At 41.4% G+C, this 71,138-nt stretch overlaps 5 protein-coding genes across 8 annotated transcripts in view; 3 read left to right on the top strand and 2 right to left on the bottom strand.

Moving 5' to 3' along the window:
* Positions 1–10,083: 10,083 nt before the first annotated feature.
* On the bottom strand, positions 10,084–12,861 carry LOC137790326 (dehydrogenase/reductase SDR family member 13-like). Of its 3 annotated transcripts, none has more exons than XR_011077901.1 (6): positions 12,716–12,861; positions 12,085–12,203; positions 11,469–11,592; positions 11,018–11,344; positions 10,526–10,841; positions 10,084–10,265 (listed from the first exon to the last, which is right to left on the bottom strand). XR_011077901.1 is itself a non-coding variant. In XM_068584465.1 (5 exons), the coding sequence occupies exons 1-5, from the start codon at positions 12,840–12,842 to the stop codon at positions 10,582–10,584; spliced, it is 957 nt and encodes a 318-aa protein (XP_068440566.1). In that variant the 5' UTR covers positions 12,843–12,861; the 3' UTR covers positions 10,084–10,581. The 3 variants fall into 3 exon arrangements, 1 of the variants encoding a protein (XP_068440566.1); XR_011077902.1 differs by having other exon boundaries at positions 10,084–10,262; XM_068584465.1 differs by having other exon boundaries at positions 10,084–10,841.
* A 7,587-nt stretch (positions 12,862–20,448) lies between these two features.
* LOC137791024 (dehydrogenase/reductase SDR family member 13-like) lies at positions 20,449–29,528 on the top strand. Its single transcript, XM_068585718.1, has 5 exons — positions 20,449–20,583; positions 23,769–23,887; positions 24,178–24,301; positions 27,766–28,092; positions 29,098–29,528. The coding sequence occupies exons 1-5, from the start codon at positions 20,457–20,459 to the stop codon at positions 29,355–29,357; spliced, it is 957 nt and encodes a 318-aa protein (XP_068441819.1). The 5' UTR covers positions 20,449–20,456; the 3' UTR covers positions 29,358–29,528.
* A 2,329-nt stretch (positions 29,529–31,857) lies between these two features.
* On the bottom strand, positions 31,858–38,337 carry LOC137791023 (dehydrogenase/reductase SDR family member 13-like). Its single transcript, XM_068585717.1, has 5 exons — positions 38,203–38,337; positions 35,100–35,218; positions 34,733–34,856; positions 33,092–33,418; positions 31,858–32,766 (listed from the first exon to the last, which is right to left on the bottom strand). Exons 1-5 carry the CDS (start codon positions 38,327–38,329, stop codon positions 32,507–32,509), a joined length of 957 nt encoding a protein of 318 aa, XP_068441818.1. The 5' UTR covers positions 38,330–38,337; the 3' UTR covers positions 31,858–32,506.
* Positions 38,338–41,792: 3,455 nt separating this feature from the next.
* On the top strand, positions 41,793–62,024 carry akap1b (A kinase (PRKA) anchor protein 1b). Its single transcript, XM_068585716.1, has 11 exons — positions 41,793–41,962; positions 48,384–49,963; positions 51,600–51,724; positions 53,404–53,530; positions 53,656–53,783; positions 56,248–56,425; positions 56,795–56,945; positions 57,685–57,752; positions 57,892–57,965; positions 58,056–58,121; positions 58,687–62,024. The coding sequence occupies exons 2-11, from the start codon at positions 48,409–48,411 to the stop codon at positions 58,747–58,749; spliced, it is 2,535 nt and encodes an 844-aa protein (XP_068441817.1). The 5' UTR covers positions 41,793–41,962; positions 48,384–48,408; the 3' UTR covers positions 58,750–62,024.
* Positions 62,025–64,503: 2,479 nt separating this feature from the next.
* Positions 64,504–71,138, top strand: part of cuedc1b (CUE domain containing 1b) — a 23,601-nt gene continuing 16,966 nt past the window's right edge. For both annotated transcript variants that reach the window (XM_068585609.1, XM_068585610.1), the window contains exons 1-2: positions 64,504–64,646; positions 69,301–69,970. In XM_068585609.1, coding sequence (XP_068441710.1) covers positions 69,677–69,970 — 294 coding nt within the window. In that variant the 5' untranslated portion in view covers positions 64,504–64,646; positions 69,301–69,676. The remainder of the gene's footprint in view (positions 64,647–69,300; positions 69,971–71,138) is intronic.

Genomic DNA, 71,138 nt, shown 5'->3' with positions numbered 1-71,138 from the left:
GTGATGGCTCACACATCTGCACCCATTAGTTTTTGTCTGATGGAGCAATCTGGTTTACTTGAAAGGGATTTTAATTTTCTTTATTCTATTATTTGTAAAAGCACGGCTGGCGGAGTCACAAAAAGTTGAACTATTTTCTTACAATTTTGTTGGAGCGGTGAGCCCCGAACATTTTTCTTCCTCCAAAGTGGGGCGTGACAGAAAAAGTTTGAGACCCACTGTTCTAATCTATAATGCTGACCTCATTTCAGAGTGAAAGGAGACAGGCTGTGAGGTGTGTAAACATGCCTACCTGACAAAGGAAACCAGATTCCTGCACTACACTGGCAGGAAAACAGCCCAACGCCTACAAAAGGACACTTTGTCATGCAGCCTATTGTACACAACGTGGTGTTAATTGTGCAGATAGCTGACTTCGATCTATGACTGCCAGCTGTGGATGTTTGGCTATTCTCACTGCCACAATCAGTGTCTGATCAATAGTGTTGCTCATGAGGAATTTCTCAATCAATTTTCAATGAAAAGCCGAGAAAAGCAGCAACCTTGAGCCGCATCACATCACATCCTGGTCCTTAAAAAAACATACCAAACATCAAACCCACACAAGCTGCAAACCTTACAGAAATTCTTATATTGATTCTGTTTAAAGTGGTTATGTCTCGCAGTCACTGACACATAGTACTCAGGTGTAGACATAAGAATCACTTGTTTTCACAGACAGCTTAAAAGGAAAAACATACTTCACATTCTTACATCTTTAAGGAATATCCACATAAGAGGTATTGCTGTGTTTTGATAGGCTTGGATTCAAAAAGCATATTATCAATCATTTTAGTCTGTGAATCTATTTTTTTTCAATTTTGGAAGTGTCGGAAATGCCCGGCTGGATGAGAACCGCTCCAGGGAGAGTCCCAGCTGAGCAACATGCATACAGACAGGGAGCTATAGACGCCATCAGAAAGGTATGTGGCAAGAATTGTGGCTCAATGTTCCACTTTGTGTTTGGGTTGAGGACGATATCTCTTAGACCAAGCAATCATTTATTTTCTTGTGGCTTGGAGATTATTTGCAGGTGCTCAGGAACTCAGATAGTTATTAATTTGTTTAAAAGATGAAAAGTTTGGGTTCCCTGTCTCTAAACAGTGTTTATCCAGTGGAATCTTTACACTTTCTGGGCGGATTGCGCTACTACAAATCTGTGCTGCAACAACATGGAGTGCTCCCTTTACTTCTTCCAGATTTCAATGAGGCATTGTCTGCAGCGTTGGGTTCTGCTGCTACTCGCAGCCGCTGGCGGATGTGACAGAGTGGTCCTCAGTTGCCTGCCACGGTGATGTCATCCAAGGAAAAGACTGTGATAACTGCCTGAGGGAGGTCAAAATAAATCCTAAGTTACGACTATACCTATGAATCAATGAGACTAACCGATGACCGTCACCATCTTTTGAAGCTTTGATTAGCCTGGGGCCTTACAGGCAAAGAGGCGTGTTCACCTGGAGGCTTCTAGAGACCTTTAGTCATGCATTGCACTTGCCACAGCTATTGTGGCTAGATGGATGTGTGTCACCCAAATAGATTTTTCGGCAGCTAATTGGCAATTTGTTACCAAGCGACCAACAAAACAGTATAATTTATGTCTAATTAATAGCAGGTATTTTCCTGTTTTATAGTCTCTGCTCAGCGAGAAACATTTTCATGTTAGCTTATTGCAAATTGCAAAAGGCATGAGAGTGAGCTCATTTCCCTAAGTGCTATGACTGAATGTATGTTTAAGAGGCTTTTAAAAGGTTTGCCTTCTCTCCATGCCAGTTTAATGTTGTTTCCAGACACAGTGGGTAACAGGCAGGATAATTAAAATCTCTCCAAGACAAATGAAAAGCAGTCACATGATTAAAACCTCTATTAGCACCTGCACACTGAGCCTGATATGCTTGTGCAGTGATTTGTCACAACATCTGAAGCTGGTCTTTGTTCACAGGAAAGACCTTCAATTTGAGCTGGTGAATATGCACAATGTCAGGGTTTGTACATCAGCCACAGTACAATATCCTTGCAAATGTTTAAAACAGACTCACAGCAGCTGGAAGTTAACTTGGAATTGGTTGGCAGCCTGACGGCCTTCAACAAGAAGGGGAGGTTCTGCATCTATTTGGGCCCACCTGATCCATTTCATTGCCCTCAGTGATAACAGGGTTATAGGTTCTTGCTTACGTAAGGTCAAAAATGTTTCCTGTGGTTTCATCAATGTTAAAATAAGGTGGTAGCTGTCGTCATCAGGCGGCAGACTTAATATAACTGTGGGAGCTACCCTGTTAAAAATGAATACAACTATTTGTGTCATGGTCTTGGGTTTTGTGTCTGTTTCCTGTTTAAAATCTACTCTCCCCCATGTTTCATGTTTGGTTTTATTTCCTGTCTTTGTGTATTTTCCCACCAGCGTTTGGCTGTTTCATTAATTGCTTGGTCCCTTCCGTCAGTGTGCTTCATTCTTCCTGATAGTTCATCACCTTTCTTTCTAACCAGTGTATCTGCTTTGCTCCTCATCTTTCCGGTGAATAAACCTTTAGTTTGTTTAAAATGTATTTCTGGTACTCAATTTTTTTTCATAAATCTTTCTCTGCTGTCCCATCAAATAGATCTACATTTGGACAATTTTATAACGAAGGGATTTCCTCTCATGTCATTTAACTTCAGGACAAGCAGGTGTGGTCAAAATCAACCAGTGCATACTCTAAATACTTTCTTGTAAGGTGATCACACCATCGTCTGCTCAGGCCCCGCCTCCATGCTCATGTTTAGAGTGACAAGCCGTTTCCTGTCAGAGTTCATGTTTCTAATGTGTTTCATACAATCCCAAAGCCTTAATGTCTATTGAGCTGAAGCTCAGTTAAATAGCAGATCGATGTTTCTCAGAAGATGAGTCGGGCATTTTTGTGCTGCTTTACTCTAAAAGTCTGTTATGTAGCATAGTCAAATGATTAGCAAATGTATTTGTATTTTAATATTTGCTTATTAAAACTGTATTGGCATTAAGCCTTTTAATATGAGCTATTGTGAAGTTAAACAGGTTATATTGCTAAATAATCTTCTTCAAACAACTGTATTTATTAAAGTTTGATCTCCAAAACATACATGTTACACATGAACATGTTATAATTGACCTTTTACTGAATAGACCTTGAATGCATCTTAATGTAACTCAATGCATCCTCCGTTATTTAGCCAAGTAGGACTGATACCTCACAGCAAGAGGGGCCCAGGTTTGATCCCAAAAGAGACCAATAGTCCAGAAAAGACCCATGCACTGGACTATTTAAAAAGAACACTAAAATGTAATAGGTCTAGGGAAAACAGTGGTTGGATCTTCTGATGTCTGTGTTTGAAAACAAAAAACAACACATGTATCTACAAAAGAAACCTTAAGAAAAACATTTAATGAAATCATGCTTTTAGACATGTATAAATAAAGAAGAGCCTACTAAATCAGTGCCCCAATAAACAGCTGTGCTCAGGTCTGTCGGTAACCAGGACGAAAAGCCCAGGTGAGCTTTCCACACATTTTTAGTGGCTTCACCCCTTTGGCTGGGTCTTAATACAAATCCTAATATTTGGGACCTTACAAATGGAAATGTTGACCTGATGGTAGCAAGAGCTAAACCCAAATCACAAACAAAATATGTAGTTATACCAACGTGACGCAGTTACATTTGGAAATATGTTTTATTCTACCTTTATTCAAGGACCAGCACCAGTCCGATATGCTGTATACAACATGGCATTATAGTAACTTACCAATGTTCCCCCAGCGGGGCCAAAGCAACAGAGTTTCCTGAGTGGACCTGTAGTTACACTTATTGTTGACAGCCTGAGCTACATATGGGAGGGGCTGGGAAATGCACAGGAAGGTGTGTACTGTGACTCAAGCAGTTGAACACGCCGCAGCATATCGGTAAACACCGTTAATCACAGGTTAGCAGATGAGAATGTTAATTGCAACGGAGGAAATAACAAGACCCAGAGGATGCTTCTATTTATCGACACCCCCACTGTTACTGATAAGGGCCAGATGGGTGTGTGTGTGTGTGTGTGTGTGTGTGTGTGTGTGTGTGTGTGTGTGTGTGTGTGTGTGTGTGTCTGTGCGTTCACACTAAAAAGTAAGGAGTGTCTGGAAGAAAGATGTGATGAGGGGGGGGTTAATGTTGACTATGAGCTCACCAACACATTGCTTTGTTGTCTTCCACTCACATCTCTCTCTCTCTCTCTCTCTCTCTCTCCCTCTCTCTCTCTCTCTCTCTCTCTCTCTCTCTCTCTCTCTGTCCCTCTCTCTCTCTCAACAAGAGAGAGAGAGAGAGAGAGAGAGAGAGAGAGAGAGAGAGACACACACACACACACACACACACACACACACACACACACACACACACATTTGTTAAATAAGTGTGCAACTGATTTTATTTTGTCTGATGTATCAGTTTTATACATTTTTTAAAAAGCAAAAACCTATTGGCAGTATTGGTAGAGTCAATTTTGTTCTGTCAACTCTTGAGTTCTTTCTGCTGTTCCAACAATACGCAAAATTCCTTGTGAATACTGTGTTAACATGAGAGAGTCGGGGGTGTATTAAGAGGACTGGATACTGTGTTGCAGGATGGCGCCTTCATCATTCTAGAGAAAGGTGCATACACCCAAAGCCAGCACAGCGTCCGGGCCAACCTTCTCTACTGTCGGACTCCGGTCACTCAGTCTGTACATCGCCATCGTCTCTCAGGTTCTTATCAGTTACTGTGGTCTGGTCGTCTGCCACAATGTACTGGAAGTGTCGGGCAGGAGAGGACCGACCATCAGGCTGATCATTATGGTCTTCTTCATGTTAACTGTCAGGGCCCAGATCTGACAGTAATGATGGAGACCTTTCATCAGCAGGAGACATCTTTCCAAATTTTCAAATGGTACATATTTCCAAATGTTACAAATGCTTACTGGTCTTTTTATGTCATTTTCTAATAACTTTAGTACTCCTTACAATGATGTATGATGAATAAATACTCTTCATTGATGTCATACAACTTTATTTCATGATTACAAACTAGGTTCACTATGACCAAAAGGATTTTTTTCTCTGCGTATTTAAATGCTGACAAGTTGATCCCCACTTTCACCGAAGGCAAACTGCCAGCAAAAAAATGCTCCATCTACTATAAACATTGACAGAGTGAAGCAGAAAGAACATCAGTTTTTCTTTCACCCGGATATATTGACATTGTCCTCGTACAAACAACCTGAACACAGCGACCAAAGCATCTAAATCAATCAGCATGGCTCTATGCATCCAATAGCTGCCTAATTGATGCACTAATCCAGTCACTAAGTACTGCAGCGCTGTGGAGTCTGCCCAAAGCAAACACAACACACAAGCCATCAATGAGCTGCTTCTCAAACAAGAGAGTGGAGCAGGCCTGACAGAACATCTATGCACTATAGATCAAGCACACTCCTGAGCCGCAGACCTTTAGCCCCAAACAACTCGGCTTTCTTATCTAATTGGACTGCAGGAAATGAAGTAGCAGCATATTTGGACTTTTCTGTAATATTCATTATACATGTGTGACTGAGAGGTTTGCTGACATCACCCCACGTTGAGGTCATGACCTCTGGGTTCTGGGAAGCTGCGTGCAGTTTACTTTGTCCAGTTCAAAAGTAACGTGTTGGGTTTGGAGGGTTGGTTCCAGTCTTTTCAGGGATCAATTAGATTACCAGTTATTACTAGTAACATGCAGAAGACTTTTGAAACAATATTTTGAATCTCCATGTTAAGAAATAAAAGGGCAACTGTTTATTAAGAAGAGACACCCCAGAGGAACAGGGTGCCATGAAACTTCCCCAGTTGATGACATTAAGGCAATTCTATTTTTGTATTACATATTTTCTGAAATAGGGACGCTGTCAGCATGGTGGAAGAGGAACGTTTCTAATACCATGTGTTATGTAACGTATGCACGGACAGATTCAACATTATCTGAAAAGTTGCATTCCACTTCGCTGCAGTTCAATTAATGGGTTAATAAGGCCAACAATCTACCTGCTGCCAGCAGGACATGTCATGAATTTATTGACTGTGGACTGCATTAATGCTTTGCAGTGTCCATAACAGGACCAGGCTAATGATGGTACTGGGTCCTTATGGGCATCATGCCTGGTATCTGAGCAACTTAAATTAGCCGGTTTGCTCAGAGACAGACAAAGTTGCATCCTCGAATTCAGTGGACCTTGAAGACCTGGGTCGGACCTCGCCATCCTTTGCACCAACGACCACAACATTTCAGGAGAGACAGACAAACGTGTCGGCTTAGCAAGCCAAACGGTGGAAAAGGCAAAAGTGTCACTGAGATAAGCTTCTGATTCTGTCTGAAAAGATCTGAGTGCAGAGCAGCAGACTCATTTTGTTCATTCAATATTTTGAATTTATTCTAATTGATAACACTGACTGCTTTTAAATCTAAAATCAAAGAAATAGAGGCTGGTTCCCAAGCATATAAACGGTTCCTGAATTGACTAATTTCGTCTCTTAGTTTTTAGTTCTTTTAACTCATCTTGTTCTATGTTTTCTGTCTGTAACTATATGTTTGTCATGCTGCTGCCTGTCTTGGCCAGGTCTCCCTCGAAAAAAATATTTTTAATCTCAACGGGACTTACTGGTTAAATAAAAAAAAGTTCAAATAAAAAATACAATTGTAAGACACCACAGATTTGTGGGATGTATTGTGAAGGTATGATCGGAATGACATTAAAAGTGAAAACTTGATCAACAGGAGAACACATATTTGAAAGCATTACAGAGTGCCTTAGAACCTAGCAGCATACATTTCATCATTTTTAAAGTTTTCACCTGCCGCCTTGATTTTGTGTTTTCCACGACATAAAGACATTTCCATTACAATTGATGCAGAAATATCCATCAGAATGCAGCAACCGTGTTTAACTTAAAATTTGGTAAGCTGGTTAAGACCCAAAAAAACCCAGAGCATCAATGTGGTGAACGAGCTAACCAGAGGACTTGAGTTGGGGCTCAACGCGTTTGTCCCACAGGAGACAGAGTATAAGCTGTGCAACCCTGTCTCCTACAAATTACGTTCCCCCAGAACTAAACTGCATCTTCAATAATGTTGACTATAGAAACGTATTTTCACCCTGATTACGTCGGTGTTTGACGTATTACAAATGCGTCTGTGATCAACGTATTACAAATACGCATATATGTTGCTTATACACGCATTTTAGTTTTATTGCTTATTACAAATACGTTTATAATTGTGTGCTTGTGTTATTGTTTTCTTGCATTCCCGCTGGATTTAAGCATATTTGAATTTCTAAACTTTGCAGAGAAAAATAAAAGGGGGATGTGAAGGATGAGGTCATACATACCTGTTTTAATATGTTAAACACAAACGTACTGTCCAGTCAAGATGTTTGGATGTGGTCAGAAATGTTCCGAACACATCCATATCAGTCACTACTTTGAAAACCGGATGTTGTGTTCCAGGGCTCTTTCCGCTCGTTTGAATATGTTTCACGTCAGTGTCAGCTGCAGCTGACAACCCGACTTAGAGAAGACCGGACCCGGCGCGACGGGGGCTGTTACTGTCACGGACCCGGCGGGATGCGGGCCGTTACCGGCACCTTCGGGCAAGCGGTCCTCAGACCGGCCCCGTTACCGGCTTCACATATCCCTTTTCTTTTCCTCCGCCGGCCGTTACCGGCACATCATCAACCTCACACCTGCGGCCAACGGGTCTTCAGATCGGCCCCGTTACCCGCTTCACATCGCCTTTTTCTTTTTCTCTGCAAAGTTTAGAAATTCAAATATGCTTAAATCCAGCAGGACTGCAAGAAAACAATAACACAAGCACACAATTATAAACGTATTTGTAATAAACAAGAAAACTAAAATGTGTGTATAAGCAACGTATATACATATTTGTAATACGTCAAACACCGACGTAATCAGGGTGAAAATACGTTTCAATAGTCAACGTGATTGAAGATGCAGTTTAGTTCTGGGGAACTTAATTTGTAGGAGACAGGGTTGAGCTGTGGACATTAAGCCCAGCATCATGAGGGAAAAATAATACCATGTTCGATTATTTTAAATCTTTTACATTCCAGCAAAGGTTTGGTTCACCCAGTTGAGGAATAACAAACTCTTGCCCACCTTTAGTGCTCTCTAGCCATGCAGAAAGTTATTGTGTCATTTGCTGAGGTTGTGAGATGTTTTTGAGATTTCTACATCAATCCCAATACAGGTAGAGGTGAATATAGTTTGAAGTGCTAACAGCATTGAGAAATGGCATTTAAAAACATGACGGCAATCAATTGCCAGAAACAATATCTTCTGTCGGTCATTGTTGGTCGTTGTCAGCTTCCAGCGTAATCCACAGATATAAATTCATCATTGCAGCTGTTTGTGATGAACTTCAGGTTGATGCTGAGCTGAAGCAGAGACCCTCCAGATGAATTGACCATTTTAACAACTCAATTTTAAACTTAAAAACTTTCCTGAAATAGAATGTTTGAATGTGAAAGCTATAGGTAAAACATTATTTGTTGATAGTTAATTTTCTTTAAAGAGGGAATTCAGAAAATCATCAATTATAGCAACATTCAGTTTTTAAATGTCCACACTAAGGATTATCTAATGGCAACTTTGGGTGAATTTAGGAGATTCAAATAAACAAAATAGTAAAATACTGTACACGTATTCTTTCCACTGGTTTGAAACAAGACGTGTTACGGGAGCTAAATTGCCCCAAATCTCTAAATTGCCCAGTGCATGAAATAACAATATTTTAGCTTGAGGTGTTTCTCCTGAATGGTGTCCAGCCTGTAACTGTTTCCTGGAGCAGGTGAGGAGGAGAAGTGCTGAGCTGTTAGTGGGAAGAGACCAGATTACTATTAGAGCTGTTCCCCAGTGAGGACCCAAGTTTACCACAGGCCCTTTCAGCATGCAGCGGGGACAACAGGGCAGAGGAATATTTGAAGGCAGCAGGAGATAGGAATCGATCGTGGAAGTGTGTTCCTCCCCACCAACACCGAGGTTAAAGGAGAAGCCTGCACACAAGAATGTTCTACTGAGTAATTACAAGAGCACCTCTCTTAACACACACAAGTGACCCGACTTTCACGCCTACCCGTGTTAATAATCAGTGCTTAAAATGAACAGAATCCATAGGTCTGCTGGGTTAAGGTCCTCGACAACCTTGCTCCAAGCAACGACGGCCCAGGCCCTGCATGAAGAGACTCGGCTTCCTGCTGACAAAGCAGTGCTACACTACTGCCCCCATGTGGACACACCGGGCCAAGACAACCTACGGTGGACTTTGAATGCTTCAGGAGACTGAAAGCAGCAGTCTGTCTTTAGCAGACAGACTGACATTTTCCACATCCTTGTATGTACTATGCTATTTAATGTAATTTAGGTGAATACTCTGTCCATTAACAGAGATGCCCCAAATGAGGAAAGACACCCTATTTTCTGCTTCTTTTTTTCCTGGGTTTTCTTGGAAGTGTGGTCTGCATACCTTCATCAAACATAAAGCAGCTTACAATGTGTGGCTATGGACAAAAAGATTGGTGGGGAAATTCGCTTTGATTGAAGGGGCGCCAGTTAAAATCATGCCTCAGGCCCCAGAGTGGTCAGCTGTGGGTCCGTGTGAGTGCTCTTACTCAGCAATAATTTGGTTGATAAGAGTTCGACTAATGTCTCACAGACCGGTTCTCACGAGTCATTGAACCTAGCCTTTGACTCGTCCCAGCCCATGTAATGTTTGTGACAGTAATAGGAGCCATATTTGTGACATACCTTTATTGCCACTCCTGTGTGGTAGGGCATGCTCACGTAGTCCAGATAAAGTCTGCCACAAGGACATCTGTCCATCGCTTTGTGGAAAACTGACGCAACATGTTCTAATCGACAGAAATATGAAGCACCACAACTCTACAGCAGAATACGAGAAGCATCTCCAAACGCACACACTTTTATTAGTCACATACACGATCACACACAACAAATGTAGGAACATTGTTTTGGTGGGGTTTCTGAATCAGGACTTTTTCCATGTTGCAGGTGTAGAAAGACTTCAGCACCTTGAGGAGCAGCCTTAAGTCCCTAAAGAGCCAGACGGGGACAGGCTTTCTTCACCACGGTGTTGATGTGAGAGGACCAGGATAAATCCTGTCTGAAGCTGTCCACCTTCTCCACAGGAGCCCTGCTGGTCCAGAGGGGTTGGAGAGAAATTAGCTGTGCTACGTTCTGGTCTGATGGAGTATTCACTCAAAGCAGTGTTTCTTCACACTGGACTAACGTTTCACTCAGAGCATTTGGCCTAGCCCCGGTAACATGTCTTAATGAATATCTGCCATTTGATTAACAATGAGCCCATGTGTAAGGTTATGTATGTCATAGAAATAGTACAAGACAGTACAGAGACCTGCCCTGAAAGAAGTAGAGACCAATAACAAGACTGGAGACCTGTTGAGGACTCTGATGAGGACCAGGGCGATCCCACTGGATGACGATTCAGTCTGTTAGGACAATCTGGTTAACCTCTCGCTCACTTCCCACAGTTTCTTTGCCAGGGCATCATCTCGCCCCTCAACGCTCGCTCGCTGCAGTGCACAGTTGGAGAAGTAACGTCCGCTGAGAGGCTCGATGCCCTCCTGCAGGGCACAGTACAGGGTGGTCTGTGACCCCCCCTCAGGATCCAAGAAGAAGACCTTGGCAAAGGGCATCATGAGGAGCTGCAGCCACAGGCTAAGACTGCGACACAGCTCTGTTTGAATGACCCCTGGAAGAAGAAATTATCCAAACATGTGAGGATTGTGGGAGTGCTCCACGATTACTGTACAGCACCGGTTAGCCTACAGGTAGTCTGTTCTTTCAGTTTTAGATACTGCTCACAACACTGCACAGTGAGATACTCTCATTTGCCCGACATTACAATATAAAATGTGCAGACCTAACCTGGGTGGAGGCTGTAGCAGGTGACACTGGTGCCCTCTAGCCGGTTGGCTAGCTCCCTGGTGAAGAGCACATTAAACAGCTTGCTGTTGCAGTAAGCCCAGACGTTGTTCCACGTGGACTGACCGGGCACCGAGTCCTTCTTGGGAGCCAGCAGAGAGAAGTCAGCGCTGCCACAGCGGTGCAGAAGTGCAGCCACAGTGACCACGCGACTGGGACCGCACTGCTGCAGCTTCTTGAGGAGAAGGTTGGTGAGCAGGAAGTGACCCAGGTGGTTGACCCCAAACGCCAAGTCGAAACCATCCGCAGTGTGCCCTGACCCCATCACACCTGAAACAGTGGTTCAATCACTGTACTGGTGTACTTATATTTTACAGCACTGTCGTGGTAAAGTCAAATGGGAGTGGTTTCAGGACTTTTTACCCTCATGTCCCGCCATGTTTAACATCCCTACCTGCATTGTTGATGAGGATGTCCAGTCTGGGTTCAGTCTTTAGGAAGGTTTCAGCAAAGCAGCGGACAGACTGGAAACTTGCCAGATCCAAGTGCATGAACACCACCTGGTTGTTCCTGCTTTCCTGAAGGACAAAAAGGCTGGCTAAGAGTGGAAACACAAAGCTAGCAGAGCTGAAGCATTTGCATTTAAAACTACATTTGAAATATATTGGAAACAATGTTTTTTTTTCAGGCTGGTCCTTTTTAACAGCGTGGCCTATGTGCAGTCTCCTGGGGGCTCAGATCATTTCACCGACTTTCAACTTACTTCCACATTATTATAAATGTGCAGATGCTATGGGCAAGTCTAACTTTGCGTTAACAAAAGCTTGGTCTTGGGAGGCTTTCTACAGGATCGCTACAGTACAGCTACTGCAGTCGAACAGAACAATACCTACTTTACTTTTAAGAAGGTTCTAATCTTCAGTTATTGTTGAAAATATTTGATTTAACTCCACAATCGTTTAGGAAGCTGCAGCCTGTGGTGCTGTGTTAAGTCCTAATGAGAAGTGTTTCTAGCCTGTCCGGCTATGTCTGGGGCAGCCTGTAGAGACAATAATTGGCAGACTACTTACTCTACGAATGTCGAAAGCGGCCGCCTCAGCTCTGGCCTTATTGCGACAGGCGAGGATCACCCTGGCCCCTCTTTTTGCCAGATCCAGAGCCGTGGCCTTGCCGATGCCAGTGTTGCTTCCTGTGCAGGAAAAACATGGAGCTTAACAGCAGCCTGAACACCAGCAGCTGTAATGAGCCTGAATTTGCACAGTTCAGCCGCTAGAAGAGTAGAGTCAGTATGAACAAACCACAACTCCTTCATACATTTCCTGTTCATATTATACAGTCAGCACTTTGACAACAAACACAGCTCTTTAATAACACACATTGCACACTGCACTGTGGTACAAGATGAACAGAGGAAAGAGTTATTTTGTGGGCTTATTGGAACCAATGAGCTCATAACTGGACTCCTTTACGTCACATAGTGCAGCTTGTGTGCTTTGAGGCGCGTGTCTCTTTCAGGGGAGGGTAGTATATTAGTGGGTCTGAAAACAGAGGTCTGTGAATGTGTACAGTTTAGTCGGTGAACGAGTTAGTAACTTCACCCCGTGTCACCGAATGACACGGGGTTCAAACAGCGTGCAAGTGGGAACTAGTAAGAGTTTGAAGCTAACGCGTCACTGGGAGCCAGCCGCTCAGGCTCGTTACCTGTCACAATGGCCGTCTTCCCATTCAGCTTCACTGAGCTGGAGCACCGAGCGCCTCTGAACACGCTGTAATAAACTAGCACGTAAGAGAAAAGTGCTCCTGCTACGAGGCAGAGCATCGCCGACATCTCTGCACCGACCCGGAGCGGTTATCTTCTTCTTCTACGATTTATTTTTCGGTTGGCAAACAACTGTTTGCTGCATTACCGCCATCATCTGGTATGGACCGTGGATCAGGACGTTTAGTAGTACTTGAATTATTAATAAATAATAATAGATTAAAAACAATCTTCCCAAACAAAATACAATTCCGAACCAAAATAAATAGATAAACCCAGGGCTCATCTTTTCGCAATAATATTTGTTATTCTAAGATACTGTGACATTACTTGATAGCACTTGAGTTAATTTCTAGAATACCTATTATACTGTATCTAACTGTACTTTTTCCTGGCCAATGCTTCCAATTAGATTCTTTCATAATCATATGTCTGACAGTGTAGAATACCATGTTCTATAATAATATGTTTCCTTGCCCACAATAGTCGAATTTAAGTACTGTTTCCCTATTTTTGTAGCGTAGTGTTCAGTCCGGTGTGTCCAAGTCTTGATCTCAGATAATCAAGTATTTGTGGCCGAACAGAAACTCGTTTGTTCTCTCTGTTAATTGTGAAAGTACCGAGATTGTTTGAAGAAAAATAATGTTCCAAAACATGGCGCTTTTGACAAAAGTGACAAGATGATATAATTTAAGATAACATTTTAATTTTGCTAATATCATAAAGAATTTGCTTAAAAGGTCAGTCGAACGCCAAGAGCTTTGCATCAGGTTGTGTTTAACAGTTTAGCGCTACTCAACCCCCAGATGGCGCCACGCACCATTCAAAGTAGAAAGGACATTTTGAACAGTTCTGTATTTAAATAAACTCTAGTTTGTACTCAAACTCATATAACTAAGATGCAACTGTATTTAAATGGTGGGCTTTTGTTATGGGCTGACTATAAGAAGGCCGTCACAAGAATGTGATCTAATTGCATATAATTATCTTAACATTTTCTTTCAAACTTGACAAGAGGTGTGCTACAAGAGTAGCACACCTTAGACACAGTATAAACCACAGTATTAACTCTGGTTAATGTTTGTTATTACATGACCCATTCCTGTTTGGCGAGCCTACTGTAAAGCTGTCCTTCATGTTTATTAGACCTCACAAATGGGTGTGTACTGAGGCATAGTGTACACAAAGCCAAGGCATTTAACCATGATACCCAAGTAACTAGAACTATACACATGTATAGGAGATTGTGAAACTTTACTGGGATATTATATTACATGTAGCGTTATGGCCATAACTGTTCCAACAGAACACTTTCAATAAAGTGACTTAACAAACACAAATAAGTTGCTAAGTCATGGTGACAAAAGCAGCAAGTAAAACTGGTCTTTAATCTTTTTCAGGGAGGAGTGAAGAGGCAGTGGAAGGAGGAAGTGATTACTCTATAAGAACCCAGACCCATTTCTCCTTAAAAGAAAATTATATGGGACATAATGCAGACTAAATAGACCATATAGAACACATTTCTGACATTGTTTTCAAAATAGTGTCAAATGTTTTGAAATTATACATATATGTCACATTGAACGTTAATGGTAAACAAATGGCATTCATAATTACATAATTCTAACATGATTTTTTTTTACATTTGTTTAATCTGTTTTGGAGTGAACAATGAAATAGGCTAGCTAAATATCATTGAATCAGACAAATTAATTGATCAGATTATAATTATTTTTCGTATTGTGTGTATATGCAGAGATGGGCAGTATTTCTGAAATACGTACTTTAGTTACTTTGAGTATTTTGTAATTTGTATTTGATAGGGCCGATAACCTTATAAAGAGACGTCTGAACATCTAATCTTGCATTGTATTACAGGTTATGCTGTATCTTCTCAATGTGAATGTCATAATGTCATATCAACTACTGGCGGATAATATAGTTCAGTTAGCTAGGCTATGACAGGAGATGTCCATTTGTTAAAAATAAAATTGGTTTGTGTAAAATAATCAATCAAGCTGTTGTCTTTTAATAAGCTTTGCTTACTGACATTGTGTGACTGTTCTTCCTTTTTTGTGGGCTTCACCAGAGCCTGGAACTGAATGTTCTGGTATAAAAAGGTATTTCCTGTATTTTAAATACAAACATGTATTGTATTTTGTTACATTTTATGGCACCAGTATTTTGTATTTTATTTTGATACATTTATTGAGAGGTATTTTGTATTTTGTATCAAAATACATTTTGATGTATTTTTGCCCATCTCTGCATATGTGTCACACTGGATTCTTCGTGAGATTTTTAGGTTAAAGTCCTGATGTAACGAATGTGTCACAAAGATTTTTATCGGATTAATTTTATATCAGTTTCTTCAAGAATTGTACTCACAGCATGTTCAATACATTAAAGGACATGTGAGGTAACCATTAAGCCTAGTTTATGCTTCTGCGTCAGGTTGACGGCGTACCTACACTGTAGCTACGCCGTTGACTCACACCCCGACGCCGTAGCCTAACGTGCACCTCCCAAAAATCCTAACTAGGCGTCGCGTTGACGCAGACCGCAAGCGCTGTGATTGGAAAGGATGTTATGGAAACACAAAATCACACGACCCTGTCACATGACCCACCCAGATGTTCAGTAGGCGTCACTTTGGGACTTCATGAGTTCAAATCAAGGAGAAAGGTTTATCATATATCCTTCATTTACATCCTACAGTCCTTGCTGTCAACTTATTGAAGGTCCTTGCTGCGAGAAACTCGAATACACAATGCAGCACCTGGGTAAACACAGCCACCATGTTTCCTTTAGTCCTTTTATCCAGCTTTTCCCACCTAGTAAATAGTGATATGTTTCAGAGTTGACAGATTAAGGTTTAGACCACACCCTCTATTTACTGCCTCTCCGCTCCTCCCTGAAAGAGATTAATGAACCAGTTGTATGTTTTGCTTGTGTCACCATGACTTAGCAACTTTCAAAATGTCACGTTGTGTTAGTTATTTAGTTATTTTATTAAAAAGTGTTGTGTTGGCACAGTTATGACCAGGTAACTCTACATGTAATCTAATATCCCAGTACAGTTACACAATCTCCTACACACAATTATTATCTGCATTTTACCATCCTTAGTAATTAAGGAGCAGTGTGCTGCTGTGAAGCACTGGGGCTTCAGTGTCTTGCTCAAGGACATTTCAACATGCAAACTATGTAGAGACCAGGAATGAACCAGATACTTGGTGGTTTCAGAATGACCATTCTCCTCATGAGCACGATAACATCACATAGTACAAAAGTACAAAGTACATAGACATAAAATGTTCCACTTCAGCACTCATTGAAAGTTATTGTTATCTTGAAAATATATTCAGCGCAAAACAGGTTATTTGCAGCCACAATACGTCTTTTATTTGCCTAATACTAATGATCTTTTGCACATATAGACTATTATTTGCATTGTTCTCACAAACTGATTGCACATGTTATTAGTTTATGTCTGATGGAATTATCTGGTTTACTTGAAAGGGATTTAAATTTCCTTTAATTTATTATTTGATAAAATACGGATGGAGGAGTCACAAAAAGTTGGACCATTTTGTTACAATTTTGTGGTGGGGCCCAAACATTTTTCTTCCTCCAAAGTGGGGCGTGACAGAAAATGTTGCCACTGCTTTAATTACATAAGTAAGTTTTTGAAGGGCAAGACAACGCAGCAGTTCCTCAAGGCACTTTTGTTTGTTCGGCCTGTGGACAGATTTTCCAAGCCATTGCAATTTTATGTTTAGTTTTAAGAAGGGAAAATATGATCATCTTCTTTTTGCTATTGTTAAGTGTGCAGTTTGCTGGGACACACCCAAAGAGACATAGTTTTGGACAGAATGGAAGTTGTTCTTTGATACAGATAGAAACAATTGTAATAATCTCTTTCCAGAAATCTTGAAGGAGGATGCATTTCCAGAGGCAATGAGACAAACTACCTTTATGTATTCCACATTTAACACACGTGTCCAGTGTATCGGGATAAATGTGGTGTAGTAACTCTGGAGTAATTAATGTATGTTCTCATAACCTATTTACACTGGAGAAGCTTTAACCTTGAGTGTATTGTTTGAACCTGACCATGTAGACACGTGTTCTGCCACTCTTGTACAGTGATTTCTTCCTTTTGGTCTGAACACCATGCTAGCCTTTTGTGTCTTTGTTATGAAGCTTTCTATCTGGAGATACTTGAAAAAAATGTGATGTATCTATGCTAAATGTGAGCTTAATCTCATTAAAAACTTTTAAAATTATGACTATCGTAATCATACAAATCTGAAATCTTTGCAATGCCTCTGTCTGCCCATAACTTAAAACCAGGAAAAGTAACCTTAATACTTTAATTAGTATTTTAATGTGTGTTGGTGTAGGCTGCAGCGTCACATTTTAAATGACTTCAATAGGTATAAAATAAAAATATGTAAGTGTCTCCTATCTGGGGTATTAAGTGAGAAGACGTGTAAAAACAACATTTTATTTGGGGATTAATTTACTATTTCAAGTAGCCACTGAGTTAATATTTACTTTGTTTAATATCCTAAGTCAATTATTAAAAATTGAATTAAAATTAAAGTCAGGCTCAATCATAGCCTAGCAATATATGCCGTACCTTTTTGAAGTATGTTTTTATATTTCATTTTTAGCTGCTTCCAGGTCCGTTTTACCCCTGTTGGATTGCACCTACATGAAAATCATATTTCATTCCTACTTATATTCTTAACTATAGGATGCTACGATCTTACGGTTAAATGTTATGTCAGTGGAATAGTACATTCAAACTTCCGCGTTGACTCGGGCAGCAGTCTTTTCCCATGACGTCTCTCTCCTTCGCTGCTGTAACTGTATTGCATGTACGGTGAAATATGTGCTCATATTCACCGTGGGCCTGCAGAAGCACCTTCAATTCCTTCGCTGTGAAATATGTTGCTGTTTTATTTACTGTTGTCATGGTGACTCGTGTTATCGGGGCTCCATTGATTGATTAAGTAAGTCAACTCAGAGTTCAGGGATAGACTCAGAGTTTGTTGAACCGCCTTTCTAGAATACCCCCCATATCTTCTGCTACTGTTGTTATTGTTCGTAATAATGTACCTATTATTTCTCATATTACTGCTACTACTATTACTGCTCTCATTAGATTGATGTCATAATAAATATATACAGTATATATATATATATATATATATATATATATATATATATATACATTGTGATTTTATTATGTTGTTCATTCTGTACATAACATCTATCACACTTCTCCTCCTCTGTGGCTCGCTTTGGTTTCTTCCTCTTTCCTCGTCAAAAGTATTTATTTGGGGTCTTTTTCCTTTTCCAAAGCAATGGTCTAAAGACCGACGATGTCTAATGATGTACACATTAAAAAGCCCTCTGAACAATTTGTGATTTGTGATATTGGGTTATCCAAATACAGTTGAATTGAATTGAAGTCTATGTTGGTCTGTGATGAGTAACTTTGTTTGCGAGCCTTTGTTGTGTGTTAGCCCGTTTTCTATTTTGCTGTTTGGTATTTTAGTGTAACTGGATGACTTTTGGATAACAAGATGAAGAAACAGAGTGGATGAAAGTTGTTTCCACATCAAAACAGTGTTGTCGTTGTTGCTGTATCCAAACATGTAGTTACGGCTGATCATTTATAAGTTTGAATTTCCATTGCCAATTGAAGATTCTTCAGAGCTGGAAAATATGTGTACCAAACCACCAACTATTAGATGCAGTTTTTTCCCTTTCTCTTTAAAAAGACTCCTTTCAGAAGCAGAAGTCAATGTCACCATGTCATAATGTCAGGACAGTTACTTCTTTGTTATTTTCTTCTTTTTCTTAAAACTGCTGTCAATTTAACTCCAGGGTGATATGTGTTGAGCATCATCATGTGCTGCAATGGAAATATGTCATGGGTCAGGCACTCATCTCCACCCCAATGTTGTTGAAACAGTAACCTCCGCAGTGGCCCCAAATCATTTTCCCTATACAGTAGCCTGACCCCTGTCAGCTCCCACTGTCTACAGACTGTCTCCTATCAGGTCAATTCCCATCTTATACACCCCAAACTTAAAAAACAACCAGTACTCCTGTGCCACAAAAAGTGTTTGTTTTTTTATTCACATAGCTCTCTCGCTCTCTGATTGCCCTCAAAAGCTACACTCCCTGCAAACGAAGAGGTAAATAGCTCTGGAGTCACGAAGATTATGACCAGTACGTCTAAACACAAGGGAAAGTCCCATGTTGAGAATAATTCAATTTCACTGCAAAACCACCTTGTATAATGTTATTAGTCACGATTCCAAGCGTTCCAATCCATTATGTTCAAACCCATCCTCCACAGAAAATTCCACAAGGCAGATTTAAGTCCCTGTTGATGGACTAAAAGATGTATGGAACCACACTGAAGCTCTTTCTTTTTTTTTTTTTACTTACATTACATTCATCACCTTATCTATATAAGTTAGGACTAAACATTTGACTGGATTGGATCGTCCGGACCTTTGCCAATGTAACAACAACGTTTTTGTCAGAATGTTATTGATCGGTGGTTTACTATGAGGCTTCATAGGTGAGTTGCCTGGATTTTGTAATAGTTTATTTTATTTCTTTGTCTGACAGGGCCATTGATTGTACCTGCTGTTGTGATTATTTCTTGAATAGTTTGCATCAATCGAATCACAAAAATCGTAGCTTTCCAAAGATATGTCGCATCAGTAACAACCTATACCTATATATATATATATATATATATATATATATATATATATATATATATATATATATTGGTATATATATTGGTATATATATATATACCTATATACCTATATATATATATATATATATATATATATATATATATATATATATATATATATATATATATTGGTATATATATTGGTATATATATATATACCTATATACCTATATATATATATATATATATATATATATATATATATATATATATATATATATATATATATATATATGGTCCACAACACAGATTGCACTTAACAGTCCAGGTTAATTAAAACAACCAATCGGATCTTTAGTTCGACAAGTAGTAGTATTCTTTTACGTGCCAGGGCCAGCAAGGTGGCCTCGAAGTATGTCTGCATTAACATGCGGTGTGATTGATCAGGGGTCCAGCTTGACTTTTGTCAACAGAAAGCCACCTAGCTGCTAGCAGACCTCAATAGGAGTAAGAAGTGTTCAGGCTGAAACATAAGATCAGTTATGACATTTATAGTGTTTTACTTGGTGTAGTTTTTAACACTCAATGGCTGAAGGAGGAGGAGAAACGGACTTGGTGGCGGATTTTCTGACAACGCCTTTCTCACAGAGGGTTATGTGTTGTCAAAGCCATTCAGGAGCTGGTTTTGGGTGCCCGAGAATGAAACTGTAGAGCAAATAATAAAGTAACGCTATCTTGACTGTGCAATGTGGGCTCACGCTGCACCTTTATGTCGAGAAAAGTTCAAATACCTTATCCTAACCGGCTCAAACATGTGTACCGCCCGATTACCGAGCGCACATTGTCCCGTCCAGGCAGGAAATGGGTGTGATTGAGGAAGTTTGTCTCGACGCACATATCACTCGCACTTTCACCAGGCAGCCAGTTGGTCTGAGACACTGGGCTTAACGATGTCTACCCTTCTGCTGGTCGTGGGTGTTGTCGTAGCAGTTGCTTACGTGTTCCGTCATGTGGTGGTGAAAGGACGGCGCTGCACAAGTAAAACAAAGCTGCATGGGAAAACTGTGATTGTGACTGGTAAGTAAACACTATTTACAGGCTGCTGTTGGTCCTCAGGGTGGCAGCAGTCATTTACACTGGCTTGTTTTTTAGAGACAATTGATTGGCTGTGTTCACTAGCTACAACTAATTGAGTATTAAAGAAAAGGCACATTTTATAGATTGATATAGAGTGCAACTCTGTATGATGACAACACTTTATGAATATAAAATAAACAATTGATTGGTGCAGCTTTCACACATTTTGCAGCTCAAACAAGCTCTTGTGTTATGGATTCAGACTTCAGGGGTGGACCCAAATGCAAGACACCATGCAGGTATAATGAACAAATGGCGGGCTTTTATAACAAAAAGCTGTTGGAAGTAACTGTGAGGAAACAAACGAGGGAGCAAGCTGTGGCAAAGCTAAAGGGTCATTTATACTCAGGTTTTATGCAGAGACGCAAGACACGCAAGCACGCAAGACCCGCGAGGGCCCCTTGCATTGTCTCGTCAGCCTCTTGCGTGCTTGCGTCGCCCCAAATTTCGGAATATATACAAAGCTACGCAAGCCGTTCGCAGCCCACAAGACTGTGATTGGTCTGCTAACCACACCCTGTCTGAGTCTTCCAATTCCGGTTTCATAGCATAATACTGCTATCTTTAAAAGCCACAGCAGAAACACGAACAATGGATCTCGTTGAAGAATGTTTGATTGAAGAGGTCCGCAAACATGAGCATTTATATAATCTGTCGTTGACGGAGTATAAAGACACGCAGATGGCGGTAAATTCGACGTGCAGGTTGACTCTAGACGGTTGTTGCACTACTTACTGTTCTGGCATATTGAAAAGGCACAAGAACCATAAACCAAAACGAGTCTATCGATGCAACTGCGTGGCCAGCCACATTTGTAGTTGCAACAGTGTACCGCAGAAACAGAAAACCAGCAAAAAAATAAAACTAAATAGGAAATGGATTAAGTACAAACCCAGAACCTGTAAATCCTGGAGCCAGATTTGCCAAAGGTCCCTATTGATTTTCTGTCCAACTTCACCATCTCTCTGTGTTTTAATATGCAACATTTTCCAACTCGGTGTTGGCCCCGACCCGGACTGCCAAGAACCTTTGGTGTGACTCTCAACAGTCAACTCATCCTGACTGCCAACAACACCGCAACCACACGCTCCTGTAGATACATGCTGTACAAGATTAGGAGAATACGTCCCCTCTTCACGCCGAAGGCGGCACAGGTTCTGGTCCAAGCTCTGATCATCTCCCGCCTTGACTACTGTAACTCCCTCCTGTAACGCCATTCGACCTCTACAGTTCATTCAGAACGCAGCAGCTCGACTGATCTTTGACCTCCCCAAATTCACTCACACTACTCCGCTCCACCAGTGGCCGCCTGCATCCGCTTCAAAACACTGGTACAGGCGTACCGTGCTACGAACAGATCAGGTCCGATCTACATCCAGGACATGGTACTCTGTTTACATTTAATTTAATTCCTTAATACACTCTGCACAGGTATTTGTATTCTATTGTGTATATATTTACATATTTTGCACATTTTAATTGCATAATCTGTTTACATTTGAACTTCCTTATTGGGTGCTACTCTAACAACAAATTTCCCCTTGTGGATTAATAAAGTATCTATCTATCTATCCATCCATCCATCCATCCATCCAAAACCGTCCACCCCAGCTTGTTCACTCCGCTCAGCTTCAGCCAATCAGCCTGTAGCTCCGTCACTGTGAGTTAAACACACAACAAAGTCACGACTGTTTGCAGTCCTGACTCTTCGATGGTGGAATGAGCTCCTTATTGACATCAGGACAGCAGAAAGTGTCTACATCTTCCATCGCAAACTAAAAACACATCTTTCTCGACTACACCTTAAATAAGGAAGGTAGCGCAGTAGTAGCAATTTAGTAGCACTTACATGTCTCTTACTGATAGAGCTTTGTAGTTTCACTTTATTGAAGAAATTGTACTTTCCTGATTCTTTTTCTTCTGAGTTTGTTTTCACGATTGAATGCACTTATTGTAAGTCGCTTTGGATAAAAGCGCTGGCTAAATGAAATGTAATGTCATTTAATGTGTAGAGATTGTAAAGCCCTCCGAGGCAAATTTGTCGTTTGTAATGCTGGGCTAAACAAAATAAACTGAATTCAATTCAATCCCAGGTGAAACACCACCACTTTTTTACAGCAGCACGAGGGACTTTACAGCGTCTGTATGATGCAAAGCGGTGGCGAATGTGTTGTGACATCCCTGTGTATGTTTTTATGTGTTCCTTCTGTCCGTCTCTCGCTTTGTGTTGCTATCGGAATGTGTGATCAAGCAGAGACACAGACACAGAGACAACAGTTGTAGTTGAGAGTCAAGGTGGAGATGAAGAACACAGTCAGTAACTTTCTGAGGAAAGTTAAGATCTCTCAGGCAAAGGCTGTTCTATTTCTCTGAAAAGAGAGCTGGCAGTGATACTGTAGGAAAGTTTGTAGTCCGTTCTGTTCTTTTCTTGTATGTTCGTTCTGAGAATTAGATTTGGTGTCCCTTATGTTTTCTGATTTGTTTTTCATTGATGTGCACCAGCACATTCTTTAGTTGCACCCTGCTTTGTTATTCAGAACACATGACAGTAACTCATATTTGTAAGTATTGTATAGTTTCCTTTATTCTTTTTAGTTTCAGCCGTTTTATGTCCTAATGCATACTGAGTCTTCATTAAAGCTTCGCATCAAGAGAGCTCTATCCTGACTCAAGTGTGGTTATAGCACCCCACTCTGACAGTATAAACACTCTTCCGGATTTATTCATTCTTCACCGAATAGAATATACTATTCGTTTATAGTTTGTGTTGGTAGTTTTTGGACATGCCACACACTTTTCCTGTAATTGGTTGTCTTTTTCTAATGGGTGTGTCCTACTTTGCATAAACTCCCATAACTCTTAAACTCATTGTGCGATTGCCACCACATTTAGTCAACATCAAGGAAATTTGAGGATACTCATACAATCTGATGGCATTTCACCATCAAGGTCAGCTATTAGTTACATGATTAATGTAAATGAACATAACTTATCATGAACAAAGGACAACCCTTGCACCAGGATCAGCTACATTCCAAATACAAGTGTACAATTGAAAGAAGCAACATCTGTGTGTTGGACTTATAATTAAAACATGGATCCCTTGTCTCTCTTTTTATCTCCAGGCAGCAACACAGGCATCGGGAAAACTACAGCCATAGATCTGGCCAAAAGAGGAGCCAGAGTGATTCTGGCCTGCCGCAGCAAGCAGAGAGGAGAGGCTGCCCTTGAGGAAGTCAAAAAGGTGAGTAAAAATCTACCATGTTCTGTTTGGTCCACCAATAGAAGGCTCTCTGTACTAAATACTTTGTTGACCTTGCTGTTTGCTTCGGTAGAAGGGAAATTAGCTGTGGACAGACACAGAGGAACTCACTCACTCACAAATGCACCCATACAGGCACACACATGACCGATCGCATGATCCTCTCGGTGAAGATGATGATAATGATATGAGTATTCCCAAATTTCCCAGAGCATCTTCATGTTCTAATCAGCTTCTCATTCAGTTGAAATACGGCTTGATTTCTCCTACAGGAGAGCAACAGTAACCAGGTGGTGTTCATGCCGTTGGATCTGGGGAGTCTCAAGTCTGTCCGCAGCTTTGCTGAAACCTTCCTGAAGTCTGAACCCAGACTGGACATCCTCATCAACAATGCAGGTTAGATTGTCATGTCATAAATCTGCACACTATAACAACTGTGGTTTAGAGTTTTGTGTCCTTAGCTGTACTCCTTACTCAAAAGTTTGATTTTTAAAGCAGAAATATATTTAGAGTATTCCTAATAATATAGGACAATTTAACATGGTGTGATGTGTGCAGCAATTGTAAATGTTCAAGCTTTGCCTCTGACAAAGGCAAGGGAAGATCACTTTGATACGTTGAACGTCCACACATTAAAAGCATCCAGAGTATCAACATTAATTAAATATATACACCTTAGAATGGGTGTGACTACTTTAACACTTGTTGAACCAAATTTCCCTTTACTTTAAACATACGGAAAGCGAGACATTAATTCACAAACAAGTTTCTGCAAAACTCAATGCTCAATTAAGCTCAACTTAATGCCATTCGTTCCCAGACCGACACCATTTTACTGATAAACAGGAAGAGACAGGGAGAGGAAGAGACACTGTACAGCACTGATACGGGCATGGAGGGAGGTCACACAGGGTTTGTGGAACTATCTGCGGAGCTAATTTAACCACTTTGACGAGAAAAAAGGCGCTGTATTAAGAGCGGACACTTCGTGGAGCAATGTGCAATTATGCAGTGCTTGGCCGCGTTTCCCAGATTCGTTAAAATGCTCTTAAGCGCTAAGAGTGTCTTAGGAGCATTCTTAAGAGCACTGTAAGAGAAGGATGCGTTTCCCAGAGTCGTTCTTAGCTTAAGACGATCTTTCACCAAGAACAAATCGTAACATCAGTCTGACCCACTCTTACCAGCCTTCTTAGCGACCAACGCTCACTGCAGCCGCAGGGAAAGTTATATCTGACACTCAAAGGACTACAACCATGCGTCACGATGAATGTGCGCCCACAGCTGCAGAACACTAACGCAAGAAAAATAATAGCATAAAAAGAAAAATAACGATATAAAAATAAAGAAGTGCCCATGTGTTCCAGTAGCTACATAAATAAAATTAATTATCATTACTGTCACTCATTACGTTTTCACACACATTCAGCATCTGCATATGAGTTTACATTAGATATAAAAACATTAACAACCCTGTGGTATTTCACAGATATCAGGGAAACTGACAGGTGTAACTGAACTCGACTGGAACCTCATCAAGAGAGACTCCACGTCTAAAGGCGTTACTGAAGTCCACGCGTGAGAGCCACCACGGCTGCAATACAGCATGTTCTCGCTGCTCACCAAAAGCGTCGCTGTGCGCGAAGCCAGATAGTGTACATAAATGCATATGTGCGTCAGCACTTCTCCCCACATAATGTGCTGTCGGACCGGGCTGTCCAGTCCAAGTACCAGCTTCCCCGTGTGGAGATCCAACACCTCGTCACGCTAGTGTCACCACACATCCAGAGGCCAACCTGCTGCAATGTTGCAGCTCCGCGCTGCGTTTTTACGCAGTGGGGAGTTTCCTGGAGGTGGTCGGGGACGGCACCGGCCTCAGCAAGGCATCGGTTTCACGGAGTGTGGCAGCCGTGACACCGGTCCTCCTGCGCCATGCCCGCACACACATCAGAATGCCCACCACACGGGACGAGGTCTGCCAGGTCCACCGTGGGTTTCATGCCATGGCATGGGGGTCGTGAATGGCACATATACGCGTGTGCGTAGACTAATTGCACCTGTGTGTTGGGACCACACGGTGTTGTGTGTGATTTATGCGCTGATAAAGTGGTGGGTGATCGATGTGCCTGGCATCAATTGATTTAGTTTCAGCAACACGGCGGTGGACAGCTCCCACTAAGAGCGTCTTAGGAAGCTTCTTCGACGGGATCTTATGAAGGCAGTTAAGAACGCGTCTGGGAAACACTCGTATCTTAGCGCTCCTTTTTAGCCGAACTTTCTTTCGAGCCTTCTTAAGTCCTTAAGAAGGATCGAATCTGGGAAACGCGGCCCTTGTCGGTCAATTGCCTCTAACCTCGCCTCGGCAATGTTGTGCATTCTGGCTGACCGACTTGACCAGCACAACCCCATCGGGTTGCTGCAACATTAACGGACAATGCATGTTGTCCAAATCAACAAGCAGTCACATTTAGTTCAAACAAAACAATCCAACAGAACTGCGGCATCAAAAAAAGACATCTCCTGCGCAGCTGCTGGTACCTTGGCGAGGGGAGAGGCGCGGGACCAGCTCCGACTCGACCAGCCCCGGCAGCAACAACAGATATAAAAACAGTAACACAACCAACATTTTACTCACCAGGTGTGCGAAAGGCGTCATCAGTAAATCCAACAGCAAGTCTGTCTCTCAGGCTTTAGCCTGAGCTTCTAGCTTCGAGCTTCTTCTTTTTCTCCTTCTTTCGTTGACAGAAGTCTTGCTGCCCCACTGACAAATCACAGTGTGTGTTAATGGTCACACTGGGCCATTTCGCGGGGGCTGTACGTCAAAGAATACACTCAGCTTGTCAAACTAAAAATGTGATTTGTTAAAGTCTATGACACTCAACCACAACGTCCACTCCCAGTGTACTTTGATCTGCAAAGGCCTGCTTGAACTGCTTTGTCACTAAAGAGAGACAGGAGGAAAATATCTGATTGGATGAAACTCTCCTTAAAAGCAGTTGCACTGAAAGCAGCGCTGCAGGCTGGAAGCAAAGGAACACAGGAAGACAGGAGCTGTGAATGAGAAATGAGAAAATAAGCTAATAGGGAAAAAATATTACAATTAAATTATGAAATAGCTATAACTTTGGGATTATGTTTAGACCAGCAGAGAACGCTTAGCTTGTCCGCCACTGATACTTAGTGTTATTGTATAAATGTATTCTAGTAAAACATACTTTTTGTTATTATTTGTGTTCTGTTTGAGGCCATTTCTACAATTCAAATCAAAATGATACAAAGTCAAACAGGAAGATAAAATAAAGAGAGATGAATTAATTATTTTTAATACACAGGTTGTGATGCATAATTCTCTGCCTGTGATTAAACATTGTCAATTTACATTTTCAGATATTTTGTCATAATTTTAGTCTTTTCATTCATCTGATTTGGATGCGTTGCTGCGAACAGTTTATTAATGCTACTGCCAACTGGTGTGGCTTAAAAGTTATGGCGATGCAATTTTTTGGCGCTTTGTGAGCTTGCAGATAATTGCTGCTGTAATTTGAGAGCTTGGTTACTGTGAAGTGTTGAATCAATTTTCTGTGCAGGAAATTACACAAACAGGTTATTAGTTATTTCCTGTCTTTTCGCTTCTGAACAGAAATGTGTCACAGCTAACACAGCTAAAGGTAATGCAAGATATATAAGAGATACAAGTTCTCTGCAATCAACGTCATGTGACTCTTCTAGTGAATCCAAATGGTTTGCATATTCAAGGAATCATTATATTCTTTCATAGAGATCAGATAGTTTAAAAGCCTTCTTGATTTGGTGTTGCCGTTGTCTGGATACAGGGTTAAGCTTTCTCCATGTTTTTGCTTCAGGTGTTTTCGGTCAGGGTCGAACAGAGGACGGACTGGGGATGATGTTTGGCGTCAACCACATTGGTCACTTCCTGTTAACCAACCTGTTGCTGGACCGGCTGAAGGAGTGTGAACCTAGCAGAGTGGTCATCCTGTCGTCTGTGGCACAACACTTTGGAAAATTAGATTTTGACTGCCTGAACACCCACAAAGCTCTAGGACTGGGGACCTCTTTTATGGAGACTTTGCAGATCTACTCCGATAGCAAGCTGTGCAACGTGCTCTTTACCCATGAGCTGGCCAAGAGACTGCAGGGAACCAAGGTCACCTGCTACTGCCTCCATCCTGGTCAGTCAACAGAGTATATTACCATTCAACTCATGCAACAAAAATGGGGAATAAGCTCTTTAAACATGGCATTTTAGTACCCTGGTTTCAGCAGTTAGCCGTTATTACATAGAGGTGTACATGTTGTTCCAGTCCAGCAAAGCCAGAATACAATTTCTTAAGTTTTAGCAGGGGGGGATTTCAGAGCCATGTTTGGGGCTATAGATTCTAACTTGCACTAACCTCAGTCAGAAAAAGGATCAATGAGTCAGGCAGACAAGAGGGTACTTAAGGGTAATTTATACTCTTGTTTTACGCAGAGACGTAAGGCCGCAAGGCCCGCCAGGCCCGCAAGGACCCCTTGCGGGCCTTACGGGCCTGGCGGGCCTTGCATGCGTCGCCCAAAATTTCTGATTATCCGACAAAGCTACACAAGCGATTCACAGCCCGCAAGAGTGTGATTGGTCTGCTAACCACATCCTTTCTGAGTCTCACGTTTCCGGTTTCATAGCATAATATCGCTATTTTTAAAAGCTATAGCAGAAAAACCAACAATGGATCCCGTTGAAGAACGTTATATGAGCATTTATATAACCCGTCTTTGACGGAGTATAAGAACAAGCAGATGGCGGTGAATTCCTGGAGGGAGATATTGGTGAACGTCGGTGTGCAGGTCGACTCTAAACGGTTGTTGTGCCACCTACTGTTCTGGAGTATGGAAAAGACACAGGAACTAAAAACCAAAACAAGTCCGTCGATGCAACTGCGTGGCCAGCCGCAGTTGTAGTTGGAAGAGTGTATCACCCTTAACATGTTCAACCAAACAACCCCTCTGCTTGTGCACTCTCTCTGCTACTGGTGGATGAAGAGGGGATGTTGGTCATTTTGATGTCAAAAGGGATGGCCTCCTCCCTGAAGTTGCCTATTGGGGCTTGCCTAAACAACATGAACATAAAAATAACAGTTATTTTTACAATAGCAGCTAAAGATCAGGCAACTAAACTACATTACTGTATGTTTTTACAGGAGCAATCAACTCTGAGCTGACAAGGAACACTGCCTCAATAATGCAACTGCTCCTGAAGCCTGTGACTGCATTTTTCTACAAAGACACCGTTCAGGGAGCCCAGACCACTCTGCACTGTGCTGTCGAGGAGGGGATCGAACTTCACAACGGACGCTACTTCTCCAACTGCACTGTGAGAGAAGTCTATGCTAAAGCCAAGGATGACGCTACAGCAAAGAAGCTGTGGGAGCTCAGTGAGAGACTGTCTGGTCTTGCGTGAAAAGCTTTCCATGAAATCATCATATTAGGTTGTTATTGTTCTGTTTCTATTCGGTAACGGTGTGTCAGGCTGGTGGGCTATATTGGAGTTGCCATGGCAATAATTTTTACAGGGGCGCTGAAGAATCCATGTCAGAGAATTGTTTGCATTTTGTATGCACAAAGTGTGTAATAAAAGATAAGGTGATATCTGATTATATAACTGCTTGTCTTGTTGAAATGTAACAAATCCCATGATTTTAATCTATTAGAATTATTGATGCCAAATAGAAATAAAAACTTGATTATAACTATTGTTTTGTTGCAGGCCCTCAAAAAGGATTTTATACTTTTAAGAGATGGGTTTCATTCTAACTCAGTGATTCTTAACCATGAAGCCGCGGCCCCCGATTGGACCGCGACCACCACCTAGAGGGCCACACAAAAACGTTCTGCTGCATAAGTTATGAATTGAAGACAGCAGAGACATTGCTGTTATCTATGAGACGATCAGTTACAATATAGCTTCCCATAATGCGTCAGTCATTTAACATAATAATAGTAATAATAATAATAATAATAAGCAGAATAATGCATTCTAGGGAGATCAAAATCATATGTCAAGTTGTGCATACATCCTTAGGCAAAATGGGCCAAAAAAGAGAATTAACTGACTCTGTGTTAAGGTGGGTGTGGTGTAGACGACCCAAACACACGCTCACACAGCAACTTCAGAAACAAGAGCGGACTTTATTCCTTCCAAAGTGCAACACAAAAACAAAAACAAACAAAACTAACTCAATGTCCATCAGAAAACAGGATCCTTTCCGCCCGATGTCCTTCTATTTAGTTCCAGCGTCGGAAGGGCAACTCAACCGAGCTCTTGATCTTGCTACTCTTCTCCAGAAGAATGACCAGCTTTTCTTTTTTTTCAACCTGGTGATCACCTTCAATGCTCGGCTAACGGAGGGGGCATGGCTGTGGGCAGAAACCTTGGTGTGACCGACTGAAGACTGACAACACACAACAGATCACATCAGCACATGGCCGACAACACCAACACAGACAGAAGGGAAACAAACAGGGGCGCACACACTAGGAGCAAACAGGACACCTAGCACTCTGAAAAGTAAAAAACTGTAAAGAGTCTTTTAGAGGGATGCAGCACTCTTGAAATTGCTAAGATATTGGGACGTGATCACAGAACCGTCTGACGTTTTGTTGCAAATCGTTGACAGTTGCAAGATATGTGTCGAGAAAGAAAGAAGAAAAGAAAACACTTCACTTTAATCCCTTTAACTGGTGTAATATAAATCAATTTTATTCTGTCTGTACATAATATTGTTATTGTGGATTCTTTACTGTTTATTTATATTACTTGTCTTTTATTTTTACTAGTGTCTCTTGTGTACACTTTACACGTCTGCTGCTGTAATCCTGCAAATTCCCCTGCGGGACTAATAAGGAATATTTTATTTTATCTTACAAAGGCAGAGGCCAACAGAGATAATAGAAGGTAAATAACTTTCATAATGGAGAAAATCAATGAATCCAAAGCAAAAAAGGCAAGAATTAGGTGAAAAAGGCGAAGAACTTAACACTCTCCTTCAAAGTCTGGGAAAACAGGATTTCTACTCTTCGCATGAATAACTGGATTTATCAGTCTGCAGAGGTCAATCTTCCCCAAAATAAAAAAAAAAACATCTCATGAGAAAGTGCCTGGCACAAGGAAAGTTGCTCAGGACGTTACAACATTTGAGGGTGTACGAGCAAGTACACATGCTACCCAGCAGACTGGTGAGGCCACCACACCGCTTACACCTGGACCTGGGACACACTTCTTATAATACATTTCTTTCTTCTTTTTTTTTTTTTTTATCTCAAATGAACACACTACACTTCCTTGAGTCCTAAAAAGTAAGATAGGAGCCGGAGCAGTTTTTAAGCTCCTCTTCTATGGAACCAGCTTCCACTTTCAGTCCAGGAGACAGACACGGTCACCTTATTTAAGAGTAGACTTAAGACTTTTATTTTTGATAACACTAATAGTTAGGGTTGGTTCAGGTTTGCTTTGGCCCAGCCTCCTGATGAACATAAATATTTCATATGGGTTTTTGCCTTTGCTGCCTAAAACGAGCAGCCACAGATGTAGGTTTTACTTCATCAGATGTAGACTTAGAAAACAAGTCGCCTGGGACTTGCTCTAAAATAAAACGGAAGCTAAGATGTCGGCCAGATATCCCAGTCTCGAGATTTATTTATTTTTGCTGCGGTTTGCATTCATTATGATGTAATTAAAAAACTTATATGCTCCAGGAATACACGAGTGTTTTGTTTTGTCATGTAGAAAAATGCATTTTGTTGTGCTTCTCTGTTTTGCATAATAAATGCGTAGCTAAAGCTTATGAGCAATTGATGATCCAAAAAAAACTGTTATGTTTTTATTTATATTTGGTATTAATCATCTCATAAATCTAGTTAAAATCAGGGGATTTATTACATTTTAACAAGCTGTTACCACTTTATCTTTTATTACACACCTTGTGCATACAATATCCTAATTAATCTCTGACATGGATTTTTCATCACCACTGTCAAAACTATTCAGAATCAGAACCGTTTATTTGCCAAGTACGTTTCCACATACAAGGTATTTGTTCCGGTAGGAAGTGCATCACACTGAACATTTAACTATAACACACAAAAAGAACATTTAACAATAAGCAGGGTGCAATAAATGGGAGCATGAGTATTTACAATTGAGTAAAATTAAGTTTAATGACAACTCCAAGATAGCCAATCAAACTGCCTGTATAAGGATATCTTCCCATTGATTAGTATTAGTATAAAATCCTTTTTGAGGGCCTGCAACAAAACAATAGTTATAATCAAGTTTTTATTTCTATTTGGCATCAATAATTCTAATAAATTAAAATCATGGGATTTGTTACATTTCAACAAGACAAGCAGTTATATAATCAGATATCGCCTTATCTTTTATTACACACTTTGTGCATACAAAATGCAAACAATTCTCTGACATGGATTCTTCAGCGCCCCTGTAAAAACTATTGCCATGGCAACTCCAATATAGCCCACCAGCCTGACACACCGTTACTGAATAGAAACAGAACAATAACAACCTAATATGATGATTTCATGGAAAGCTTTTCACGCAAGACCAGACAGTCTCTCACTGAGCTCCCACAGCTTCTTTGCTGTAGCGTCATCCTTGGCTTTAGCATAGACTTCTCTCACAGTGCAGTTGGAGAAGTAGCGTCCGTTGTGAAGTTCGATCCCCTCCTCGACAGCACAGTGCAGAGTGGTCTGGGCTCCCTGAACGGTGTCTTTGAAGAAAAATGCAGTCACAGGCTTCAGGAGCAGTTGCATTATTGAGGCAGTGTTCCTTGCCAGCTCAGTGTTGATTGCTCCTGTAAAAACATACAGTAATGTAGTTTAGTTTAGTTGCCTGATCTGAAGCTGTTAATGCAAAAATAACGATTAATTTGATTTTCATGTTGTCTAGACCAGCAGTCTCAACCACCAGGCCGCAGACCAGGCTGAGGGTCCTTTGGTACTGGGCCACACAGAAAAACTGAATGAAAAAAATATTTGATTGATTATCATGGTCTAAAAGATGTTTTATTTTGAAAACCTACCATTTGTGCCTCTTTGACATGTCAAGACGCTCGTCTTGGTCATGTTATACGTTACCCGAAAACATTTTTTGCATGGTAATATACTTTGTTGACTGACCAGGATGGAGGCAGTAGCAGGTGACCTTGGTTCCCTGCAGTCTCTTGGCCAGCTCATGGGTAAAGAGCACGTTGCACAGCTTGCTATCGGAGTAGATCTGCAAAGTCTCCATAAAAGAGGTCCCCAGTCCTAGAGCTTTGTGGGTGTTCAGGCAGTCAAAATCTATTTTTCCAAAGTGTTGTGCCATAGACGACAGGATGACCACTCTGCTAGGTTCACACTCCTTCAGCCGGTCCAGCAACAGGTTGGTTAACAGGAAGTGACCAATGTGGTTGACGCCAAACATCATCCCCAGTCCGTCCTCTGTTCGACCCTGAACGAAAATACCTGAAGCAAAAACATGGAGAAAGCTTAATCCTAATGAACAAATAAATGAAAGTATAGAAACGTTGCCAAACAGAGTTTGATAGGTCAAGAAACTCTAATGGTGATCAGATCAGACAGGTTGTAAACAAGCCAATAGTTTGGCTAAATGATCTGAACCACTTTCTATCAAAGTAAAACTGAATACGCCCAAAATGTCTGGAACAACTCCTTACTGCACAGTAAAAAATATATGAATGCTGTTGAGAAAAATGATGACTAAGCTGTAACCAAAAGTGCAATAGATAATATATTTATATTGCATTCCAAACGGCATTAAAGTGTTTCCAGCACTTGAAAGGACACAAGGACACGAGGTTTAGAAATACCAGGGTCCAAAAACGGATATCGGGGGGTTATAATTTGTGAATCAATGTCCTGCTGTATGTTTGTTTGAAGTAAACGTAAACTTGTTTCAAAAGTATGAAAGTACTCACATGTGTATGTATTAATTCATGTTTTCATATTTTGATACTCTGGACGCTAGAAATGTGTGACATTCGATGTGTCAAGTGATCTTACCTTCCCTTTGACAAAGCTGGAACACTTACAATTGCTGCACACATCATATAATGCCTACCACTCATATGAACAGGTTTTGTCATCTTCCTGTAATATGCTGTAACTCTGTTACGTTGCTCATTCTGGTCACATGACATCTATTGCTTCTGTCCATCCGGGGAGAGGAATCGTCCTTTGTTGCTCTCCCTCATGTTTCTTCCCCTTTTTCCCTGTAAAAGGGTTTTTACAATCTTATTTGGGGGAGTTTTTCCTGATCCGATGTGACCTCCTCGAACAGGAATGTTATGTGTACAGATTGTAAAGCCCTCCGAGGCAAATCTTGTATTTTTGGGCTATACAAAATAAACTGAATTGAATTAAATTAAATTGTTCTTTATTATCAGGAATAATAACCTTTTTGCAAACTTTGCATTTGTTTTAAAAATCTAACTTTTAATGCGCAGGGATGACAGCTCAGGACACAAAACTCTACAGTTGTGATGGTGTGCAGCTTAATAATAATAATAATAATAATAATAATCTATCCTTTATTAATTGCCTTGGGGAAATTATTCTTTGCATTTGACCTATACCTGATTAATTAGCAGTGGACTGTACTGTGAGGAGCCCGGGGAGCAATTATGGACTTGTGTCTTACTCAACGACACTTAGACATGTGAACTATGGTGAGACCAGGGATCGTATCGGCTATCTTACGGAATGACCACTCATCCCCCTGAGCTACAGCCAAAATGGAGCTGCAACAAGCAATCTAACCTGCATTATTGATGAGGATGTCCAGTCTGGGTTCAGACTTCAGGAAGGTTTCAGCAAAGCTACGGACAGACTTGAGACTCCCCAGATCCAATGGCATGAACACCACCTGGTTACTGTTGCTCTCCTGCAGGAGAAATCAAGCCGTATTTCAACTGAATGAGAAGCTGATTAGAACATGAAGATGCTCTGGGAAATTTGGGAATACTCATGTTATTATCATCATCTTCTGTGTGTGCCTGTATGGGTGCATCTGTGAGTGAGTGAGTTCCTCTGTGTCTGTCCACAGCTAATTTCCTTTCTACTTAAGCAAACAGCAAGGTCAACAAAGCATTTAGTACAGAGAGCCTTCTATTGGTCTATTACTCACCTTTTTGACTTCCTCAAGGGCAGCCTCTCCTCTCTGCTTGCTGCGGCAGGCCAGAATCACTCTGGCTCCTCTTTTGGCCAGATCTATGGCTGTAGTTTTCCCGATGCCTGTGTTGCTGCCTGGAGATAAAAAGAGAGACAAGGGATCCATGTTTTAATTATAAGTCCAACACACAGATGTTGCTTCTTTCAATTGTACACTTGTATTTAGAATGTAGCTGATCCTGGTGCAAGGGTTGTCCTTTGTTCATGATAAGTTATGTTCATTTAAATTAATCATGTAACTAATAGCTCTACCTGATGGTGAAATGCCATCAGATTGTATGAGATTCCTCAGACTTGATGTTGCAATCGCACAATGAGTTTAAGAGTAGCTGCGCTATCTCCTCGTCCACAGTTCCGATTTAATTCATTTCAATTGCTAAAGTACTGAAACCCTTGTGAGAAGAGACGTGTGGATTTATATTTAAAAGAAAAGATAGCTAGGTTTTAATAATTCTGTAAACTCTGTAAAAAACCTACGAGGCTTTGGAAGTCTAACAAATCAACTTAGATCATTTTCTGACCAGTATACAGTAAGTGTCTCAAAATTGCAAAACCGGAAGTTTTTTTGTGCTTTTTAGGTCCTGCGATTTCATTGGTCCTCAGACTCTTCTGAAAGCTCATCAGACAACACATGCGGAAGGAGACAGTCATTTACATACCGCTTTTGTCATGGTAGAAGCAAAGAAAAAAGTAGTTAATTTTTCAATTTTTGATTTTTTGATTTGATTGTTGTGGATTTGTTAGAGATCAGGACAATGGAGTCTGGTATTCATATCATGGTCATATGAGCTGTAATGTAGGACACGCCCACATGAAACAAGACCACCAATTACAGGAAAACTGTGTTGCATGTCCAAAAACTACCAACACCAACTATGGGTGCAGTCGACTGGTCAAAGAATTACCTCCTAACTTTCTAACCCTAAGCACTTTTCCTTGACCGCTGTGGGAGACATCACAGGTTCAAGAAAAGATGGGAAAGAAAATTCATGAGGAGTTAGAAAAAGACAACCGCGGTGTTTATCGAACCCGACTCCACTTTCACTAAGCGACGTAGTTATGACACAACAGCAGGTGATTTAGTGACGTCGGTCTGTCTGCAGCGGTTAAAACTACAATGTTTTAGTCCATCTCAGACCACAAGAAAGCATCTTAAATGTTTGTCTTCTTACAGTGTTAGGTCATGCGATGATTTAAACAACCCGGCACATGGTTTTACTTTTAAGGGATTTTTCACAGAGTACAAAGCACCTAAACTATCTCGGTTCAGTTTCAAACATGCTGAATTAAATACGTTATCTCACTAACGGTGTGTGTTTTATGTGTGTCTCATATCCCTTTATGTTGTTTGTTTAGATCCAGATTATAATCTTTTCATAAAAATATAACAGTTTATGAAACGCCACACAATTTATTAGTTTGTTATTATTATGTAACAACATAGTTGATTAAAAAGATGATCATCAGAAACATTACTTAGACTAAAGAGATCGTCCAGTTCAATTCCTTCGTTAAAGCTTCTGTACCTGAAGTGAAATATAAGAACGAGGGCGGAGGCTGCTGAGAGAATATCAAATAGAAAACACTGGATCTTCCTTAACAAAAGGAAAAGAGATTATGTCAACCCACAATTCCTTGCGGCGGCAACATTTAAAGTGAAGTAACATTTGGTCGTTCACGAGACAAACAATCATGAAGACAAACGCAGATCATGTAAAAAAAAAAAAAAAAGTTTGCACAACTTGGAAATATAAATCAGTTGAACCTGCTGGCAAACTATGACTGTTACATTGTTGTTCATAAAAAAAAACTTCTGTAAAATTATTAAACTGTTCTCTCTCTGGTGTTGTACTGCAGCTTCAGTCCTCATTCTTTTATTTGACTTCAGCTCCAGAAGATTTAATGTTGAACTGTTGAACTGGACGAGCTCTTGATTCGTGTTTCTGATTATTATCTTTTAAATCAACTATTTTGTCACATTACAATAAAACATTATCAAGTCAACACTTCTAGGTCTTACTGAGTTGTGTTTCATAAACTGATGTCTGCATATTCGTATGATCAGATTATAATCTGCATATAAACCATAACAACATAAAGCTGAATTAAAAGACTTGTTAGTGTGAGAACATATTTAATTCAGCATGTTTGAAACAATGAGACAGTTTAGTTGCATTGTGAAAAATACCTTGCTTTCACTTTTATATTCTAGTTTTATTTCTATTCCAACCTTGTTAATAAAGTAATACTTTTGATTGATAACAATAAACCTTATTTATAAAACATATCAAAAGTATTAGTAGAGTAGTAATATATTTCCCAGGCAGTCTCTGGAAATATTCTTCCAAAAGACTGAAAAATGCACTGCAGTGACAAAGTCTGCACACTTTGTGGTTGTCATTAAAACGAATGAACACCATGTTTCCTTTAAGTCAATATTGATCAAACTGGGGCGGTTTTGGTTTTTATTACAGGTGAGGCAAGAGGAAACGCTGATTTTAAATATTCACCGTACGCAGTCAACAGGCTGCACATGCACGATTCGCCGATTCTTGGCATTTTGCCAAAAGTCGACCAATCTCCGTGAGGTCTTTTCTGCTGTTGCGTTTTTTTGTTGTTTTTTTTTAATCAGAAAACACACCTCAGCTCAACATTAAGCTGATCTGTGGCCGTATTAGATCTATAACCCTGTCTTAAAAATATGTGTCGAGGAAAGCTTGTTTTGCTAAAAAAAGAAATAGCTTATTGTTTTCCACAATAAGCTCTTTAGTTGTGACTAAATATTAGTTATTTTTTGCACGGATATAACCTTATTTTCATTTTTCTAAGAAAGAACCATCTTTGTTGTGAAATAAATGTTAGTAATTATTGTGAGGAATAATTAACATTAACATCAAACAGTCACTTGACATATATTATTATTAAAAGGTGATCTGTGGAACTTTGTTGTTCAGGAAGTTTATATCAAACAAGTAGCCCTTCGTATTATTTTATACCCTTAAAATTAGCTTTCGTTTTAAAAAGGTTGGTGACGCTTGCTGTAAAGAGTGTTTACCTACCGGTCACAATCACAGTTTTCCCATGCAGCTTTGTTTTACTTGTGCAGCGCCGTCCTTTCACCACCACATGACGGAACACGTAAGCAACTGCTACGACAACACCCACGACCAGCAGAAGGGTAGACATCGTTAAGCCCAGTGTCTCAGACCAACTGGCTGCCTGGTGAAAGTGCGAGTGATATGTGCGTCGAGACAAACTTCCTCAATCACACCCATTTCCTGACTGGGCGGGACAATGTGCTCTCTGTAATCGGGCGGTACACATGTTTGAGCCGGTTAGGATAAGGTATTTAAACTTTTCTCGACATAAAGGAAAGCTCAAAATGCAATCAAGTAATATAGCCCATATTGTGGTTAGCCATCATGGCCATGAGCAAAAATACGTGTTGTACAGTCAATCAAAATGTCTTGCAAAAGAGTTCACCTCCTCTTCCTTGAAATGAAATGAAAAGTACTTTATTAATCTCCAAGGAGATTTTTTTTTCCTTCTCGCAAGTATTCCAAGAGGGAAGCAGCACCACCTGCAGTTGCAGACCTGCAAATGTAGACATGAAGCTGCTATTTTTGCTGCTCTTTGTTATTACATATTTCATTATTTGATATGCATCTATGTGACTATTTGATGGTAGGGTCTTTGATGGCATGCTTAGCAGTTGGTATAGATCAAAACGGGGCTAAAAGGAGAGCAAATGATGGACCTACGCTCATGTGTGGACAGAAAAAAATAACTACAAATAAATGCTAATGATGACTTCTGGATGCATAAATGTATACTGGATTTATAAATAGAAAACTGTTAGCCATACAATAACATGTTCCCTGAATGAAGTGAATATGTCAGTGTAAATGGTAACTGGACTTGTTTGTCTCTTTTCTTTCTTCTAGTCTTCTGACCACTCAAAGTGCTTTAACACTAATTCACAGTCATTCATACACTGATGGGAGGAGTTAAGGTGCCAGTTTTAAAGTTTCTCTCACCAGCAGCACTGTTTTCAGCTGTGCTGACATCATTGAACAAGGTTTTTTTGTTGTTGCAGAATTAGTCTTCAAAGGCAATTAGCAAACACCATGTACCATTAGAACACTGGATTGATAGTTGCTGGATATGGTCCTCTACACCTATGTAGATTTTTCATTAAAAAACAGAATTCTCCACCTGGAATAGTCATTTACCACATTAACAATGTATAGAGTGTATTTCTGATTTATTTTACTTTATCTTCATTTAAAATCATTTTTTTTTAAAAACAAAATAAGGACATTTCTAAGTGACCCTAAACTTTTGAACGGCAGTATACATGTAGGTTATGTTTATATCCCAAGATTTACGGATCTTGCATGTTTTCCAGGAGCAATATAGTATTAAAGAAAGAAAAAGAAACATACACTTTTATTAATCCCCTTTGGGAAATTCTTCTCTGCATTTGACCCATCCTTGATTAAGGAGCAGTGGGCTGCCCTGAGAGGCGTCCGGGGAGCAACAAGGGGTTAAGTGTCGTGCTCAGAGACACTTTGACATGTGAATTGTCGAAGAATTAATGTTGTGAATTCAAGTTTGTGTATGTCTTCCACCACCAGGTTGTGCCTTTGAGTAGGTTTAGAGAGTTTTTCATTGAGCAAGAGCACACATTGAGTCAATTTGGCACAGTCAGTTTACATCCACTAAATTATTATTATGAGTATCTGACATTATGTAGTCTTTCTCAATGAGGAGCCTCATTCTGAAATGTGCCAGGTCATGTGTTGCCGAAGACAACGGTGCAAACACTAGAACCGGTCAGGCAGATTTTTGCTTTGAAATACAGAACGAGTAGCTTAATGTTATCTAGCACAATTTTCAAAGTCACAGCTAAATATTGACAAAGTTCGGGAGACTGGTGCTGTTCCCGTGGGCGCTGTGACCCCAAGGATCAGACTGCCGGAGGAAGAATACTATAAAGAGTGGGACCTGTTGCTGCCCAATATTCACACTTCACAACAAGACCTCTCTTTGAGCGAGACTTGGACACAAACCGGAAAAACCAAAAGAAAAGGTTTTATTTCTCTGGAGGGGGTTTCGTATTATGTTGTCAGGCACTTAAAATAAAAATCTGAGCCTGTCTATGTGAAATACAAGCACTTAGTGAATGCAATGTTAAATTGACACGGTGCAATTGCCCGAGCTCTTTCCTGCGGGTTACAGCTTCATCCCTCAATACTGGACCAATTTAGAAGAGTGTTGTCTGCATTAGTCACTTGGACATAAAAGCATGTGAAAATAAGGTCCAAGTTGAAAAATACTAAAGCTACCGTTTAACACCATAGTTCCAAATTGCACTTCAACTTTATATGATGATCTTTACCTCAATATTGTCGTGACTCCTCATCTCCACTAGGTGTCTTGGCTCTCCCATGTCTTTCGAGATGTTGACCATCAGATGATGAGCCTGTTGTGGTTCCAGCTGGAAAGATCCACCACCTGAACATGGACGGTCTCTTCATACATCCATTTATGCTGACATCACCACATGAGAGCTTCTTTTTTACTTCTGTACTGTGTTGTATTTCACAGGGATATGGGATATTTGATTTAAATCAAATCCTTTGCATTTGATTGGACTGCTCAAAATTAGGTGGGCTGTTGGATTCACACACACCTCTCTCAGCGGTTGTTATATTAAGAGGACAACACGGAAGAGAAAGGGACACTTTGCTGCTTTTCAGCTGTCTCTGTGTCACTAGACGTAGAACATTTGAACAGAAAGAGCAAGAAATACAACAGACCAACTAAAGTCTTGAGACCACTGGAGTCCCCCCGGGATCTATACACTCATGTGCCAGCTCCACCTATCAATGGCCACTCATGGAAATCAATGTGATATTTGAACAAAAAAACTTGGTATGTTTGAATATAAGATCAGTCTTGGTAAGGAGCCGTTGATATGAAATGTTTTTGTGCCCTGAAATCCATGGCTGTCAATATAGGCGCACTCTAAAGCAAGATTTACGCTGTTACGGTGTGCAAGAGTTCCCAGGAGCCAACGTTTAAGGGCGCAACAGCTGCATCCACAGATAAAAATAGTTAAACTTTTGGAACGCACCGCATGTCATGTGACATGCAACAACCAATTACAGCTGGCAGAAATCTTTTCTTTCTATAAATTTAAGTCTAGATGAATATAGGGAGGAGAAGGTAACACTTTTAGTGCATGATGACCCGAAGCTTTACCAGCTGTGCCACAGACTATTGGACTTATTCTGATTTACGAAAGGTCCCACAAACTGACTCAGACAAACCGAGCAGTAACGCTTGGGGTGTAAGATCTATTTATCGTTCTCTGAGATAATATGTGTGTGCGTGTGTGTGTTTAACCTTGTGCTGTTGCAGCCTTGATGGTGTTCTTAGAGCGTTTGCGCCGTGACAGAAGTTTTATGGAAATGCTACGCGGTATGACCTCGTGAAAACGCCGTCTTACCTCTGACGTATCGGGACCGGGGCGTTGCTTTAGACATGATGAGAGCATCATGTTAAACAGCCGTCAGAACGTACAGGGACGCGTGACTGAAATAGGTGACTTTACTGCATTCTTAGTTACCGCGAGATTACAAACGACTCGACCAGCTGAGTATCGCGAGACTTGACCAGCTGTTTAGCCTGTTTTTTTAGACTGGTGCTCGTCGGTCTACACGTGGGGAAGACAGATTGACTTTCTTCAGGGACACGTTTGAAAAACTATCAGTATCAAGCTCGTCGTGGCGGCACTGAGGACCCTAAAACACTGTAAGTAAATGAAAGAACTCTGAAGGCGCCTGTAGCCGTAAAGAGGGACAACATGCACGCCTGTAGCCATCTGCATCATGGTCACACAGCGTGACTTAGTTCAAAAATATACTTGCAGGGGTGCAACATATGCAATGTGTACAAAATCTAATTCGCTGACATCTCCACTCATCTCTGCAAGCAGTCTGTGGTTTACCGGTTCATTGACCGAGCGCAGTAATCCCATGTCATTGAACTACCAGCCTCCACATCTTTTTGTAATTCACCAGTCGGCACACTCAAGCTAGCTTCTCTCCCCGTTGTGTAATTTAGATTACCATAATTTCTTTCCCATTGCGGTCTCCCTGCACTACCTAACCGCAAGGTCCGGCGTCTTGAGCAGTAACAAAAGCTCCTAGGTTGTCAGTAGCACGAGCGTGAGTTAGTTAGCTATCATTTTCGCCGGGCCAGCTAGTGAGCTAACGCGAAGGTCTGAGGCCCGCGCAGGACAGAAGCACTCCAGGAGCGTCCTTAAACCCTGCGTCAGTCTGGGACAAGCCGTCACTGGAGTATTCGGTTGCGTTTGAAGCGGCGTCACGCATCGCCTTCATGTGGTGGCCTCATGCGGGAGTCAGCATGCGAAATTAAACTCTAGAAGTGAGGCTTTTGAATTGTCACCGGCTCATCCGTGTATTGTGCGAGGAGTTGCTTTGCCATTTTTAGAGCGTGTTTGTGTCTACAGACGATTTAGCATGGCGAGCACTGTGCGGGGGGCTAGCCTGCTAACTTCACACTTTGCACCGCGGCCTCTCGACCAGCCACGCTTTATCCCGGTGGCGTCAGGGCACTGCCACCTCTGCTGGGTAACTGTGATTATTTCCAGTCAACGTTAAGACGAACTCTCACGACACCGCTTTCGCTCCACACCTCCAAGTCTACGGGCTAATCGGTGTGCATGTTGGTGCTGGGCATAAGTTTTTTTTTTCTCTGGACATTAACGTGTTTTCTGACAAGTTCGCCATTCAATTCAGGCACCGAGCGACGCATATTAAATTACGTTGCCATTGTTTGCTAACTTAGTGCACAGGTGCATGTGGATACTACTGTGAATTCTGAGTAAAAAGCATCAATCTTTTTGAGATGCAGAGCGGACGTACTGGATCTCGGACGTCCTGACGTCAGACTGGACCACTATAGGGATCAGATGGAAGGTATACCAAGGCTACGCTGTATCCACTGTGCAAGCTTCTTTAGTTGACTTTCCTGCGAGGAAGCGCTCTCACGTCGGGCTCTTTGTAACGTTAAATGCTCGCCCACTAAGCTCTGTGAGCTCATCCTGTGAACCGTCTGTTGTGATGAAATGGTCGAAACGTTACACGACTGGTTTGAGTAGGATACTAATTTAAACGCGGCACATATGGTGAGCCACGCTTAACGATACTCTCGTTGTGAGTTTATTAGCACGTAACGGTAGCTAACGCTAGCTGACATGTTGGTGCATTAAGTCATTGGAAGTTGGCATTGCGAACCTCGTAAATACGAGACGACCCCACAAGCCGAGGTGCAAAGTGTTCATGAGAGAGTGAAATGCAACAATACGATTCTCGCCGGCCATTGGTTCGGTCAGCTAAATTGAAGGATTAGCCTGTCGATGTGGCTAACATCAACGCTAAAGTTGATTCAGGCAGTGGAGCCCCGTACGGTCCCAGACTGTATACAGAATTAGTCCGCGTACTGATGTGCTCTCAGCTTCTGAAGGTCTCATGATCAGGGACGATAACTGTGGGGGTAATCACTGTACAATTCACACTTTGAGTCAATGGGTATGACATGTCGCTCTTTGGGATTGTTTCCGGGTAACCCCGCACGTCTGCCAGCAGTAAGCAGGGATTCTAAAGGTCAATTGGTACAGGTGTACACTACAGTCTGCTGGACTGCTCAGACGTCCGAATGGACTACTAAAGGGAAGGAATTGAAGGTATACCAAGGCTACTCCGTATCCCCTGTGCAAGCTGCTTTGGTTGCACAGCACGTTGTAGGGTTTTTGACATGTAAATAGAGCCCGACCACTCCCCTTGGTGAAGCCAAGGTCAGCAAGAATCCGAAAAGAAAGCACCAATGAGCACCGGTCTGACCCGTGAAGAGAGCTCAAGATTAGTTTGACTGCTGGACTGCTCTAGTAACCTTGTCCAAGGTGAACTGAGTGTGGGCCACCATTTCATAGGCACATATATGCATGTAGGCTCATCAGTACCTTTCTGCTGTGCTTTAGTTGTCCACATGCAACATTAGATTCATGTTGCTGATTTTTATATAGCATTTAATTGTGTTGTATATTGCCGATGATATTGGTCATTGCAAAAGTGAACTGCTGACTCCTCAGTTTGGCATTGTACATATACACCTCACCCTTGATCACATTATATTCTTGGAGCTCAGGGACAGTCCATAAATGTTTCTACTTGATAAAGATATTTGATGAAAAATTAAAACCAGAGCAGCAATTTTGAGTGACTGGGAATTGAAATGCAATAATGTTTTACATCTTTAATTTGTGACAAATGATTTTGTTAAATTGGGTCAATCCAGTCAATCATAAATATAGCTTTCTTCAAGGAAAATTATTTTAATGATTTAATCTTTTATTGCCTCGTGAATGCCCTGTTATCTCACTGATACCCAATTCAAATGGCTGAATTGGGTGACAGTGGGCATGGTCTATTAAATGATATGTTTATACATTACAGATCGTAATTTTGATTCCTGTTAAGGTTTTGATCAATGTGTTGCTGCATTAAATAGGTTCAAACACAAATTGTATTTCTGTTCAGTGACTGAAAACCGCAAACAGAGCCGAACCATTACTTATGATCCGTTGCACCCTGAATTGAAATAATTAATCATCAATGATAAAACTATTAATTACGTTACATGCTTCAAAATGTGAACATGGAGAGCAGCGCTGCAGAGAGGCACTGTGCATATTTTCGCACGAGGAAAATCAGCATAACGTCACTGATTTCTTTCAGAAGCTAAAAGTTAAGTTCTGTTGGGCTACTGTAATTTGGTCGGGTTGAGACTCCACAGGTCAAATGCAAATATATCCTTGTTGCATTTAATGGGGCTTTCACAACATTTACACAATGGTCAAACCTAAAATATTGTCACAATATCAATATTTAGGTATTTGGTTACAAATAGTGTGTGCTTTGATTATTGTCCATATGCCCCAGCTTTGCCAAAAGCCAATATATTATTCTCGGGACTGAAAAGGTTCTGATCAAGTGTCAATCTCTCTTTGAAGACAGGACATTTTGGTGCTTTATAGAGGGCTCTGACAAACGACCACCTTTTTTGTTACTCCTTAACTGACAACCTGTGACACTAGTTCCTCATTCTACAGTAACTCTACAGCATACTTTAATGCAATAAAAGTTATTAAATCAACTTTGCATATGTCGCATGTCAAATGTTTCCTGGATTGTTTTTTAAATGCAGGTCGGGCAGAAGTCTTTAAAAAAAAAAAATGCACAGAAAACTGGTGTGTAATATGATCCATTTCAAATGGTCCAGCAATTCCCTCTTTGGAAATGAGTCTTAATGGCTATGCATTATTCAAGACGTGGGCCACAGCCTGGGCACAGTCATGTGTTTGCAGCCTTTAGCCTAAATGTTGCATGGAGAGTCCCGTATTGCTTTACAGCAGCTCTTTCTATTACTATGTAATGTGGCAATCCTTAGGATTTTAGTCCTGGTTGATTTATAATTTCTATTTAAATGAAAACAATGCAATTGTGCTCAGTTAGCAGCCTGGAGTCTTGAGTATTTTTCAGAACTGTGCATATTTACATTTGTCTGCATACAACGAAGGAAAACTGTAATGTAGCATTTCTTCCCGGGAAAGTCGCCATAGGCACTCAGTTTGTAATGCTACAAATATAGAAATATTGCCATACTTTCATCAGAGCGAAATGCGCTCAATCACCCTGGTGTTACCTCTTTGGCAATGATGACTAAACCAACATTTATTTGTATGAAAATCTTCAAGATTGTCTCTTTTAATGTTGAAAGTATATCCCTGAATTCTGCAGAGGGCCAGCAGTTGATTATTAAGAACAGGTGGGAGTACAAGCAGCAATGGAGGTCAAAAGTCCATATATATAGATATATCTATATACGTGTGTGTGTGTGTGTGTGTGTGTGTGTGTGTAAAAGCATTGCAGGATATGATTGAGCCACATCCAGATCATGTGATGCATTCCTCCTGGTGGAGGCAGTCTTGGCAAGGGTTGTTAAGGAAAGGCATGTGCACATGTCCTTTTTTTAACATGGACAGAAAGTCACCTCCTGTTTGGCGGCCCACCAAGAGTTGGGTATGCAGAGGGCTGTTCCACTGTCTTCTGTTGGGGCTGGTTTCCTTGTACATGTTCTTGCTGCGTTTCATTCTTTTGTTATTTTTCACACAATATTATTTGGTAGTCAAAAGTAATCCAACATGTATAATAAAATGAAATGCTCAACTGGAGTTGATAATATGCAGAGACCAGACTTTGATCACTGTGCAATTGTTTGGTTGTTCATTGTGATGATAACAAGGAACAATAGAAATGTAATGTTGTTTTTTGATTTATTTTTAATGGGTTTTTTTGGGGGTGGGAGGGGTGCTAAAGCCTTCTGCTGTGGCAGTTGTGCTGCTGTCTGAACACAGCCCTAGACTGATTGTAGGACTGGCTGGGTTAGATTGTCACCTTCTTTGCCGTCATCAGGAAGAGATGAGTTGCACCTCGTTTTATTGTTGGATATCCTATGCCAGTGGCAGGGTCGCCATTGAGGCTCAATCATGCGTTTCATTTTGTGGATTGCTGCATGTACAGTGAAGCACATTAAATTAACAGAGCCCTTTGAGAAACATGTGAATACATTTTTTAAAATCTTTTTTTAGAGATGACAGTAAATTCGGGCCGAGAGGACATGCAACAGAATTTCCTGGTTTGGCCAAAACTGGTGATGCCCTAGTTCTTGGTCGGCATCTTTACTCAGTCATAGGGAACCCCGAAACTGCAGATCCAAACGACATTCGAGTTCCATTATTGTCCTTATGATGGAAGAGTTGGGTTATCGACTCCCGGTAGCCCAAGCTGGATCGCCCTGAGCGGAGAACTTGTTTTACTTTGGTAGTATTTTATGGTGCAACGGATCATAATGTTCCCGAAAAGGATCAGAGTCCGGGATCGGATCAGCACAAAGGAAGAAAGGGAGCAAATGTAACTTTTAGATCCCTAACCCCCGTTTTTTTTTTTTTGTTGCCACCGATACTAATTGATCATCAATGATCCATATTAATAGATGCATATCAGTTTGTTTGATTATAGCAGCTGGTCTGCAAGACTGAATATTGGCTGAGAAAAACTTTAGTTCACACAGTGATGATTAATGTTAAACTGTATAATGAATCTGTATAATATATCTGCCTAACTCGGCGGTTGAAAGGGGCCCGTTCCAGAAGTAGCAGCACGGAGTCATGCCATTAAAGAAGTATATTTCCTGTTACGCACTCAGAAGCTTCTCCCTCACAGGTTTTTTTTTAAACAAAGGCAGGGTTCTTACGTTCATTGCAAATCTGGAAAAGTCATGGAAGTTTAAAATGATTATTTTCAGGCCTGGAAAAGTCCCTTTTAAAAAAATCCCAAAAGTGTGTTATATTCATATGTTCATTTACGCTGAGTTTAAAAAATAAAAAAAAAATGCTTAAAAAAGAAAGACGCTGAAATTATAAGCGGGCCTAGATACAGGCATCTATATAAATGTTTATTCTTTTAATCAAACTATTGTGTCTCATTCATTTGTGTCATTTAAGGTATACTGTATGCTTTGAATCCTCATTGTTAGTTTAAATACTACATTTTCTCACTTGTATACACTGAGATTTTACAAAATGTTTGTTCATGGAAATTTGGTTTAAAGTCATGGAAATCCAATCGTTCATAACCTTTTAGGGTATGAGCCCTAAAAGGGTTCACGAAGAGTCGGCAAGTGCTGTTTTTACTCCCGGTATGGTAGACGCACACGCTTCTGTGTTCAGCGTCTCATCCCATGCTTTCAAACACGTTTCATTTTAATTCAATTCTGCATTCATTGTTAAGGATTCTGTTATTCTACAGTATCGTTGTTTGTATACTTTTTATTTATTTATTGAATTAGCAAACCTTTTGAAAAATACTAGGTTTTAAGCAATCCATATAAGTGAAAAGAATATCAATATCTAATTAACAATATTTGTGAGTATCTTTTACAAATACTAAAATATTCAGGTCCGGTAGAAGTGAAAGACTAAAGCTTTATACTTAAATCAACAGGCAGATACAGACCAGTTTACTCAGATATGTGATACATTTTATTTATTATGAAATGTCCCTCACTAATACAAATGTGTGTCTTTCAGACGTAGCTGTTAGTGTCCTGAGGAAATGCCGCTGAGGTTTCGTTCTGTGGTGCCCTACACACTGCCTGGAGTCCTTGCACTGATCGGCTGGTGGTGGTACATCTCGCGGAAGAAAGAGCGGCTCATCATCCATGACAGTCCAGACGGGGCTCCAATAACTTCGGGTCTTAGAGCATCTTCAGCAGAGGGTAGCAACGGTTTGTTTGAGACTGGCACTGTATCCCCAACAAATGATACAGAAAGCCCCACCCACAGACCTCCAAAAGTCAGTAACCTGATAACGGAACATGAGAATATTTCCCAAATCCATAGCACTAAAGCAGTGCCTTCGATGAAACAAAATTCTGAAGAAGCTGCCCCTCACATTGGCAAAATAGAACAACAACAATTCCATAAACCTTCAGCCTCGACTCTGCTATCACCTGGCAAAGAAGAGAGTCTGCAGGTTTCGCTAAAGGACCACAAAGAACCAGAGAAGACACTTGCCTCTGTAAAAGAGCTGGAGAAACACCTGGTCAAAGATCCAGCGTCTGCTCCAGAAGCCACAGTTGAAGAGGTCATCTTGCCCTGCCAGTCTACAAAAGTCACCAGCTCCTGCCCTCCAACAACACACCTTTCTGATGCAGAAAGGCCGGAGCCAGAAGGGGAAGTTGCAGAGCACTACAGCACTGTTAATACGCAAGATGAAATGGTTATTTGTACAGCCAGCCCAGCCAAAGTTCAGAGAGACATCCCATCAGAAGCAGACTCTCTAGAGACACCCCATTCAGCATTGGATTTCCACCAACACATTCTAACCAGCACACCTACCTCCCTGACCCTGACCTCCACAGCCCTGACACCAGTCCTAGACTCCACCACCCTTTCAGAGATGCAAGAGGGCATTCATGAAGAGGAGCAGGATCTGGAACTATTAGCAGCTGGGCTCATCACTGAGGTCATCTCTGCAGCTACCCAGGAGATCCTTGGCGTCACCAGCTGCCAAGTGACACCGCCCGGTTGCAGTAGCAACACACCACTTGTTAGCGGCAGACTGTGCTCCCAACAGGAGCCGATCGCAGCAGCACAGCACCACCACCATCTACTTACTTGCTCCTCTCAGATGGGCAATGAGTCCAGAGAGGCTAGAGAGCAAGGGATGCCTAACGGATGCTCCTCGGCTCCAGTATGGGAGCCGGTTGAGATCAGTCACAGGGTTCGTCAGACAAACCTTGCACAGAGAGACCATTGGCTAACATCCTCGCATCAAGAAGCACAAAGTACCCTTTTGCTAAACATGAAACTGAAAGAGGGTGAAGCGGCAGCGTTGGCCGACGACTCGGCCTGCAGTACATGCCACTCTGAGGACGGCATCAGCAACGACGACCTCCAGAACAGCACCTTTGAAAACCAAATAGATGTGATCCAGGTTACAGACTTGTCAGCAAAAGAAGCAACGCAACCTCAATCACTGGAGACTGCCACGGAGGCAACTGAAGTAAACTCACTGGAGGCTGTGTGCGAGATAAAGAGGCTTAATGGAATGGGCCTCAGGAATGGAGCTCACGGGTCATGTGAGGTGGAGACAGACCAGTCTGGAGGTGAGGCATCAATCTGTTGATTCCCTGTATTGGTGTTCCAAGGGTTTCTGACTACAGCAACACTCGCACTGTATTTACTTAGGCCAATACTGATATTTGAGCATTTAAAATTCGGATGATATATCGGCTAATAGTTGACTCTTAGATTGTCTATGCCTATGATTGGAATCATCGGCACCCAAGTCGAATTGGTCTGCCCCTACTATAGGTTTAACAGAGTTTTAATCCTGCTCTTTAATGTGTAGAGGTTGTTTGACCCCCGGCTGAAACTGGAAGCTGAATCTAGAAGAGAGGAGCTTGATAACTAAAGGCTTCTGCTCCCATTCTACTTTTGAAGCCTTTAGGAACCATAAGTCGCCCTACATCCTTAGAGCACAGCTCTCTATTGGGGTAATATTGAGGTACTATAAACTCTTTAAGTAGGGGTGCAACGAATTATACAAGTCACGGTTTGCATTATATCACGGTTTTGAGCCTCGGACATGATTGGCACAAAAGAAAAAAGGGAGCAACTTTATACGACGTACCGTTCTGGTTTTTTTTCTTCTGATACCAACTGCTTGTCATCAAAGAGCCATATCAGCTCATACAGATTGTTTGAGCAACTCCAGAATATTTTATTCACAATTGTCCCAAAAATAATTTCAACTGCTCAAAAGTCAGTGTAAACATTCAATATATCATTTTACCTGGTTATAGTCAGCCATAGTGGCTATTGACAAAACATGATTAAAATAATTCTGAAAGATACATTTGTATTTTAATTGATTTAAAAAAATCTTGGAATTAGTAGAACCTAGAGACATACACTAGCGGCCTATTCGTAAATGTATCGTGAGTGTCTCTTGAACGATTATGGCTCGATGCAGGAAATTAAAATAATTCTCAACGTTATGGTCTTCTGGCACAATTCGGTGACACCGGGCTGTCCGTTCATTACCACTGTCCCTGAATGCATCAGACGTAAAAAATGTGTCTTGTTTACCTTCTCAGCTAGTCTAAATACTAGCAGAGTTTTGGTGAGGCGGGTGTCGGTCAGGGCCCCCCCGATACTGTATGGAAGCGTTGGAATTACGCATTAGTGAATAACCGCTTGTTACGTCGCATGATTCAGAAAATGCTGAATTTACCTCGAGGATGCTAAAAGCCCCGTTTTTATTTTACTTTGCAATGCTGGAAATGTCACGCTCCAATTGACACGTCTATTCAATTTGTTACTAATATTGAATTAATAAGATAATGGAAGTAAATTAATCAGTTTTTTCATTCATGAATTAAATATGCAGTGTTTGTAAAAATAATAATCATAGTGATACAAAATAAATAATGTACACATTTTGATGCATCAAGAAGAATTGATAATCGTTTTATAATTGCGTTGTCGCCCTCTAAATAGAATCGTGAGGTGCCTAAAGATGTCCACCTCTAGTAGACACACAAACGCACAGGCGCCGCGGTAGTGAAGATTGCTCAATTAGACGAAATAACGTTTGTTACTCAGTTACTATATTTTGTTTTTTCCAGTATCCTGCTGATGTCTCAACGAAAGCGATGGTTTCTGTTAATGGTACACTCTGTAGGAAACGTCTAATGTGGCTGTAAATATTAAAGGCGCCGATTTTGGTTTTGTGTCTAGGATCTGATGTGAACAGTATGGACTCAGTGGACAGCGGCTGCACTATGGGTGCCGGGGAAAACCAGAGCAACCACTCTGCCTCCTCAAGCTCCGAGTTCATCATCTGGGAGATCGAGGTGCCGAAGGTGAGTCACTACTACAAACAGCACGAGAAGTAAAACCAGAACTCCTCAGTGTGACGGGTCTACCCTTCTGCCACTGTGCAGCTTTTCACTAGAAAAGTCCTCTCACTGTGAAATGGAACCAAGCAGCTCACTCTGTAACACAATAGTCCTTACCCCCGGGGTAAGGAGGCGACTGTTTTCAAGTGGTATCAAACCGAAAAAAATGCAGTTGCCAGCATCAAGTATATAGAGCTTTTCTGAATACTCAAAGATGCTTTACATTGGATAGAGACAAATGGAACAAAACTAAAATGGGGTTGTGCAGGTAAAGGGTGGGGTGCAGGGGTTAGCACGTAAGGGGTAGGGTGCAGGGGTTAGCACGTAAAGCGTAAGGTGCAGCGGTTAGCACGTAAAGCGTAGTGTGCAGGGGCTAGCAGGTGAAGGGTAGTGTGCAGGGGCTAGCAGGTGAAGGGTAGTGTGCAGGGGCTAGCAGGTGAAGGGTAGTGTGCAGGGGCTAGCAGGTGAAGGGTAGTGTGCAGGGGCTAGCAGGTGAAGGGTAGTGTGCAGGGGCTAGCAGGTGAAGGGTAGTGTGTGCAGGGGCTAGCAGGTGAAGGGTAGTGTGTGCAGGGGCTAGCAGGTGAAGGGTAGTGTGTGCAGGGGCTAGCAGGTGAAGGGTAGTGTGTGCAGGGGCTAGCAGGTGAAGGGTAGTGTGTGCAGGGGCTAGCAGGTGAAGGGTAGTGTGCAGGGGCTAGCAGGTGAAGGGTAGTGTGCAGGGGCTAGCAGGTGAAGGGTAGGGTGCAGGGGTTAGCAGGTGAAGGGTAGTGTGTGCAGGGGTTAGCAGGTGAAGGGTAGTGTGTGCAGGGGTTAGCAGGTGAAGGGTAGTGTGTGCAGGGGTTAGCAGGTGAAGGGTAGGGGTTAGCAGGTGAAGGGTAGGGGTTAGCAGGTGAAGGGTAGGGGTTAGCAGGTGAGGGGTAGGGGTTAGCAGGTGAGGGGTAGGGGTTAGCAGGTGAGGGGTAGGGGTTAGCAGGTGAGGGGTAGGGGTTAGCAGGTGGAGGGTAGGGTGCAGGGGTTAGCAGGTAAAGGGTAGTGTGCAGCAGTTGGCAATGGAAGGGTAGTGTGCAGAGGCTAGCAAGTGAAGGGTAGTGTGCAGAGGCTAGCAAGTGAAGGGTAGGGGTTAGCGATTGGCGGGTAGGGTGCAGGGATTAGCAGGTAAAGGGTAGTGTCCAGGGGTCAGCGAGGGGAGGGTGCAAAGATTAACAGGTGAAGGGTAGTGTCCAGAGGTTAGCAGGTGGGGGTAGGGTGCAGGGATTAGGTTGTTTATGGCATTGTAAGTGGTGAGTCATATTTCAAAATCTATCCTGTACTTGACTGGTAGCCAGTGGAGGTTGCGTAAGACCCGGCTGATGTGTTCTTAGCAGCAGGTCGAGGTGAGCAGTTGAGCGGGAGCGTTCTGAACATATTGGAGTTTACTTAGGATTTGGTTGGGAGAGCCATAGAGGATGCTGTTGCAATAGTCAAGTCTGGAGGTTATGAGGGCATGGATGCGAATTTCAGTGGTGGCAGAGGACAGGGAGGTGTAACCTGTAAATGTTTTTCTCTTAAACGCAGCAGTTTGATTTTTTTGCTTTACATTCTTCTAAAATGTTAACACTACAATTTTGTATGAATATTTTTTTTTACCCGTTGTCTTCCCGTACTAGCATCTTGTCGGGAGGTTAATAGGGAAGCAAGGTCGATACGTGAGTTTCCTGAAGCAGAACTCGGGAGCAAAGATCTACATCTCCACCCTGCCTTATACACAGGAGTTCCAGATATGCCACATAGAGGGTGAGTTGGGGGCTTTGGATCCCCACATCCCATTTAAGGGAGAGGATCCTTAAGTATTTCAAACGAACCATTGAACTGCAAGTCTTATATCAGTACTGTTCTGAACCTCTTGTTTTTCTCTCCAGGTACACAGCAGCAGGTTGACAAAGCCCTGTCCTTGATTGGGAAGAAGTTTAAAGATCTGGACATGACCAACCTTTATGCACCGCCGCCTCCCCCGCTGACATTGCCATCACTTCCCATGACCTCCTGGGTAAGGGCCGGCTCTCTGGATGCTCTGTGCCTCATTACTGAAGTGGACATATTTTTTTAGCCGCCACAACAGGGGTGCTCACAGTTTTTTGGCTCGCAAGCTACTTTTAAAGTCAAAAAAAGATACATTTAACAATGCATGCTGGTTAGATTTGTGTCTGACTTGATCCCGACTTGCTCTGGCGTCATGCACACGTGGTCAACGTTCATCTCAGGAAAGTGAGGCGGCTGCAGCAACTCCATCGACTGGGCCATGCAGTCGATGGAGAAACGCCTGGCTGTCGCTACATCAGAGAGCTGAATGGCTCTTTAGATCTGACAGTAAACAGCACGTGTTGTAAAAAAAACAACTTATTTTTTGTAGTTGTAATACTCGACGCTCGATTGTCTCATGTTTAATCTAAAAACATATCTTGTGTAGTTGATAATACAAAATTGTATTTATACACATCAATGTATTTCACAGACAAACATAAAAATAACAATGGATGCAGCAACACACACTTCTCCATAAATTCATATATTTATAATCACTTAAGAATAAATCCAAACGTGATCTGTAAACTACAAGTAGCCTGAAATTTGCAAATTACAGTAAGGCATTTTTTCTCTGATTTCCTGTGTATACTTTGAAGGCAGCCTAAATCAGCCCAATTTTACCACAGTTTTTTGACTCCACCCCCTGCTGCAGCCTCCAGCTCTTTCTAATGAGCTTGTTAATTTCACACCGGGAACTGCGTTTTGTGTATATATATATATATATATAGATATATATATATATATATATATATAGATATAGATATATATATAGATAGATAGATAGATAGATAGATAGATAGATCTATCTTTTAAATTAATAAAAGTTTACTTTTTATTTATTTTTTAAAGTCTAATTTTAGAGTGAGGCTGAAACTGAGGGCATATGTCAACCCAAGCTTCATGACACAAAGATTATAGACTCATCATGGTAATTTAAAAAAAAAAAAAGATTGGACTTTATCACGTACTTGTTTCTCAGCACATTTATTTGTCCTTCTGCAGAGTGAACTTGTCAAACACTCAAATGTGATAAGAACCTATGAACAACTTTGTGCGCATTGGTTAACTATTCCTTTAGTTTCTCAACGTCTATAATGGACTCTGTGTTGTAGTTAAGCTTGTGACGACTGGCTTTTGAATTGTGTATCCACGGTTGAATGGTGATTGACGAGTGGTTTAGCTTGGGCCGATTAATAATAGAACTAAGATGCTCTCACAATATTCTCTATAGACAGATTGCATGTCCGCCCGCTGAGCTCTAAATCAGCACCAGTTAATCTCGACTCATTTATTACCAACCAGTTCTCCATCTCTTCCACGGATCCCACGTCCTCATGTCTGTTTGCCATATGCCTGCTTACCAAAACATGGGAAGATGAGTCCACGTTGTGGAAAGACATGCGTGTACTGAAAGTATTCCTACTTTTACATTCAAAGTGTTGTGATTTTCAATGTTATAAACAAAGCTTCGAGCTCTTCAGTACAGCCCTCGTGATGGATATAATTTTGATTATAAGACAATGTTAAACAGAACATAATGCTGCATCGTTTGGAACCAAGTACAGTCTATTAAAGGGAGCAGCCAAAGCAGAACTGAGTCAGGATGTGGTTAATGAAAGTCCACTGGAATCCATGCGGTTAAGTTTAAGGCTGCGTAAAGTAAACAGTTAATATTTCATATATTAGTTCATATAGTTAATATTTCATTACTTGTCTTCCTTCCAAACGAGCTACATAAAACAATTTGATTCGGCACAACCCAGAATGTTTGGTCCGAAGCCTCATTGACACACGGCACATGGATTTCTGCTCATATAAGGCAGGACTGTCCAACCATTGACAGTAGAGTGAATGAGCATAAAGTCCTAAGCTACACCCTACAAGGTGTTCTGCCTGCTGTTTTTTAGTTTATGGGATAACGTCACACTTCACCATGGCAAAAGTTCTGCTAGTTCTCTGCACTGGTCTCATTAATATTAATTTAGGATGTAGTATTATATTTGTTGTGATCAGAATCAGAACACTATGTATTGCCAAGTATGTTTATACATAGAAGGAATTTGTTCTGGTGAAAGGTGCATAACTTTTAACATTTTAAAATTGAACGATGAACATAAAACAGAGTGCAATAAAAAGGGAGTATGAATATTTGCAATTTGTTCTCCTGAGTATTTACAATTAGAACTATCTAATATAAAAAATAAAATAAAGTGCACTGGATGAAGTGATTATGTGAAAGTGACAAGTATAAAGTAAAGTGGCAAAGTGTATTTAAATATGAGGTGTGGAGGGATGTGCAGGTGAGTGAACCGTAGGACAGTGTTTGGGGGTGACAGTCAGTGGGGACCCGGGCCCTGTTTATGACTTGTCGACTGCACACTAGATCCCGGAGGAATAACCCTTCCTCGTGTCCGTTGCGTCCTCAGCTCCTGCTCCCCAGTGGAGTGACCGTCGAAGTGATCGTGGTAAACATCGTGTCAGCCGGTCACGTCTTTGTCCAGCAGCACACCCATCCCACCTACCACGCTCTGCGGAGCCTCGACCAGCAGATGTTCCTCTGCTACTCGCAGCCGGGCACCCCTGCCCTGCCCTCGCCGGCCGAAGGTAACCATGACCACACACGTGCCACAAACTGAAATATGTGTCTGCAGTTAAGTGGAGCGTAAACTACACAGGCAGCAGGAACTGAGTAAATATGATTTTTTTTTTTTATCAATGAGATAGGAACTGGTGTTTGAGTCCTAATTAACACCACAGCATATGTTAACAAAGAAACATTGGTCGTCAGTGTGATTATTCTAACAGTCTTTCAAAACAAATGTCGTAAAACAAACTGATGTAGAAAATACATGGCCAAAATAATTAAAACAGGAATCCTAATTCCAGTCAAACCTTTTTTTTCAATTTTAAAATTGTGTACCACCGTTTGGAGTCGACCAGGTTTTTTTTATAATGTATCCGTCTGTCGTCCAGTTGGTGTGATATGTGCAGCTCCTGCGGCGGAGGAAGCCTGGTGGAGAGCTCAGGTCATCACCTTCTATAAAGAAACGAATGAGGTGGAGATCCGATACGTTGACTACGGAGGCTACGACCGAGTTAAGATCGACTCACTGCGGCAAATACGGTGTGTGTCTGTGGGTCCGTTTTAAACTGTTTCCTTCTGCTTTGTACAGTCTCTGTGGGAAAAGTATTCCTAATTCTTCCACCTGGGGGTGTCCTCTTTTAATTCAATACATTTAGTTTTAAATAAATATAACTATGAATTTAGTGTCAATATTATCTTTTTCCAGATAATAGCTCTCTATATTCATGCATTTCTCATTTATTTTCCATGAATTTTTTTCCTTGTAGTAAATTAACTTTGTCTCACAAATATTGTACCGCACTGGCAATCTCAGAAACGCACTTTGTGCTGCTCCATGGCCGCCATCCTCTCCCAGTATCTGCATTCTTTCTGCTTCATGGCTGTGTAGGTGTGGTTGTGCTTTGTCACACTCAGAACTTTAGATCTCTAAATTGGATTATTTCCACAGTGCGTTTCCTGAGGTACAATCGTACTATAATGTAAAATGTGATTGTTGCAGCACTGATCAGTGTACCGTCCCACTACTGCTCGCTACCGTCAAGGGAAAAGTTTCAGTTATACTTGTGTCGTTGCCCTGACCCACAGAAGTGTGGTCGCGCGATACTGTCGCGTTGGTGAACGCAAAACCGAAGCAGTTCTGGTGGTTCAACAAAGAGCTGACTAAAGGGACATTGTGCATGTGGATTAGTGAAAGCTTTTTCAGTTTGGCATTATGGAATACCATGTGTAAAATATATATAAAATTAGACATATTTCTAAAGATTGTCTTTATTTTCAGGTCTGACTTTGTAACACTACCGTTTCAAGGGGCTGAAGTATTGCTTGACAACATCGCCCCACTTCCAGGTACAACATTGTTTAATGCATCATTTTCAAGCTTACTGCCACAACACCCATTTTCCAGCAGTGCCAGTAGAGTGTGTAGGTGGAACTATTGTTCCACTGTGGTGGTTCTCATGTGTGTTTTTAAATGCCTCGTCATCAGGAGAGGATCGCTTTTCACCAGAGGCAACATCCGCATTGGAGGAGATGACCAGAGGCGTGGCATTGCTTGCACAGGTTAGACCTCGTTTCTCACCGGACTGAACTCCAGAATGTCAGTCAACTGTGGCTGACTTCCCATTTGTCTGTCTGTCTCTCTTTGTGAAGGTCTCAAACTACGACAACAACACAGGCCTCCCTCTGGTCCACCTGTGGAACATGGTCGGGGAAGAGGTACAATGCTCGGATACACCCGTCTGCGACATGCACTTCACTGTTATACACAATGTCCAATAGCTGTACTGGTAGTTTGGAAGTTGAGGCTGTCAGTAGCAAGGCCTGAACACACCGAGGGAGGTTTTACTTCTACTAAAATATTCTTCTGTAGATAGTGTGAATATTCTACTGTATAAAGGTAACTTTTTCACTAGTTTCTGAGCATTGGCACAACGAATACAGGCCTCAACCAATCCTCTTGTCTCGCCATAACATGTTGTTGTTTTTTGTCATCCCCTTTGCCCTACAACATACACATTCTTTCTTGCAGACTGTTGATACATTACAGCTGTCTCTGGAAAGCTGGACTCAGTACATACAATCAATGTGTGGACTCTATGGTGGCCTCATGTCTAGAGCATTGCCAGACTGCATTCCCCCCAAAAAAGAAAATGCCACAAGGCACCAGCAACAAATGCATGTCAGTGTTTCTGTTGGAGCGAGTCAAAGCGGCTGGTGTGTGTTTACTCTAATTTGTGCTGCCATCATTTGAATAATTCCAATTTTTCACTTCTCATTTCAGGTGATTTCAGTGAACCGTACGCTAGCAGAGAGGAGCCTGGGTGTTTGGATGGAGGCATTTTGAACAGCTCCACCACCCCACCAACACCCTTCTCTTGTGAACAGCCGTCTTGGACCCAGATGATCCTGAGGTCCCGGACCTATCTGACACACCGGTGGATCTAAGAAGAGTTTTTTTTTTTTTTGCTTTCATCGCTCTTTTTTTCTTTCACCCCCGCTGTTTCTTTGAACAACTTAAAATTATTTGCAGGCATAATCTACAAGAATGGCACTGCTTCCAAATGAGACGACCTCCCCTCTTGTTCTTGTACACAAAAAGAACTTGAAGAAAGAAAAGAACAGGTACTTGTAAAAAAAAAAAAAAACATTTAAAAAAAACATTTTAAAATCTATATTGTAACTGAATAAAGATTGAACCAATATTTTTTTTCCTCCCACATCCAACTTAATTTTTGCTCAGGGCCTTTGCTCAGACTGCATCATCATGCTATATGGAAGGACAAATGCTTTTTTTGTTTGTTTCATTGACTATATTTCAAAGATTTATCTGATGTTTTGGGGTTCTTGTCTGGATAGAATGTGGGTGAGAGGGGGCTGACCGGCTGACTAGAGGTTGATGAGGTGCAGCAGGTGGGCCCAGCAGTGTGGCATCAAGAGTCCTAGCCTTCTCTGGGGTGTCCATCCAGAGTGGCTGCTTCCTGTTGCTCTACCTTTTTCCAACAACTTGCAATGTTTTTAGAGAATCCAGCAATTTCAACCTACCAGACCTAAAGCAGTTGGAACAGTTTTTCATATTCAAGCTCCACGTTGCATTTCATTCAGTCAACATTTCTGAGAGTGCATTTTTCAGACTCATCTCATGACCACAGGTTTTTCAAGACAGACAGAACTGTAAAGATCCACTCGCAATTTGTGATGACAAATGACCTGTTCCCACGGTTCAGAGAAAAATAATAATCACAAGACAATTCTGTACTACGGGAACTCGTTGGGAAATTGTGCTCATTAACGACACCATGACTGAGGTGGAATTTATTTATTATCCATCAAAACTCTCGGTAACAAAAGCTAAAACATTTTAATCTGAAGGCAAGTGAGGTTCTGTATTTCACATGTTTGCCAATCCACTGACTGTCTCATTCCCCGTGGTTTAACAATTCCGAAGAAATGGGTTTTGTGAGCTTTGATGTGTACATATACTGTTTGAGAGTTGTAGTGTGCAGCTCTTTCAAAGACTTGAGGGAACCACAAGCTCCCACTGCCATGGGGAAGAACCACTACACCAGAGTGTGTTGGCAGTGTGACCTGTTGCTCTGGGTCTGGTTGGTGTCCTTAGTGCGCACCTGGCTGCTCTGTCCTCACAGGCAGCAGGGCCTTGTTCTTCACGTGGATGAGAAGATGAATCAGTGCTGTGGTTAAAAGATGATATGGATCCATTGTCATAGCAACATGTTCTGAACCCAAACTTGAAATGCTGACAATTCAGAGTTTAGTGTCTAGTTCTGTTTAGACTGGCTGTCTCTGAGACGTGTGGCTGCACTGGGTCTGACACTGGTGGTGATGCATGACTGGGATCCTCAGACTGAAATTTTTAAAGAACCTCAGCAGAGCCGAGACTGGAACACCTCACATATAAAATGGTTACCGGCGTGTGGAAAGGTCGTTATTGACGCATCAAAATACATGTTTATAGTGAAAACTTGAGAACGCTTGAAATATTAAAATTAAGGATATCAATAAGTGTTGGAATTATATTTGGCTTTTAACATGATGATCGCACAAGAAGAACAAAATGTAATATGTGATGCACATGAACAGTAAAAAGTACTAATGGCTGATCAGGTTGCTGACCAGAAGGCTGCCTTTTATAATTGACTGGGAGCCAGTTAGCGGTGATGTTATATTTTTCGAAAACGTATACCTTTGTGTTAATATGAGCTAAAGTGATGACGTAAGGGTGTAACTGGCTCTTTAGTGTGATCCTATCTACTGTTTGTTAGAAGCCCAGTTTCTACTGACCTCGAGAAACACCAGTTGCTCGTGTTACTTTACTGGAGTGTTTCATTATCACGGCAGTCCTGTAGGAGGCATGAGTCCTTTCAAGTGATCAGATTGGTTAGGAGGGCGGCAGTTGACAGGTTGCGATTGGGTCTTCTCATATGTTACATAGTAATCTCCCTCTGTTGGAGGAGACCAAGCTCACTTAGTTTCATAAATCCTAACTATCACCAGTCCTAGTAATGTTGCTATTTCATGAAATGGGCCTCCGGAAGAACATGGTCCTGCTGAGCAGGGAGAACCACAGTCCTCCTGCGTGTTTCACATTAGTCTGCTGCGGAATGTGCCTCTTGCTACTACGGTATAGATCTTCATTTTGTTTTCAGGCATTGAATCCTAATGTTCAGCCAGTGTCACGCCATCAGATCGTCTCTGTGTTTGCACTTCACCGATCGACTCAAACCATGTGAGGGATAATTTCCAAGATGACTAATTTTTTTTGTTTTTTTTGTTTTTGTTTTATTGAGTCACTTCACTGAATTTTCTTGTTACCCAAGCAATAAGGCAGCTTTATTTTGAAATTTAAGGACATGTGGAAAAGGGGGCGCGCTGAAGTGGTCCATATAACACTACTACAACATAACACAACACACGTTAACAACACTTTAGAAACTCGATAATGTATCTCAGGAATGGTTGGTTGGTTGGTTGATTTGGGCCTCAACATGCCTGAGAGCAGCTGGAGGAGGAAAAGCCATGCTTGTGCGTGAACAGAGAGAATCCCATTGTATAGGAAATTAGGCATTTTGACAAATAACAGACATTTCTGAGTTCTTCAAGGTGTCTATAAGTTGGTGCTGGAATCAGAGCAGTAGCCATATTGTCTGTTCGCTCATGTGCATACGTCCTCTCTGTCTCTGTTTCACATGAACTGAACTGTCTGATCCGGCCCGTCCCCCTTATTTAAATCCAGATCAACAACCCTCACCACACCTTAAAACATCATTTTAATCTAACTAGAGTTTTGTTCATTTCTCTGTAAATAAGATATTTGACTGTACTTTTCTATAACACTGGAGAGAGAAAGAGGTATAAAGGGAACATTATTGGTATTTTTTTTCCTGTTTGGTTTGTTCTGGTTCATCCTGCCTCCCCTTTTTTCAATCAATGTTCTCAAGCTGTGAGATAAGTGTTTGCATAGCTAGACAAATCATCATTTGATTATTTAAATGAGTGTTAAGCATTTAACATGTACAGACCAGTTTTGCTAGACTCATCTTAAGTTTGATTGGTTGATTGTACAAATCTATTAAGGGAAAAAAAATAAAGTTATTGAAAGTGTGTGTGTGTGGTATTTTTTTTTCCCACATGTTGGTTAAAATGGAAGGTTTAATGGGAAGTCACTGTTTTGTTAGCCAATGAACATTTGAGAACTGTTTTTGGTGGCCAGAGTCATGTTTACCGGCTGTCCGCCCAGTCCACATAGTACCTTAGGAAGACCTGAAGGCAAAGTCTTCAAGTTTCAAGCAAACCAAACGTCCCGTTGGACTGAGGGATGAAATTATGACACAGTGGTCAAATGGTGAGGCCACTGTGACCTCACAAAGCATGGACGAGTCTGGACGCCTGGCCAATCTTAGCGCTTCAATGCTGCACGTTTTTCCTGCCAAGAAGAGCAGTGGGACTCATAATGGCGGTTGCGTAGCTTGTGTCTGCGTGGCGTACCAGCGGATCTTTCTATATTGGGTTGGCCTTTAATGCTCCGAAAATTTCATTTCATTACAATTTTGTTTATCTTAGACCGGAAAAGGTGAAGAATTGACTTTTTATTATGAAACGAACAAGAGTATGAATGGAGTATTGAGTTATAATAAATCATGTATTGAATTGTGTATACAGTCAGAGCCTTAATTGTTTGGACACAATTGTTCTTATTTTCCTCTTTACGCGACACAGATTTTAAAAGGCCGCTGTCAATATGTGGTAGAAGTGTAGACTTTCAGCTGAAATTCAATTGATGCAACAAAACTATTGCATTTACGATTTAGAAATGGCATTCTTTTGAAGACAATTGTCTTACAAATGGTATGGTGTGGCCTGTTCCCTCAATATTTCATGTTTAATTAAGCCGATTAAAAAAAGTCTGGAATGTTTCAAAATGTTGAATTTGGATGCTAAAAGGCTGACAAACTACACAAACTTATCGGGCAAATAGAAATATCAGGATTGATTAAATCAGCAACACCAGAAGGCCACAGAGAACATGTAAAGCAGGAGTAGCAGAATTCTTTCTTGGTGAAGAAAAAACAGACTGATGGGAAAAGAAAAATGTCGAGAAGGAAAGGTATGGCTCCAAATTCGTGGCAAAACACATCTTCTGATGAACATGCTGGAGGCAGTGATGTGGCATGGGCTGGTATGGCTGACAATGGAACTGGTGTTTATTGACGATGTCAAAACTGACAGAAGTAGCAGGATGAGTTTTGAGGTGTTTGAGGCTTTAATTGGCTCCTTCAAGATGAGCCAATTCTGTGCAGAATCGATCGCCAGCGATTGACACGCAATGCATGCCGGTTAGATTTGTGTCCACCTTGCTCCCGCCTTGTTTTGACGTCATGCACACGTGGTCAACGATACTCACGATGGGAAACGCCTGGCTCTCGCCACATCAGAGAACTGATTGGCTATTAGATCTTTCAGCAAACACCACGTGTTGTAGAACATCCTTATTTTATGTGTAGTTGTAATACTCAATGCTCGATTGTTGACTATTAGTCTCAGGTTAATTTAAAAACATTGTGTGTGGTTTATAATACAAAATCGTATTCATACAACATGTATCAAAACCAGTAGTAATATATTTCTCAGACAGACATGAAAACAACAAAGGACGTAGCTACACACACTTCTACATCTGAACAATGTATTGTTACAGACATGCTGAAATGTATGATGGGTGAAGTCTAACCTCACAGTGGGGGCAGTTTCACACTGAAATCCATGTAGTTCTTCCAAGTTGCGACTTATTTGTAGTCCATGTTGTTGTCTGACAAGTGTTCGTTTATCTGCTGTGCCGTTTAAAGGCCCAGAGGCCCAGAAGCTGTGTACAAAAAAGACAGGATACAAAACAATGGGGCCTTCAAAATAAACTTTAAAATGTGTCTCAAAAACACGGCGGCTTGGTGAACATATCTTTTCCATTTTAGTGACAGTATATATATATATATATATATATATATATATATATATATATATATATATATATATATATATATATATATATATATATATATATATATATATATATATATATATATATATAGCGTCTCATTGTCACAATAGCTGCATAATGCTGACACTCAGAATGTCATATGTGGCTCTACTGTTCCAACAGAAGGGAATATATTCTAAATATACTTTAAATCCTGACACCAATTTCCCCAAAACTCACGTTTGATATGTTGTTTGATATGTTTTTAAAGTGCAGAACCTGCACAATAATGTAAAACATAATGGTTTGTTGGTTTCAAAAATGGTTGACTGCACAACATGAAAATGCTTAATGGCAAAATGCTACTGAAAAGGTGCAGAACAAAGCGAGAATGTTGAAAATGTAATTCATTCAATCAGCGATTTGTTTCTTCAGTTTGTACATGTTAATGTTGCTTCTATTTACTGGAATACATTAATAATAGGACATGAATGTATGCGCAGCACATTGAAAATAACGTTTATTATCCAAATAAGAGGCACAAACGTGTATTTTATTTTGAAGCCGTGAGTGTGTCGTAGCTGACATAAAACATCCGGTTACCAGCTGAATTTAATGGCATATCTGCTGCTGCTGCGTGGTTGAGGAACGGTACCTTTCTGCTTCCCATTAGAATGCGAAAAACCCACCGCCCCGCAGTTCTGCTGTTCCTCTGCGAATGTTCTTGGTTCCGCTGGACCCTTCGCACCTTGGTGAGTAACGCTAACATCGTTTAGTGTTTTGAAGATGCACCGCTTTAACGACCGTTACTGGTTTATTTTATATTCCCTTTAGTTTGCCGCTCCTCTTTACTAACTAGTCAACTGTCGGTTTTCACTAGCGGGCGCTTCTTGCCCTCCCGAGTGGTGCACTCGTGCCTCGTATTCGATGACACGTTCAGACAGAGCTCATGTGGGGTAACTGTTCCGACTGAGCGGCACTGACCGAGGCCTTGTGCCGCTAACGCTGAATGACAAGCCTGTGTCTGCAGGAGAGCAAGAGCCTGCTTGTGATTAGTTAGCTATGCTAGCTGGAACGGCTATCACTTCGCCGCTAACTAAAGGTCGCTGCTAACATTAGCTAGTGTAGCGTTCTGTCAACGTTAGTGTCATTTTTTCTTTTTAATAAACTTCGTTCAGACGACCGACGCTACTCTCGTTATTTAGACCGACGCTACTCTCGTTATTTAGACAGATATTTTGTTATTTAGACCGACTTTACTCTCTTTAATTAACCTAGACGCTTGATGGACCCGAGGTGGCTAATAGTCGTAGAGGACCGTTAGCTTGTTAGCAGCGACCTGTTCCCGAGACGAGCGCGAGAGGGCAATTGGGGCAGTTAAGGTGTAAAGCTATGCCACAGCGACCAAACACTGCTATTGAATGCAGCACTGCATATTGACACATACGAGTACATTACACTTTGAGCCTTTACTGCCCCTCTCTCTCTCTCTCTCTCTCTCTCTCTCTCTCTCTCTATATATATCTATATATATATATATATATATATATATATATATATATATATATATATATATATATATATATATATATATATATACTTTTTAATTCGTTCATCCGATGCACGGAGGCACTTACGTATTTGAAGTAAAATAAACTTATTTCGTCAGCTGTTCTCAAAATACCCTCCACCTAAAATAACCCACGATGGCCAGTTCAACAGAGATTAGGTTAATCTCGTGTGCAAACCGCCGGAATGTGAATTACCTAGTTGGGATTTTTGATGCTTTGTCGCAGTAGCGCTGGTTTACATGGTGCACTGCTCATACAATCCGTGACCCTATTTTATCTCCATAGGGTCACCTTTTGTTAACAGCCATCACATGAGGCTAGATAATTGGAACACACGTTTTAGGTTGCAATATAGCTATGCAATGCCTATCAAATTTGTGTGTGGGTGTGTCAATATTATTAAAAGTCAAAGATCACCATCTGTAGGTTATCATTGTCACAGTCTAGAAGGCAGTGGTTGTTTGTTGAGGGAGCCTATTTGGTTTAGAGACTGACAAATACTGGATTTTTGAGGCTGAAACTAATACTGGAATCATTATTTTCCTTGTCGTTATTATACGTATCGGTTAACTTGTCCAATGATAATGCCCTACATTTGTTTATTGCTCTCTGGTAGACAATGTACTAGTAGTTTAAAGGTGTCTATTAGCATTTGTATTATATTGTGTACATGTACAATAGTTTCTTATGAGACCTTCAGCTTGGGAAATTTGTACCGAATGTTTTTTTTCATACTTTAAAGCCCCAAAAATGGCTTAATACATTATTGTATCATTATCTAATCGTCAATGCATTTTATATTTTCTAACCCTGACGGTAACTTTCATTTTTTTTACAAAAAAATATTTTAGTGTAGGACTGCTGTGGATAAAAATATCTCATTGTCATGCTCAACTCTTCTGAAGGTGTCTAGACTGTCTAGGTGGCCGACTGGCTCAGTGGTAGAGCAGGTTTGTCTTTCAATCAGAGGAATCACTGAAATAAATAGTGATGGCATCATACTAAAGTGCTTAGTACAGTCTATTTACCTTTTTAGACTCTTTTCATAATATTGTGGGTGGTAAATGAAACTGAGTAAGACAATCTGGCATATTTCTAGCATATCTTTTGAGAAACTGGCTGAATAAATGTACATGTGATAAACTCAATGATTTGTCTTGCGCACACTCACTCACTCACTCACTCACTCACTCACTCACTCAGTCAGTCACTCACTATCCACACGAATACCTTCATGTTTTATACAATCAATCTGTCTATAGGGGAGTCTCAGCATCGTTTTTAAAATGATCTCAGTCCACATGGCAACCTTTTGAAAACGCATATAACATGATCATTCACGTACACTCGGCATACGCTTAACAGTGTAAAATGGGAAGCAGATTTTCTACACACTGCAGTAGGTTTAGTTGAGAGGGACCAGAGATTTCTGTTGTGGTAAATTAGGAAAAGACACATCCTGACTGAGACCCAATCAAGAAGCAAATGTGAGCGTCTCCGTCTTCATTGGGAGTTCTACTGCTATAGCATGTTAGATAGCCAGAGCTGTCTGATGTGTATTGAAAGTGGCATGTTTAGGGTCAGATCAGTGGGACAAATTGGAGGGCAAAAATTGATTCTTGGATGCATTGCGATTCCCATGAATGATTAATGTCTTGTTTACTTTCTAAGGCAGGCTAAACACTTGCAGAGTTTTGGTCAGGGAAGCTGAGCATGAGCATCTAAATATGGATACAATCTGACGGCACCTTCTGGTTTTAAACATTAGTATACTATACAGAAGCATTTCACTTCTTCTTTGTAGCTTGACGGAGTTATCCATGCGTGTCCTCCTGGTGTTCTGATGTTTTCATAATTTTTCCGACAAGCGCTTCATGTCCCTTAATCTCGTCGTTTTCTTTGCTCAATCGGTCCATGTTGATTTAAAAAAAAAAAAAAGCAAGTATGGAAAGTAAATTACGGCGTTAGCACGACTGCATCCAACAGCTACCTCAGCCGAACGGTCCTGGTTTAACCGAGCCGTCTCCACAGAAGCTGCTTCCTTTTCAGCCGGTCTGTCTGTGTTATGGAAAGGTCCAGCTTATCTGGGACCAAGCGTACTACCTGGAATTTCTCCGCCAAAGTTTTTCTCTCAAATGGTTGTTGGAGAGATTATACCAGGTCAGTGTTTTTGGTTTTCTTCGAAGAGCAGTGCTCGACTCATGCTCGCTGTCATATTGTTAAAATGGGCGGCGTGCGCCTCATCTGCCCTGACGAAAGCGAGAGACAGGGAAACCAAGTCTGGGGCTGGCCCTCCCGGAAATCTTTTTTAGGGTGCTAATTGGATAAATTATATATCCATCCACGTCTATCATTTATTTCTTTGATCAGTGATTGGCTGAACTGCTTCTTAGACCCGCCTTTTTTTTTTTAGGCCAAATCGATCTGGCCCCACGACGTGTATGAGCAGCAGAGACGTGCACTGGAGCAGCTGAGAAGTGCACGAGCAGAGGAGACGAGAAGGAAAAGCAGATATTTTGCGCAGATATCCTATTTTATAAATATTACCGGGTATATTTCATAGCTTTACATTACATGTCATTTAGCTGATGCTTTTATCCAAAGCGACTTACAATAAGTGCATTCAATTGTAAGTACAAAGTAGGAACAACAAGAATCAAGAAAGAACAACTTCTCAAATAAAGTCACACTAATAATTGCTATCAGTAAGAGCCATCGAAGTGTTGCCTAAGTGCTGCTGTCATTGTCTTTATTCAAGGTATAGTCGGAGGAGATGAGTTTTTAGTTTGCTCAAAATACAAATATTGATTTGTTTAATTTTTTATTATAATACTTTTTAAAATTTTATTCTTTTTGGTGGCTCGAGATGGGTGTTCCCGTGGCCCTGTATTGGCCGGCCGCCACTACCTGTGCCTTGTTCTCATGTCGTTGCTAGGGTTGGGTACCGAGAACCGGTGCTCATGTGGCACAGGTTCCAAGACGTCCGGTACCTACCCGACGAAACACAACGCGGATTTCGGTGCTTCCTTTCGGTGCCTGAGCTGGGGCTACTAGCGCGCATACACAGCGCGCTCACAGAGTGATCACTGGGGAGACGACATGAGTGCAGCAGCTTTTGCCATCCTATGCTTGTTGGAACAAAGCTGTAGTCCAGTAAATGACGACCTGTTGTCCAGTAAAGCAGCAGAGTTTGTGGAATCCAACCGTTTCTGAGTGGAGTTCTGCTGCAAACGCTCCCCATCAGCCCACCTTAAGCTTGTCTGTTCTATTTTTAAATAAATATATATTGTTTATAGTTTGAAGTTAAAAAGTTTATAGCTGTAGTTTGAAGTGTTTTGTATGTATTTATATTCAGAGTATACTTAAAACAGTTAATATATTGTTCAATTTGAAGAAAAAAATGGCCTTGGCAATAAAGTATCGGTTTAGGCACAGTTATCGTTTTAAAAGTATCGGTTTAGCACCGGTATCGGAAAAAACCCAAATGATACCCATCCCTAGTCGTTGCACACAATTATTATTAATTGTGTTGTGACGGTTTTTAATTCCTGCATCGTACTCATTCAGTGTCTCTTTTTCTGTGCGCACACACACACACACACGCGTGCTCGACAGTGGGCAGCCACTAGCTACGCTGAACCCCCGGTGAAGCCGGTTGGAAGGGAGACGCAGGAATTTCAAATAGATTAAAGAATGCTGCAGCTAGCTTCTCCCCCCAGGCCTTTTAATATTATTAACCTGTTTCTCAGTTGTCTGGGTCCCAGTCATGAAACAATGGTGATGAGATTGTGGGGCTAACTCCTACTAACAGACTGTCTTTCTTCTCCCTCTGTAGGTGCTAATGACTATGATGCAGCTATGTTTGTTTCCTGGTGGAGTTTGACTCTCATCTCTACCTGGTGACAGAACCTTGGACATTTAACTTTCTGTCGCCACCTGATTAGTACAGTACACCCTAAAATAAAGTCAGCCATGCTAGACACAGCTGACTAACGAGTAGCATTGGAGGGGGAAGGGGGAGAGGGGGGCTCAAGTTTTACTCGACTCCCTTTTTAAAGGACTGCCATGTCTGTGTTAGAATGAGAAACTGAGCAGTGGGAAAAGTGGAAAGCAAGTGAGATTGAAGGGGCCCGAGTGCGCGTATTGGTGACGGAACAGAAGAACCGTCCTTCCAGGAGGTTGGCGGCACCTAAGGCAGCCAGGCCCTGAGGATGACAAGCCTGTTTAAGCGCAGCAGCAGCAATGGAGGCTCCGGCGGGGGCGGCAGTGGGCAGGGGCAGCTCAACAATAGCAGGTCCAACCGGCATGTCCGACGCCTGGAGTTTAACCAAGCCATGGAGGACTTCAAGATCATGTTCCCCTCTATGGACTACGAGGTGATTGAGTGCGTGCTGCGCTCCAACAACGGAGCGGTGGACGCCACTATCGACCAACTGCTCCAGATGAGCATTGACGGACAGGGCTCAGACGACAGCTCAGACTCTGATGACAGCATTCCACCAGAGGTCAGTGGAATGGTTCCAAGGGCACTGATGACACTATATGTAGTGCTGGCCCAGCCTGATGGGCTGTTAGGTTTGCTTAGTATTGTCAATACTATTTTAGTGTTTACTAGTTAGGTTTGTGACATATAAACATTTTTAAATGACTGGGAAAGGTTTAATGACAGGTCATGTTTGGTCAGGAAAAAATGTAGATCACTGTAAGTAGATGTTTTGTTTTTTAATCTCTTTTACAATAGCTGTAGCCATTAACTACAACCACAAATTGAACAATTAGTCATTTTCATTGGCGCTCAATTCAATCTGCTGGAGAAGCAGTGAGCTAACAAAGAACCTTTTGCACTGTTCTGCTGATGAAGACGGACTGGTTTTATTTTGGGACTTCATTGGGTTCTCCTGTTACACATCAAATGCACAATGTCATACATTAGCTTGACCTATAACTACATCTGCTGATTCTATTCAGTCACAAGTCTTTGACCCAGAGCTTCATGACCTGCTAGAGGGGAGGCTGAGCCAAGCACTACTGTGTGTGCGTGCGTGCGTGCGTGCGCGTGTGTGAGACAGACGCGCATGCCCCGCGGCGAGCAATTATGGGTTAAGTGTCTTGCTCAAGAACACTTCGACATGTGAACTATGGTGAGACCAGGGATCATACCGGCTATCTTGCGGTTACAACAGGATGACCACTCATCCCTCTGAACTACAGCCAAAATGAAGCTGCAATCTAACCTGCATTATAGATTTTTTTTTATTGATCCCCAAGGGAAAATTTAGATTTTTGTTTTTCCTCCAGTCTGGATTCAGACTTCAGGAAGGTTTTAGACGCACAGACTTTAGACTCGCCAGATCCAACGACATGAACACCACTTGGTTACTGTTCTGCAGGAGAAATCGAGCCATATTCCCACTGAATGAGAAACTGATTAGAACATAAAGATGCACTGGGAAATTGTCACTGATGTAGAGAGGCTTCTTTGTGCAAGTTTCTGCGTTAACATGCTCATAACCTGTCCATGCGTTCTAATTCACTGACAATAAGGATGTTACTCTTGCATGAAGCGCAGCAGAACTCTAACATTCAGCATGTTCTACTTGGCTGGAGCATATACATCAGATAACTGACTATCATTGGAATTAAAGTGGAAATGAAAGTGCATGAGAGTAAGAC

The sequence above is a fragment of the Clinocottus analis genome, unplaced genomic scaffold (assembly GCF_023055335.1).
Source record: "Clinocottus analis isolate CAN_PGR_092001 unplaced genomic scaffold, fCliAna1.0.p SCAF_2, whole genome shotgun sequence".
Taxonomy (NCBI): Eukaryota; Metazoa; Chordata; class Actinopteri; order Perciformes; family Cottidae; genus Clinocottus; species Clinocottus analis.
The sequence above is the reverse complement of the archived record's forward strand: the minus strand, read 5'-3'. Positions and strand labels throughout refer to the sequence as shown.

Bases quoted from the DNA above. Each gene is read 5' to 3' on its own strand.
- akap1b (XM_068585716.1), top strand. From the start codon at position 48,409: ATGCCGCTGAGGTTTCGTTCTGTGGTGCCCTACACACTGCCTGGAGTC. The intron at 53,531-53,655 runs GTGAGTTGGGGG...TTTTCTCTCCAG, and splicing joins CCAGATATGCCACATAGAGG to GTACACAGCAGCAGGTTGAC. The intron at 58,122-58,686 runs GTACAATGCTCG...TTCTCATTTCAG, and splicing joins GGAACATGGTCGGGGAAGAG to GTGATTTCAGTGAACCGTAC.
- LOC137790326 (XM_068584465.1), bottom strand. From the start codon at position 12,842: ATGTCGGCGATGCTCTGCCTCGTAGCAGGAGCACTTTTCTCTTACGTG. The intron at 11,593-12,084 runs GTAAGTAGTCTG...TTTGTCCTTCAG, and splicing joins CCGCTTTCGACATTCGTAGA to GAAAGCAGGAACAACCAGGT. The intron at 10,842-11,017 runs GTTAGGTCTGCA...TTCTTCTTCCAG, and splicing joins CTGCTACAGCCTCCACCCAG to GGGTCATTCAAACAGAGCTG.
- LOC137791024 (XM_068585718.1), top strand. From the start codon at position 20,457: ATGTCTACCCTTCTGCTGGTCGTGGGTGTTGTCGTAGCAGTTGCTTAC. The intron at 23,888-24,177 runs GTGAGTAAAAAT...TTTCTCCTACAG, and splicing joins CCCTTGAGGAAGTCAAAAAG to GAGAGCAACAGTAACCAGGT. The intron at 24,302-27,765 runs GTTAGATTGTCA...TTTTTGCTTCAG, and splicing joins CATCCTCATCAACAATGCAG to GTGTTTTCGGTCAGGGTCGA.
- LOC137791023 (XM_068585717.1), bottom strand. From the start codon at position 38,329: ATGTCTACCCTTCTGCTGGTCGTGGGTGTTGTCGTAGCAGTTGCTTAC. The intron at 34,857-35,099 runs GTGAGTAATAGA...TTTCTCCTGCAG, and splicing joins CCCTTGAGGAAGTCAAAAAG to GAGAGCAACAGTAACCAGGT. The intron at 33,419-34,732 runs GTTAGATTGCTT...TTTTTGCTTCAG, and splicing joins CATCCTCATCAATAATGCAG to GTATTTTCGTTCAGGGTCGA.